At 45.8% G+C, this 70522-nt stretch overlaps 5 protein-coding genes across 8 annotated transcripts in view; 4 read left to right on the top strand and 1 right to left on the bottom strand.

Annotated features, from left to right (window-relative positions):
* The window catches only part of LOC111077860 (inositol-pentakisphosphate 2-kinase), an 8306-nt gene extending 4574 nt beyond the window's left edge, over window positions 1–3732 (top strand). For all 3 annotated transcript variants that reach the window (XM_022372318.2, XM_022372317.2, XM_022372316.2), the window contains exons 5-10: window positions 1–245; window positions 310–368; window positions 1465–1611; window positions 2393–2975; window positions 3243–3463; window positions 3532–3732. The exon at window positions 1–245 is cut by the window's left edge and continues 79 nt beyond it. In XM_022372318.2, coding sequence (XP_022228010.2) covers window positions 1–245; window positions 310–368; window positions 1465–1611; window positions 2393–2975; window positions 3243–3463; window positions 3532–3694 — 1418 coding nt within the window. In that variant the 3' untranslated portion in view covers window positions 3695–3732. The remainder of the gene's footprint in view (window positions 246–309; window positions 369–1464; window positions 1612–2392; window positions 2976–3242; window positions 3464–3531) is intronic.
* A 766-nt stretch (window positions 3733–4498) lies between these two features.
* On the top strand, window positions 4499–6486 carry LOC111077867 (calcium and integrin-binding family member 2). Of its 2 annotated transcripts, XM_022372325.1 has the most exons (5): window positions 4499–4598; window positions 4690–4724; window positions 4970–5112; window positions 5210–5332; window positions 6218–6486. In XM_022372325.1, the coding sequence occupies exons 1-5, from the start codon at window positions 4548–4550 to the stop codon at window positions 6433–6435; spliced, it is 570 nt and encodes a 189-aa protein (XP_022228017.1). In that variant the 5' UTR covers window positions 4499–4547; the 3' UTR covers window positions 6436–6486. The 2 variants fall into 2 exon arrangements, with proteins under 2 accessions (XP_022228017.1, XP_022228018.1); XM_022372326.1 differs by lacking the exon at window positions 4690–4724 and having other exon boundaries at window positions 4506–4598.
* Window positions 6487–7221: 735 nt separating this feature from the next.
* Window positions 7222–27725, bottom strand: LOC111077871 (homeobox protein orthopedia). The gene is made up of 9 exons (XM_022372330.2): window positions 27019–27725; window positions 26254–26544; window positions 19935–20197; window positions 19210–19365; window positions 9986–10190; window positions 9771–9896; window positions 8933–9099; window positions 8801–8868; window positions 7222–8695 (listed from the first exon to the last, which is right to left on the bottom strand). Exons 2-9 carry the CDS (start codon window positions 26282–26284, stop codon window positions 8422–8424), a joined length of 1290 nt encoding a protein of 429 aa, XP_022228022.2. The 5' UTR covers window positions 26285–26544; window positions 27019–27725; the 3' UTR covers window positions 7222–8421.
* A 6363-nt stretch (window positions 27726–34088) lies between these two features.
* Window positions 34089–35309, top strand: LOC111077859 (carbonic anhydrase 1). Its single transcript, XM_022372315.2, has 2 exons — window positions 34089–35165; window positions 35227–35309. The coding sequence occupies exon 1, from the start codon at window positions 34389–34391 to the stop codon at window positions 35163–35165; it is 777 nt and encodes a 258-aa protein (XP_022228007.2). The 5' UTR covers window positions 34089–34388; the 3' UTR covers window positions 35227–35309.
* Window positions 35310–41289: 5980 nt separating this feature from the next.
* LOC111077858 (retinal homeobox protein Rx) lies at window positions 41290–63461 on the top strand. The gene is made up of 6 exons (XM_022372314.2): window positions 41290–41974; window positions 42746–42877; window positions 47614–48765; window positions 48864–49030; window positions 62069–62234; window positions 62330–63461. The coding sequence occupies exons 1-6, from the start codon at window positions 41575–41577 to the stop codon at window positions 63094–63096; spliced, it is 2784 nt and encodes a 927-aa protein (XP_022228006.2). The 5' UTR covers window positions 41290–41574; the 3' UTR covers window positions 63097–63461.
* The last annotated feature ends 7061 nt before the right edge of the window (window positions 63462–70522 follow it).

The raw sequence follows: 70522 nt of genomic DNA, 5'->3' as shown, positions 1-70522 counted from the left end.
CAACGTCAACGGCAGGTACAAGAGGTGTCCATGGTCTGGGCGATACATATGCCATCGAAATAAAACCCAAACAAGGCTGGCTCCAGTTGGCAAGTGATGTCAACGATTTATTTGATTTAATGCCAGCAGGAGCAGAGACAATGCCAAAGAGGAGCAAAGGCGAGGAGGATCCGGAGCAAACAGGAGTGGCGAAGTCGACCCGAGACAAGTGCAAGTGCCGCTATTGCGCCATGCAGCTATTGAAGGTGAGTCATCGGGAGTGGAGATAGGAGAGACGCTCTTAGTTTTTCATTCGATTCTTTCCGACAGCTACGCAACGGAAAAATCAAACGACTGGGCGACTACTGTCCTCTAGAGCTATTCTCCGGGTATGTCATCGAATCTGGAATGGGAAACAGAGGGGGCAATGAACAAGGAACAGGGAACAGCCGCTCCTTTGGCACGAACATGGAGTCATAAATTTCCATCTGCACCATTTGCGTGTCCTGTCGTGCTTCATAATTCCAACACTTTCGGCTACGGCTTGCTCCCTCCTGTCTGCCTCCACCAAGTGCACTTTTTGTGTGCCCTGTGCTCTGTATTCCTTTTCCTTTATTATATGCCAGGACCCTGTCTGACCTCGGCCTCATCCCGGCCTGAGCTGGTCTGGTCCACTTAAACTGCAATCCCAATCCCAGTCCCAGTCCCCGTTCTTTTCATTCGTTTATTTGCGGCCCGCTGTTTCAAGTCATGCGTGCATCCGTGCACAAAATTCAATTTGCTTGCGCTTTCATTCCGGTTTACCGCCTGCTACGCTTCCAATTTCCCCACTTCCCACTTGCATTTATATAGGAAAAGCTCCACCATTCACCATCCTCCATCCCAAACTCCGTTATGGCCTCACGCAAATTGTTGCCATTTCTTTTGCTTCTCTTTTGTCTGCCAGCATCTTTTATATATCCCATATGTGCATACATAAGTTTTAATAGTATTATTCATATGAACACTCAGTCCAGTGCGTGCCACAACCATAGTGCCATTGCCTCAGACCAGAGTTCCAAAGAGTAAACAATAAATAGACTTTATCTATTTAAATTAAATATTCATTATTGGTTCGATACCATTACGTAATAGTATATTCGATTTGATTTATTTCATCTTTGATACATACAAAATATAACCGAATGAGTGCATAATCAAGGCTCCAATAGGTAGCTCCCACCATTTCAATATCTCTTCGGATTCCATAAATCAACTAACAAGTAGCTCAAACTAATAAAATCGTCCATTCATGAATTAATGCAAATGTTGACTCAAGTGTGAGCTCGATTCATGACGTATATGTAGATTGAGGTAAACAAATTGGAAAATAAATTTGCTTTAACAATCCTTAGAGTTATGATTCGCACTGTACGAGTTTAAACGGATTTTCATGCTGTGATCTCTTTTCGTTGTTTTTCATCCATATGTATATTTTTTTTTTAGCGCACCCAGTCGTATGCTTGATGCCCTGAATGCACTTTTCGCCTGCCCGCAAAATAATTTACGTGTGTTTCAGGACGGCAATTTAATTTATGGCGATCACGCGAATTCGATTTCCTTCGATGAATTGCACTCGCGTGTCTTTCCCGGGTAAGTCAGCCCCATCCAGAGTGATGAGAATACCAAAGGAAATTGATGGGCAGAGAGAGAATGAAAAACCCCGCAGGGCAGGCAATGGTATCGACAATACGCCTCACGAAGTTGTGACATCTTAAGATGGATCCAAAAGTAATATGCGGGTTCCCCTATCCCAAAAAGTCAAGGTTCCCACTTAACAGTGAGAAAATATAAGTCAAGTTGGTCCAGCCGTGCATCCGAAAGACTATTTTATGATGCCCAATGCCGCACCAGAATTTTCATTCATTTCAGCATAGAAAATCTTCTTTCTTTGCATTTATATTGTTTCTATTCATTGAAAAATATTTTATCTTTTCTAATAATTTCATTCTCTTTGGCTTATTTTATTCCCGCCCTGTTAACATTGATTTCTATGAAAAGAACTGGCTAGAGTAGAAAATTCCTCCGAAATTCGGCAATACGCAAATATTCAATAAATAATGCAGAAAGCAAAAGCCAAACACAAATTCTCGGGTGCCAAAATACCGAAATTGCCATTGCCCCACTCCTGGTTGCATTCTCCCCTCCAGCTATCCACCTTTTTCTCACTGTTTCCCCAAATTTCTATCTTGTTCCCTCGGTTCTCTCTGGCTGTGTCGTTTCAACACCTTTTGGCACAACGTTGACAACGGCCACACGAAATGGAATTGGGAATGGGAATGCGCATTGAAAATGCTAACAAACAAAATTGTACCAATGGCAACGCCAACACGAACGCCATCGCCATCGCCATAAAATCTCTGAAATTCTCCAGTGAAATTATGGTGCTTATAAAACATTTGCTCGTTGCCTGCCTGCTCAGGGAATACGAGGTGAGTCCAACGCAGAGCTGCGGCCAGGACCGTAGTGGCAGTGGCAGTGGCGGAGGCAGTCAGTGCCAGAGTAGCGTTTCAATTGGCGAAATGGAGACAAAAGCTGGAGCTGGTGTGGATGCTGGAATTGGCGACGCTAATGTCGCCTGGGCGGAGGATGCCGAGAAGTGGCATGCTGACTTTGTCAATGCTGGTCAATCCTACGGCGGGACAAGACCAGCTGCTGAAAAACCAACGACCCAATGGTACACAATGCCACCCGGAATAGGAGTGGAAACAACTGCAGGAGCAGTAAGCCAACAACAGTGCGGCTATGTGTTGGCAGAGGCAACTCAAACGGAAACACAAACGGAAACGGAAACACAGCCAACTCCGAGTACAACTCGGAATGAGAATGAGAATCCGAGTCCGAATCAGAATCAGCATGAAAATCAACGTGAAGGACAAATCAACAAAGCGGAAATATTTCGCTTACCAAAAAATTGTGTGCTGCAAAAAATTTTGAATTTGCAATTTCTGGTAAAGGTAAGCTAACACCCCATGCACCCCCCCGCTCGCCTGGCTGCCTGTCTGCCCCGCCCCTTGTTTATTTTTTATAGCCAAACCGTGGCAGATACCCGTAGTTGCAGTTTTGCTTTGGTTTTTTTTTTCCAAAGTGCGGCCATTTGACAGGCAGCAGGGGCGGCAAGCGAGGCAGGGCCCGATCTGAAGTAGACTTGAAAGGGCGGCTAAATGGCCCGTGGAGGGCAACCACTTGGCTTAGCGGAAGGTAACATATCTTGGCATTTGCAGCAACACTTCGATTATATGTGGCGAGCGAACTACGCCCGGCACTCGCGACCCACTTATGACGTGCTCAGAGGACTACTAGCCCTGCCCCAGCCCGGCACCACCGATGAACTGCAGCCGGAGCAGGCATACTTGCTGGGCGCCACGGCCTTGGACTGCTCGATTATGTTAACGTTCCAGGAAGTGAAACTCGACCGCGCATCGTATTGTACCCCTGACCAGGAGTAAGTATCAACCGCACAAGGGAGCGGGAGCAGTGCTGGTAATCCAATTCCTAATCCTTTTCCCACAGCTTGGAGGCGGAGCTGCTGCAGCCGTGGCTCGTCTCACTGCTGGGTCATCACTTTCTAACGAAGCTCTCTGTGCTGGATTTGGATCCGAAGCCCGATAGTCACTTTCATAAATTCATAGAGCAGACATGTGAAATTGAAAAGTGCTGCCGAGCATTAAATTAATTAATAAAGTTTGCACCCAACTAAAAGCCGCACGCATCGACTGTCGAGCGCACAGAACTGTGCTACAGTTTTCCCTGCTACATCAATTTAGTCCATTTTTTCCCGCCGCTTTCCGTGCTCCTTTTCGTAACTCCCGCCAGGGTCTGGGCTTGGTCCGCGGCCGCGACCGCGACCGGGGCCGCACCTCTAAAAACGATTTTCACCGCAGCTTGACAGCGAAAAAGGCAGCAGCGGCAAACAAACCACAGGATACACGGCGCTGGCGCTGGCCCTGCCAGTAGCACTAACGGTGGGCAGAACGAGGGTGGTGGCGGTACCAGGATGGTTGTACGGGAACAAAGGGAATTAAGTCACTTCGCTATAGCCGAGGAGTCCACCTATTAGATACCCGCTACTAAGCCGCATCGTGGTTGGATTTAAATTGGAAATGGCGGAATCTGTCTTATTGGCTTTCGCACAATGCGAGCACAGAATGGCATTATGTACTTCGTAATTGTACACGGAAATAGACCTTTTGTTGGCTTGGCTTATTAGAAAAGTGAACATAAGTGTTTGGTCTGCCTGTTACATAGATTTGAGCGATGCAGTATAACCTTTTAGAGCTTCGAGCACAGGGTATGAACATGGAATGGCATGCCGTGAACACTCCTTAATTAATTTCCATGCGAATGCGGGTGCCATAAGCGGAAAAGGCGCCGCAGGATGTGTCCAGAGCGGGGCCACTGGAGCTATGCAAAGTTATGGCTGGTAGGAAGTTGGCTCTGGGCCCCCGCCTTTGGCCAGTGTCAGTCGGTTTCTGCGCTCGGGACTAACCAGTTTGGCCGGCGAAACGGCATCGGCGTGGACAAGAGCGATGGGCAACAAAGTTGTGACATTCACCGAGCAGCAGTTGGATGACTACCAGGTGGGCAATCCATCAGTTGTACTATTTGTTAGGGAACGACCTTAATTCTAACTTCAATTCATTGCCATTCTCCGCCCATTCGCTTGCAAAGGATTGCACGTTCTTCACGCGCAAGGAGATCCTGCGGTAGGCCATTTGTATCCTTATAATAAGCTAGAACTATTTCATTTCACATGACCCACACAAAGCACCACCCACCTGGCACCGCCTGCCATTGTTGGCAGCCTTCCATTGTTCAAAAACAACACAGAAAAAAAAAAAAAACAAAAAGGAAAGATACACACGCACAGACAACAGACTCGTGGACACAAAGCCTGCCATCGCATCCATCCCGAAATATGTACCTTCCACTCACACTTGGTCTGTTACAGCGTCCACAAACGGTTTCGGGAGCTACGTCCGGACTTGGTGCCCCGCCAAATGACTGAGGGTCAGGCCTCGAGTGTCAAGGTTCCCTGCGAGTGCATTGAGAAGATGCCCGAGTTGCGTGAGAATCCCTTTCGCCGTCGCATCTGTGAGTAACAAAAGACCAATGCATGCATAAACGGAGCACAGCACAGCACGCTCCACTCCCATCCTTTACCGGACTAAACCAATCATCCATTTTCCAGGCGAGGCCTTCTCACGCGATGGCCAGGGCAATCTGTCGTTTGAGGACTTTCTGGACGCTCTCTCTGTCTTCAGCGAGCAGGCGCCGAGGGACATTAAAGTTTTCTACGCTTTCAAAATTTATGGTAAGTGTTGGCCTCCTCTTTTCGGCCAAGTTGGTTGTGGTGCAGCTCCAGTTTCAGCTGCAACTTCATCCCAGCTCCGGCTCCGTGGCTGTGGAAAGGAGAGGCACTTCTGGTGTTGGCCAGCATTTTCCGCTTTTGTTTATGCATTTCCGCAGACAGTGTTCGTTATCGTTGTTGGTGTTGGTGTTGTGTAGTCTGTTGGTATCTTTCGAGAGGAGTGTGTCCTTTGTGTGCCTGGCATTTACATGGAACGCATGGCCCGCACTCGCAGCTCTGTAATTTGTGGCGCCGTGCCAGGCAAGAAGAGTTCGGTTTGTGCCGACAGTCCTTGCTGCAGGGCCAAGGTTCAAGGACAGCCATAAATTCTAATAAGCATTTTAATTGAAATTTAAATTAGAATCCTAAAAATGCCACCATAAAAGTAGGGGCAAAACTTTGTGCAAATTGATTGTGCACTTGGCACTCCAAATTAATGGCCAAAAATCCACAGAGAATACAAGTGGCACATGGACGATCAATACGCTCGAAGTGTCTTCAGGTGGAGTGCATGTAACATTTTTTTGGGTAAACTACTTTCAGAACCGAAGGTTGTCCATGCCATAGGTAGAGAGAGAGAGAATGTACTGCTCTCCAGCACTTTATTTCAATGTGCATTATTAGATTGACACAAATTGAAACGTGCAGCAAGCGATTACCTATACGAATAGACGTCTACGTAGGAGATTGCACAGCAAACTTCGTTTGGCACACATCACTTGACTTTTGTGCAAGAATATGTCAAGTTTTGTAAGACATCATCCACCCACCCAATTCCCACTGAACCCACCCACCCGAGAGTGTGTGTGCACTTACTTATATATATGAATGTCTGGCATAACTTTGCAGATTTTGATCAGGATGGCTTCATTGGGCACGCCGACCTCATGTCCTGCCTGACAACAATGACCAAGAACGAGCTCAGTCCGGAGGAGCACCAGCAGATTGCCGACAAGGTAATCGAGGAGGCCGACGTCGATGGCGATGGCAAGCTATCAATTCTGGAGTTCGAGCATGTCATCCTCCGGGCCCCCGACTTCCTCTCCACCTTCCACATCAGAATATAAAATGGCCGCTCGTTTGTACTTGTATTATTAAATTGTTTATGTCTGAGCATATCGCATAAAACAGCCATCAGTGTGATTAAGTTGGGTCCATGGCTGCAGGCTACATGCTGCAGCTACGCCTCTGCCCAATCCAGTCCAGTTTCTGACCAGTCACCAACCAGCAGGCTGCAGGCAGCGGGCTCCGAGGGCCAATTGTCGTGACAATATGCATGTCAAATGTCATGCGAGCATTATAAAATTTATAAGCCCATGTATGCAGTCGGGTCGAATTCTGGTCTGGTCTGGCCTGCACTGCTCTGCTCTGCTCAGCTCTCTGACCCCAATCGAACGGACTGGCCCCGTGTCATTGCCAATGGACAAATGCCATTCTGCCCTGTTGGCACACACAGTCAAACCAATGTATGTGAGTGTGTGGACTGTCAGAGTTTTATCAATTTTGCCAATTTTCAGCTTAAACTTGTTTGGCAGTCGAGCACTGCAGCTTGCCACCCGATCCCATTCAATTATTGTAATTGCAGCAGGATGGACAAAGGGAACGCTCTTATGCATCTTTGGGTCAGATTCAGATAAGGTGAAATAATGGCAGTCGATGCACCATTAGCAGAACAGTAGGCCTTGCCTGTTCTACCCGAAACTGTTGAGTATTCGAAACGCCCGTTTAATGTGGCTTGCATGTATGTGAGTGAGTGAGCATGATGGTGGGGCATGAAATGTATGTCCCTCTGTTATGCAAATCACGTTCAATATTTAATTTAGTTTACTATTTAATAATACGCATAATTACATACATATTAAATGTTGTTCTGTTTTTGTTTTTAGTTGGATTTAAAGTTAGGCTTATTCGATACAAGAAAGTCTATTACAAGTATGCCATAATCGTATGCACGTATATATAATTGTAGTCGTATAGTCGTATTTGTAATTTGTAATTGGTAATCGTAAACGTAATCCGTTGAATGTTTATGCACTCTGAAATACTCGTACATTCAGATTCAGAATCGAGTCGCGACGCGTCGCGTGGCGTCTGTTTGCCACAAACAGACGTATGTATTTTCCTATAGTTTGTTTGGTTTTTATTTCATTTTATATTGCATATGTTGGTATCGTATGGTTAGATCAAGTGATAGCAACTGAACAGAACAGAACGGAACACTGCCTATACACAAAAACAACAACACTTACAAACGTATGTATCTACTACTTACTTACATACATACACTCACTCCTACTAGTATGCTAAGTATGCTTAAACATATAAGTACGAACTAAGCGGAGAACTTGGAGAGAAGTTCCCTTTGCCGAAAAATTATTGTGACGTGACGCATCGAAGATGGGACGACTGTTCGCTCTTCTCTCTCTCTCTCCCTTCGCTCTCCATTCCGCAATTTAATTTTTACAATTTTCGTATACTCGTACAGTAAATATTTAGTTATATTTAGTGTCTAGATATATTGTATATGCTGGAATACGATTAGGTATAGTTTCCGTCTGGATGTGCGTGTGCGTGTGCTTATGGCTCTATTTTCGAATACATTCATTTATTTATGTGTATGCATGTAGATGATTTTTCTTTCCACCTACATACTCGTATATCGTGGGGGTTTCAACAACTCTCTTAGGTTCCTCTTAGGTTGCCGCCTCTTCTCAAGTTTTGTTTCTCGTATACATGGTTTACATTCATTATAGTCTTTTAAGTCTAAGATACACTCTCTTTTCCGGGGGGAGTGTATGGGTATGGATAAGGGTATGGGTATGGGCATGGGGATTTCCCTTTCCGGTCATCCAAGAAATCGGAAACAAACAACGAAACGCACATAAATTGTACAATACTCTAAACGTAGGGTTTTGGTTATCTTATAACGCTTCCATCGCATCCATTGCCAGTGGCTGTCAAATTGTTTGGGGTTCGAGCCCGTTCTAGAAGTCGTGGTTGCCGCAATTGGTAAAACCGTAATCCGAAAAGCTTTCGAAGCTTTTCAACAAATTTCAGTACACCGAATTGTGGTGCTCGTAGTTGTTGTGGGCGGCTGCGGCATGGTGCAAGTAGGATGGGATGGCCGTGGCATTTAGTTCCGAGGCTCGCCGCCGCAGCGCTGCAATGCTGTGTCCTCGCCACACGTCCTCGTCGGTGGCCCCATCGGTGGGCGATTGCATCGACTGGTGGCAATGGAGTCCTTCTTGCTGTTGCTGCTGCTGCGATGGCGTCGGCGGAGCCATCTGTGGGAAAAGTGGTGAAAGTTTCCGTAACTTCAGTTGTGGGCTTGAGGAAAGCTCTCTCTCTAGGGTTGTTGTAGTTACCTGCTGCTGCTGGTGAGTCTGCTGCTGTTGCTGCTGCTGTTGTTGTTGGTGAGTCTGCTGCTGTTGCTGCTGTTGGTGAGTCTGCTGCTGCTGCTGCTGTTGGTGAGTCTGCTGCTGTTGCTGCTGGTGAAGCGGCTGCAAATGAAAATGGAGTATAACAGTGGTGGGTGTCCCGGCTAGGTCCTGCAAGGAAACTCACCATGGGCTCGCCACTCAGCTCGTTCTGACTGGCGTTTGGCTGCGTGGAGATTGGCGGTGGGGTCACCGAGGAGCAACTGTTCATGTTCGGCGGCGTTGTGGCGCTCGGGGAGCCGCTCGGCCCGCAGGCTACCCCGCCCACACTGTGCTGGTACATCATGGAGTCACCTGGAGCGAGAGGGAGAACACCTCGATTAATGGCTGCCTTTGTATCTGTGATTGGTGCAAGCAGCCCAGCAGCACCCGATTCCAAGTTCCAAATTTTAAATTCCAACAAAAAAGTGTAACAATGAAAACTTTGCTGCTGACAGCCAAAAAACATGTCTCCAAAATTTCAATTAGCACAACTATACGAAACCAAATAAACGAAACAGAGGAGGAACAAAATGCCTTTGGGTATTCCTGAAAATTAGGCGACTGTCCGCTAATTGATCGAACAAATAAGCAGCCGGGCCAGCGGTCCAGCAGTCCAGCGGACCAGGGCATTATAAACCTTATGCGATGCCACACAATATTTGGGGCTACCGAAAAAAAAGTGTTATGAGTTCAAAGAAATGGTGTCGTGTCTGGTCAATTGTCGGGAGAACTGGAACTGAAACTGGAAATGGAAGTGGATTGTATCGAAAAGCAAAGCAAATAAATCGAGAGAAGGAAACGAACGACAAAGCAAAACAGAGAAATAATATTACCAATGAAAAAAACCGAAAAAGTGTCAACGCTTGTCTTTTGTTCACCGAAAATCAGATGGAAAATTTTCGGGTCATGTGATACTTATTCAAGATCATTCTGAAATGGTGAAAAGGAATGGGGAGGGGCGCAGGTGGCTTGGGAACACCTACCCAAAGCATTGAGGCCGTAGTGCTGATAGCTGCCCGCCCCCAGGGCGGAGCCCATGTTAATGCCCGAGTTGAGGCCGCTGTTCAGCGAGGAAGAGAGCGGCGACGACTGATTCAGCTGGCCAAAGCCTTTTCCCAATTGCAGCGATTAGTAGGGGGATCCACAAGATACGATAGTTAGTAGCAGTGGCGAGGGGCCTGGGCCGGGATCCACTCACCTGCCGTCATGGGATTAACGCCCACACTCCAGCGGTCGCCGCCAAACATTCCGGTGCCACAGAGGCCGTCACCCATGGCGATGTTCGTGATATTGGCCCCGAAGGGCGGGAGTCCGTGCGAGGGCAGCAGGGCGCCCGGGGTGCGGAAGACATTGGTGGTCTTCTTGCGCTTCTTCCACTTGGCGCGTCGGTTCTGGAACCAGACCTGCAAATATACAATGCAAGAAAGAATTAGCTATTGAGCGGGCATAAACTATATGAGATTAAGTAGTAGATTGGTGATTTAATTCAATTTATCCAAGTTGTTTATAGTTTTCCCTATTTCAAGATACTATACTTGACTCTCAGCATATCTGCTAGCAGATACTTAAGGGATAGTTCCGTTGTGTGTGGCAGGGCCTCTTGTAACTTTGTGTGTTTCGGCTCCTTGTTAAGCAACTGCCACCCCACGACGCACACCCCACCACAAAGTCTGCCTCCTACATGGTCTTAATCGAGATCAATTACCGTCGTGACAGTCGAAACACGTCTCGACACACACACACACACACACCCACACACATTGTACAAGCAGATTTACATGCGCATAAATTCCATATGTAAATTCTTCAGCCATAGGCAGAGAACAAGGCAATCAGTTATTTGGCGAGCTATCCGCCCAACCTCAACGCCAATACCCAATCCCTATCTCATCCCCAACCACAGCCCCAGACCCTCTCCAACATGTTCCACATCTTTGGTCATCGTCAGGACAATGCCGGGACTGGACTGCCCCTTCGATACGCTTTTGTCTTATGGCCGGAGAGGTCGAGGCGTAGCCGTAGCCGTAGACCGTGTCGGATGTGTTCTGTGTTCGCTTCAAATTGGCATTTCCATATGCATAAGAACAACGGAGCCGGGCCCCGCAGACATGTTGAGGTTTTGACATTTACAAGGCGAAAAACAAGCACTGCACTCCACACACAAGCACCGGATCGGGGGCCCAATACATATCTAGGGGCCATCTACCGAATGGAATATCTCAACTTTTAACTTTCTGCTTTTCTATGGTGGCTTTTTTTTTGCTGCTGATATCTACAATCTTTCAGCAGGTGGAAAATGAGGAATAAAGTGCCAGGCGAGTGAATGACTAGTGACATGAAAACGATTTTGCTGCCATCCAGGCATCAGGCCAGGCCAGGCCAGTTCGTTCGCATCCACATCACTCGAAAGTCGGGTTGACAACTTAACCGTTATATATATACACACACACAAACCACTAACCCATACATACTTATATGTATATAAACAGTTATATAGTAGATATTTATAAATCCCAGCATTCGTGGCAAATCTTGAGCTGTCACCGACTGTCGACTGTTTCTGTCTGAGTGCGCCAGACTAATGGCAAAGGAATACCAGGACCAAACAGAGAGCCAGAAACAGGAAAGACAGGGACAGTCAATGTACAGGAGAAAGGGAGATAGTGAGAGTGTGCGTGCGTGAGGCTGAGTGAGAAAGAAAAATGGCAAGTTTTGTGCAAAGTAACTTTGCTTGTAAGGCCTTCTGATGCTTCTGACTTCAGATGGTCCCTGGGGGGTTTGTCATATGTCGGACAATGGCAGACACCACCGAATAGCACTGAAGAAAACTCCACTTCCACTCCACTCCTCTCCATTCTTCCCCACTCAACCGAACAGAACTGGACTAAGCTAAACAGCAATGAACTATCACAGGTTGGCTAGATGGTGCACCAGGGACGCTAATGTGCCACATTGTGGAAGGGATAAAGGGACTGGGCAGGGGCTGGGCCAGGGCCAGGGGCAGGGGCAGGGGCATGGCAGGGGTACCCAGGGAAGAGTGAAAGGAGGGAAGTGAAGTCGCTGTGGTAAGGGTGTGTCGGCGACCTTGACTTGTTTATGTTTTTTACGTGTGTATGCCTCGCTCTCTATTCATTAACTTTTAATTTAATAATTTAAGACAATGTCTGACTGTCTGCCCTCCTCCTCCTCCTCGTCCTCGTCCTCCTCCTCTTCTCTCTCTTTCTATGTTTCTCTCTTTCTGCAGCTAGTTCTCTCTTTCTCTGCCACTTACTGCCTCTTTCTGCCACATTGAGTTGGGCAAATTAAATATGCTTGCTGCTTTTATTTTGCTTGCCACTTTCGTGGCGCACACGAAACACACCTACGCAGGATGGGCAGAACGCGAACAGAAAGGAGACAGAGTGGTAAGAAGAGGAAACAGGGGAAACAGACCAAGAAGAGAAAACAGCAAAAATCAAAAGTCATTGCCTTCCGTTGGCCTGGTGTAAGGCTGAGGGCGGAGGGCTGAGGGCTGAGAGAGCCATTAAATTGGCATAACGTGCATGACGTGCCCGGCACGTAAATAGGCGTTAAAATGTCGGTTAAACAAAACATTTATTTTTTATGCCCAATATCCCTCCTGCCACACCATCTATGCGACTGTTTGTATGTGTGTGTGTGTGCGTGTGTCTACTTTTATGGGAGGGTGTGTGCCGGTGACAGAGCCAAACAAAATTATATGCGTTTGTGTGTGTCTTCGTTTGCATTTGATTTGTTTTTCGCGGCTTCCTTTTTCCCCTGCCCCACCTTTTCCTTTCTTCCTTTTTGTTTTGTTTTGGTTGCGCCCAATTTGAAGCGTGAATCCAAAAATCGGTAAACAACAAAAATAGAAACCCGAAAAAATGCTCCTTATGTCGCGTTAAATTGTGTGTCTAACGGTAATTTTTTAAGCTTCACCCTTATGCATAATTTATCAGCCGCTGAGTGGCCGCCAGACTCCCGCCCCAGGAGCGCATTGCTTCACAGATTTGTGGTTCCAGGATACGACCAGAGCGTAGCGGTATGATGGAAGAGTGGAGAGGCTTGCATCAGGCCTGTAATTTCAGAGTTTGTGTCCAGGTTCTTGATTTCTAAAAATGAATTTGACAACCAGAAAGAAATGTTTCCGTTCTTGATTTCTAAAAATGAATTTGACAACCAGAAAGAAATGTTTCCGTTCCCAGTGATCACACACCACAAGAGAACACACACCGAGACACAAACCAAGAAAAATGGCTGAAACCTATGCCTCAACTACTCTTCATTGTTCAATTAAATAAGTACCAAATACAACTGAAACTTAATTTCTTTGCCAATAAACATTTCAAGCACCGAATGAATTAATGAATACTTCTGCCTGATCTGCCAAGAGGCCACCAATGAATGTCTGTTTACAAAGCTCAAGTTTTTCTATTTTTTTAGTGCTTGAACAAAGTTTCACCCCTCTGTCACTCTGTCACTCTCTCCAGGCTCTGTTTCTGTCGCTACCAGCAATCCTTCAACTGTAGACTGCGCTGCCAGACACACAAAAAACAGAAGCCGGCACAAAATTTCAGCCATATGTTTCCTACAAAAGCATTTTCATGTTTGGACTTTTAATTTTCACTTCACGTCTGACACTGCAGCAGCAACAGAACCAACAAAAACCCAACAAATAAGAAAAGACACCACCAGCAAAAAGCCAAACAAGGCAGAGAGAGAGAGAGAGGTGACAGAGAGAGAGAGGGGGGTGGGGCAACTGTTGCAAATAATAAATGAGTCAAGTTCATGAAAAAGCAATTTCTTGCGGCAGGCCGCAGATATTAGCACCCAGATCCGGAACCCAGACCCGCACCCCGGAGGTTAGACGACAGTCCAAATGAAGGCAGAAGTCAGGAATTAAGTATCGGCTAAATTACATGGCTATATGTACCTAGGGTGAGGGCTGGAAATGGGATAACAAGTGATTTGCTTTGATTTTATGGGCTGGTGGATGGTGCTGGTGCTCGCAGTGCCGCGAGGGTGCATCGTAAGGTGCGAAGGGTGGGTGTGAAAGACCCAAAGGCTTTTTATTATGAACCTGTTTATTGTGTCGCCCTGCCTGTCATCCAGCCCCTGCCAACGATGGTCCCATGACAGTCCCAGTCCCACGTCATAATGGTCTCTGTCTGTCATAGAGAACTGGCACTAGCCCATCCTCGTCGCTTGAGCCTTGTTTATGATATCTGCTCGGTTCGTTATGCAACATTAATTGCACATTATGCTTAATGGCTGATTAAACAGCTGTAAGGATAACGAGGCCAATATTAGCCAGAAGCAGCCTCAAAAGAATCCCGGTTGCTTCGAATGGACTGCAGCCCGTGATTTGCATATGACAGGCAACACAAAACGAGTGCCGATGCCAACATAGAAATGCACTTTGTCCCCAAAAAGCTGCACTCCACAGCTCAACAGCCAATTTCGAAATTATCAATCAGAGTCACAGAGCCGGATATACGAGGGTCATAAGAGGCCATACCAGTGCTCGTTCACTGCCGCGATAGTGCAGAAAATTGCAATCAAAATTCGATTAGTCTGCAGTGCAAATGTTATTCATCGTGGCCAAGAGAGGGGACGGTCGGAGGGAGGGGCTAGTGCAGCTCAATTCCAATCCCCTCTTAATAAACGATTGATTGGTAAAAGCCAGAAAGTGCAATAATACTCGTAATTTTCGGCTCGTTTTTATTGACAATTTTTGCTGAATCTGTGCTGCTGAATCTGGCCTGATTGTAGATTGGTTATTGTTTCGACACAAGTAAAAGTACGAGTATCTCTGGCATATTGTTGCTGCTGGGACATAATCAAAAATCAATTGGTCAGGTTATTGCTTTCCTTGGCCCCCTTGTGGCTGCCAGGCAACCACTGAGAGATGAGTTGGACACTCAAGAGGGTTCCCCGTCCCCGCCAAGCTGTTCCCTGGTTATTGTTGGCCTTTGATGTTGTCCTTCCATCCTTCCTTCAGGCTGTCTTCATCTTCAGCTCAAGCATCGTTTTATTATGATTATTGGTACTTTCATATCCTTTGGCTAGGACTCCGACCTCTGATCCAGCCTCGTCTCTGACTGCCGCTCTGAGTGGTTTATGGAAATCGCTTTTCGGCCAATATCTTTTCATTCTTGAGCATATAAAAAATGCGTATAAATTCATAAAATGTTGTCCCCGCTCAGCTTTCCCTCTCTCAGACTCCCTCCCATATACACACACACACACACACACACCCAAACACGCACACACAAATGCGAGTCGATTTATTTTATGTTATCCTTTAAATCCTGCTTTACGAGTCGGCCCCGGCAACACTTGCTGCGAGACCCAAACCCCCCAAAACCCCTCCCCATTTCCATTCCCAGTGCCAAACCCCCCCACGGAGCAGGGGCCAGTCCGCTGAGACTGGCTCAAAGTCTACTATGCCCGTCTCTCTCTCTCTCTCTCGCTCCACACTCTCCCTGTAGCCGTAGCTCTCTCGCTCTCTCTCCATTCGCTTCACTTGGAGAAATGTGTCGCACTGCCCTTTGATAGAAATCATCAAAGTGGTTCTCTGAGGGGTTGTTTGGTTGCGGGGGAAGGGAACAACAGCCAATTCCTGACGAGTACAACTTTTGATTTATGAAATAGTTTTGAATATTTGCTAGATTTCATTTCTTTCATTTCGATTTGGGGGGTTGCCGGGAGCCACTGCAGCCTCCACGTTCGAGAGGGTCTGTCGGTGCGTGGTGTGACGGAACAGGCGATGCAACCCCCGAAATTGTTTTTGGTGCATTCGTGGAGCATGCGCAGCTCCACTCCACTCCGCCCCATCCACCCCGCTCCACTCCTCCTCCATCTGCCTCAGGCTTGCTCTGGTTTTTCTTCTCTTGGCCTTCTCGGTAAAGTTTTTCAACCTTTTTTCGTGAATAGGTCCGTATGGGGGAGGGCTGGGGCTCTTGTCATTCTATCAATGGCAGCCTCAGTTGGAGCAGCTTATCCCGGATAGAATCGCCAACCCCCAGCTCCATGCCAGCGCCGTCTGTGCCCCTGTCCATGGGATGCGGCACTTTGGCACGCCATTTTCACACAAACATTTCAATGAAAAGTATCAACGAAATTGCTTTTGGAATTGCTTCATATGCCATAAACAGAATGCGTGCCAGATTTCCTTGATGCTCTTTATGTGCATTTTATAGAGGGACCCACGCCCTGGCCCCCTGGCCCCCTAGTCTCTTGTGTCTCTGGGGTTCTGGGGTCTCATTTTAAAGCTCTCCACTAAATTTTGCCCGTCGCCAGGCCCACTTCTCCATTTCCTTTTGCTGCTGCCGCTGTTGCCACATTTTTCTGTTTGTTGCATATTTTCGTTTTTGGTATTTCAATTAAAGTTTAATTAAATTTTGCGATGCCATGGTTATACCAGAGACGACCCAGTCGCCTCAGGACCCGCTTTGAGGACTTCCTCGTTCCAGCAGAGCCCGCCCTTTGCCCTTTGCCCTTTGACTCCCCAGCTCCTTGCCTGAAATTTTAATAAAGATGTTCGCTTTTTATGAGAATATCTAGTCTAATTTTTGCAAAATATTCAGATATTGGACGGTCGTCGCGTCATAGAAATTCAGCTCATACTTGCTCCGTCCCCATCCAGCCCCATAGTAGTGGTAGGGCACCCATCCTCCAAAAGTCAGTGGGCTATTATTAGAGGGGCATTAAGCGGCTCAGCAAATAAATTAGTTCTGTCTGGAGTCGAGGCAATAATTTATCAATGCTCGCAGTGGGAAGGAAACTCGTGAAGGAGCTCGGACGGCACTGGATTGGCCCAAGACGCGACTCGTGTTGTCTGAATGCGAGTCCTGGACTGGCCCTGTGGCTTAAGCCAATCGATATTTGCTTACTCCTGCTGAATCACCAGAATTCAGCAGAGTTTTGCTGTATATATGTTTGGTACATTGTACATACATATATGTATAATATTTTAGGATAGTCAATGGAATTTAATTCAAAAACGCCTTTCAGTTCGAATCATGTTAAAAAGGATAACATCCAAAGAGATTCTCAGAAGAGAGGAACGGCCGATTTCCAGCTCTAAGACTGTGATTAAATGCGTTGCCAAGCGGCTGATTGGCTATGAAACTTCACTTTTCAATAGCATCTCTTGCCACTTTCACCTGCAGGGTCCTGCGCGGTTGCTTGGCAAATTAATCATGTGAGAAATTCATTTAGTGCCCAGACACACACACTGGCACGTGCTGGGACGCCGCTCGCCCCACCCCCTCAGCCTGCTGTGACCCTGCCGCGTTGCAACAAATTAATAAACAAACCAATAAATGTTAACATTGCAGACAAAGCCATTACAATGCCTCTGACAATCTCGCTGACAATGCCTTTGACAGTGGCGAATCATGATAAGTCAATTTTGCGGGTCATCTTCCATCCAAATTCAGTCCGGCCCAGTCCGCTCGCCCCTCCCGTGGAGATGTCACGTGTGACGAACAGATTGTCCCGGACCCTGACCCGAGGCCACGTCCCGGCCACGTAAATTGTTCAATTGCTGCTGTGAAAACACAAATTAACAATTGCCGGGGAGCCACCTCCTGCTGCGCTCAGGCCTGAGCTTACGACTGTGTTAATTCCCTCCACCCCCCCAGCCTACGCCCAGCCCACGCCCGATCCGATTAGGAAGGAAGAGATACACTTCGCTCTGGCTTTTATGTATTTATTAAATTATATTTACCATAAATGCTGCTGTGTGCCTGTTTGTGTGTGTGAAGAAACTCCTCTCTCTGTTAGCCAGTCGGCAGTCGGCCGATACGTGAGCCTCATAACTTATGCACCTGCCACCCCTTCACCGTCACATGTGGAGCTTTGACTTGATTTTTGTGGTTATAAGGGCAGGCAGAGAGGTCTGGCATTTAGCTGGGTGGAGTCAGCAGGGAACGGGAACGGGAACGGAGGGGCTGGAGGCTGTCTTTATGCCGTCATTAGCTGCAAATCCTCGTAGATTGATTTAGGGCCAGACGTGTGTGTGCATATCGAATGAGGGTCGGACCTCTTGCAAGTGTGAAAATACCTCCAATGCTCCAAGGAGCCACTAAATGTGTTATTTCTGTCTGCCACGGCCACTGGCACTGCCACTGCCACCGGCAATGCCACATCCACTGCTACTAACAGCGGGCCAACTTAATTTATATGCTAATTTTATTAAACAACAATCCCGAAACTAATCCAACGGCCTGACATCCTCTAAGCCGCAACGACAACACAAAATCAAACATTAGAGCAGCGGGATAGCGGGCCAGCGGTGGAAAGAAGAACAGCAGCCAAAGGCCGACGGCAACTGCCTTCAGCTTTTAGCCACCCCGCCGCCTGCATCATCCACCCTCTCCCGGTGTCAGTCACCTGCATTGTCCCTTGGACAGCCGGATGGGGAATGAGCATGGGCGAGCGCGAGGGCGAGGGGGAAAAGCATTAACGGGCAACACTGATACGCAATTATTAAAACAATTTATCAAAGTAGAACACATCCGGCGGGTTCGTACAGGCGTAGGTGGTGGGACAGGATCATCATGAAGGTGTCGCCCGCCCCCGCAAAGCAGGCAACAGTTTCTCCGCTCATGGCTAATTGTTTTAGCCAGAGCAACAGTGACTGAAAATCCTTCTATGGCCAATAAGACAAAGTTTTTGGCATTTATTTCAACCGCAAAACAATTCTCGGATTGCTGCTGTGGCTGGCTGGCTGGCTGGCTGGCTGGCTGGCGAGAGAAGTAAGCACAACCGGATACGGAAGCTTAAATACAAATTTAATGAAGCAGTAAATTCGATTGTCCCATAAACAAAGTCCCGCCCGCATGCAAAGAAGCCCCGCCTAAAGAAGAGGAGGAGAAGCAGGCACAGAGACAAGGATAATGGCATCACCAGCAGCAGCAGCACAGGGGAGCCATGCCAGCCACAAAAGGATAATGCCCGTTGTGCATGTGTGTGTGTGTGTGTGTGTATGTATGTGTGTCTGAACTTCGCATAAAAACTTTTGCAAGAGAGATGCCAGAGCGAAAGAGGAGGGTGCCTGGGTGGAGGTGAGATCCTGAATGCCGGACTAAATGTGACTTTATGAGCTTTAATAAAGTATAATTTTGGGCGCTTAAATGGTGTTTGGCGGCGCCTCCCAGCAGCCTAGTGCGTCGTAAACTGTTGCAAGCAAAACGGGAAAATATCCACACGAATGGAATGCGAGCCACAGTCCCCTAATCCGTGCTCACTTGGCTGCTGCGGTTTTGTGCAACACAAGTGAAACGTCATGTCAGCCCCAAAAACGTACTAAACCGATTTCGGAGAGAGAATCACCTGACAGTCGTCGAACCGCAGGACAAAACCACGTAAACTTTACTTGGGCAGGAGCAGGGGTAAGGGTAGGTGTAGGGCACTCACCTGGACGCGGGACTCGGTGAGGCCGATGCGCATGGCGATCTCCTCGCGCATAAAGATGTCCGGGTAGTGGGTCTTCGAGAAGCACCGCTCCAGCTCATTTAGTTGGGCCGGGGTGAAGCGCGTGCGGTGTCTCTTCTGTTTGTTTTTGTCCAGGAGCTGTGCCGCGAGAAGCCAAAAGAGAAAAGAGAAACATACGTGAATGAGATGATTGTGGCGGTGTAAAGGATATATCTATGTATCTTAACTACACACGAACTAACAGGGAATGCAATCTACAAGTACAGTACATTAACTACAGCTACAGTAGTACAGAACAGTACAGAACAGTTAAGAGTAGGTGGAGTGGATAGGATTGGAGTTCTACGGTTCAAAGTATGGAAATCAAGGTACACTTACTTTTGGTTTTTATGTGATTAATATTACGAATATGAATCATGGCAGGGCACATTTAATAGGTTCATTACACAATTCAGAACACACACATTCACGTTTTTGGAAACAGATTTGCGTTTTGTATCGAATTTCGAATTGAATTGTATTTTTTGTTTGTATTTTTGTTTTTTTGGCATAGCAGAGTAGTATTTGAAGGGAAAATAAACATCGAAAAGAACATGGATTATTAAAAAAGTTTGGTATAAACTATTGTATATATCTAGCACTTTCGCTCTCGCTTTTCCTCACTCTCTCGCTCCCTGTCTCTCTCTTGCTGAAGCTAGCTCTCTCACCTGATCCTGTTGCTGCATGTTGGTGTTTCCGCTGCCACCACCGCCACCGCCACCGCCGCCGCTGCTATTGTTGTTCGCGTTGTCGCACAGTCCGCCGGAAATGTGTAGGCGCGCCACGCCACCTCCGACAGGGAGTCCAACGCCGCCTCCACCTGCACCGCCGAGATCGGCCAGATTCGGAGCACCGGGCAGCTGTCCAAAGCTGTTAACGCCCGCGTGCAGCGCCGTCAGTGCGGCCTTGGGCAGATCACAATCCTTGGGACCTGCAGCGAGATGACAGATGGTACATGTAGGTACACAATATTAATGATCACCTTTTTATGTGGCTTAATATAAATTTCGTATGCTACAAATAAAGAAAGCTTCGGATGCTGATATGGAACTCAAAACATCTAAATATGTATTTTCTCTCCAGTGGGACAAAATGTGGGGTGCCCTGGCCAGAATTTGCTAAGGCAAAACCATCTGTCCTCTATCGCCCATCATTCTATATACTCGTATTTATGTCTGTCCGCCCATCTGCCCCTTACTTTCGTTCAAACACGTTTATGAAGATTACTAGGTAGAATCTCCATATATAGTTGAGATATAAGTCAAAATAGTAAATAGTTACAAATTAGAATAGTATTTCTGTACAATCTTGTCTACTACCCTTATTAGATATGTATCTGTCACAGTCACCAGCTATCTGTCTTATCTCCAGTTGATATTCTCAAAAAATACTTTCGGAATTTTTCGGTGCACAAAAATGATTTACATTTGCTATTATATGCTTCAAATAATGCTGGGCTTCGTGGTCAATTGTTTAATTTGGACCATGAATTTGGTGAGCGCGGCAGCGCACTGGATAATGTGGAAACTCTTTTTAGGGGCAATGGTTCATGCTGCCATCGGTGCCGTTCTGGTGATCTGCAGTTTACTTTGGCGGGGAGATTCTGTGCGCCCTCAAAATAGCAAGGTGCAAAGCAGCTGCAAGGCCGATCCAAATTGTGATGAGCAAGCAAACCAACAGTCCGATATAATATTGCTTAAAAATCAGGGGCTTGCCGATAGCTCAACGTTAGTATTTGATGGCTCAATAGCTTACAATGGTCCACTGATAATCCCAAATCGATCCACAGATGTTAGCCGTATCGATGGTGTAAAATATTATATTGTAAGCCCGCACACCCGCACAAAAACACACAACACACGACACTCGATGATGAAAATTAATTTTGAATGACTGAATTGTTGAATCTTTAAATTAAATCACTGGAAGTCTCTCGAGGGAGGGATGTCTAAGCGTCTGTCTACGGGAATTAATTAATTTGTTTGGTATCTACGCGGGGCTCTGGTTGGAAGCGGTGCGGTAACGACCTAGAGTATTGCTCGGACCGAACTGCGGCGATCGGATAAATTGAATTTTTCAACAACCTGTCATTCAGCAGTGGAAAAAGATGCCAAAAACAGTCACGAACGAACGGGTGAGCCATAGAGAGTGAGAGAGAGCGAGAGCGAGACAAACAACAAACTGAGCTGCCATACACACAGATATAGATACAGCAGCAGACGCAGATACAGATACGAGACAGTGAGTGAGCGAGAGAGTAAGTGACTGGTAGCCCCTTTTCATTTCCTACCTTTTGGTCTCACTTGACTACGTAACGTATTTGTATTTTGTTTTATTCCCATTTCATTTTTACGTGTATCTCATGTCAGTCAGCAGCAGCGGCAGCGGCAGCAGCAGCATCCCTCCCGAGAGATGGATGCAGAGTTGGCCAGAGTCGGAGGCCGCATCATCTTCATCGTACGCCTGGAATTTTTAACATGTACGTGTGAGAGAGACTCCGGCTCGACCCAACTCTTTTTTCCCCCTTTTACCTCACTTTGATTGTTGCTGTTGCCTTTGCCTCTGCCGCTGCCGTTGCCGTGTTCAATTGTTGCTACAAGTCAAACATTTACTCATCACCAGTGGACGCGAACTCTCGTCTTGTCCGTAGAGTTGCGCACAACCTTTGTCGGAGAGGGGGGGGAAATGGACCAGGGACCTGGGACCTAGGACTGGGCTTGAGGCGGGATGTTGTCATGATTGTCATTTGATTGTGCCCGAAGTGAAGGTGTAGGCGGCTAGTGGGCGGTGTGCAATTTCCGATGAAAGCGAGGCCAAAATGCAAATCCCTCTAAGCTGGAAAAAATCTGTCCGCCTTGATCCGACTCTCCTCCATTTCGCTTCGCTTCCATCCTCCCATCGCAACCAGCACTCCAATCCCAATCGCTCCATTGCCGACTTTGATGTTGTCGGTGGCGGGTATGGCGGCCCTCAATGATTTTTATTGTTTTCGAAGCGAACTTGTTAAAATTTCGGCAACATCAGAGGCAAATGAATCGTAGTGTAGTCGAGATCCGAGATGCGAGATCCCAGATCCAAACTGGAATGCAGTCAACAGGTGAACGAGTGCAGCCCAAGACGCCGCATAAAATCATAAATATAAATAGCAGCAAATAAAAGATATGGACTCGCAGTTCAGCCACCAGAGCTCCCCTATAATGGTTTTCTGGTCACAAGCGACATTCCCTGTAAGCCGCTTTTGTTGTTGTCGCCGGAGAAGGCGCTGCTGGGGAAGTGCTAATTTTTACACATACACCCAGTACGGCTACTGTTCATTAGCGATTTTCAGATGGTGACGTCCCCAATCGTTCCCCATCAGCCAGCCGCCAACCCCCACCAGCACCCCACCCACCGGAAGCTGCATAAAGAGCGCTCCATATCGAAGAGGTGCCTAAGCCGGGTCACCGCAACTGCAACACATTGGATTGAAGACGGATGGAGTGCAGATTTCGGCTATAATACAAGGCTTTCTGCCTTGTCAGCTCCCACCCCTCATCATGGCTGCTATATACATATTTTCAGAGCATTACGCAGCACGCACAGTAAAAGGCAGTGAGGGGGGAGGGGGGCAGCCAGGTGAGCACAGGGGTAAAGCAAATTCAAACTCTGCTCGTGATTAGTAAATTTAAGGCGCGGTGTTAGGTGCGATATCTCCATCTCAACATCCATCCATCTCTCCATCGGAACATTCACGCTCGATGGCCACATCTCAAACATGTATCTGTATCTACGTTGTAGAGGGTAAACGACGTTCTGTTGCGCTGATGCTCCAAAGAAGTGCGACTTTTAACATCCAACTGTTCCCGCTTCCTTCTGTTTTCTCAATTCAAATCCACATAGACAGCGTTTGGGCCACGTTTGGGAGCCATAAAATAGCGCCACTTCTCGAAATCGCACTTCCCTGGCAATGGGCAGACAGGCATCGCCATCGCTATCCCCATCGCCATCTCCCCTTACTCTACCGACTGTCCAGCCGCTCGCTCGCTCCGTCAATCCGTCAGCTAGTTAGTTGGTTAGTTAGTTCTTTGGACCAACTTTGATTTTTTCACCTCGTCTTTTACAGTTGTAACACATAAATATTAAAAAGAAAACACATACGAGTGCTGCCCTAACTGTGCATTGAGTATGCAGATCGAGCAGAGCAGAGCAGACAGGGACGGATACGGAGACGGAGCAGCTACGCATGTATGTAGATCCATTCCTGACTGCTGTAAGCTGTGAGGTCTTTCAGTTGGTTTTCCCCCCCAAAATATAATATATTAAATACCATTTTTATACACATCTTTCCTGACTTCAGTTATTGCCAGTTGCTGATAGACTGTTAGACTAAGCCAAACTGCGTTGTCTTAGAAGAATTTTGTAGAGTTTATAAAGAACATTTTGGAGAGCCTTTGCACCCAATACTCAACCAAAATCAAATGTGGCTCCTATAGATGAAATATTTCACTAGCCAACATAGATTACACCTGATCACACCTTTTATATAATTTTATATGGCAAAACACAAACTCAAAATAATTGCGATGTTGCCTAATGGAACCACATATTCAAATCAATCATAGTAACATAGTTATTCAGTTAGCAACACACAGAGGACATTAAATTATAGGTAGAGCTATGACAATCAAACAAACCTTGAACCACACATATTCACAGCCTCATCTGCAGATACAGAACAGATACAGATACAGATACGTATACGGATGCACAGATACTCTCGTGCGATACAGATGCATTTACACCTGGCCTGGAGCGGACATTTTAGTTGGTCTCTGGTCCAGACGAGGCCAAGCGAAACGAAACGAAATGAAATGAAAACCGCACAAAGCGATTAATTAATTAAAATTGGCAAACATGAATTTATCGCGCAAGCAATTTGCACAATTTGCGCAAATCAGTTTGTCTGTTTTGGGAGAGAGCGCGAAATGCAAATATCTGCCACAAAATGTACGGACGAGGACGTGACCGAGGACGAGGACAGGCTGGACTTGACCAGGACAGGCCAGGCCAGGCCATGCCAGGACGAGCCTATGCACCTCTATGCATCTCCCCCTCTCCTCTAGTCATCAGTTGCATGTGCAATGTGCATAATTATTGAAATTTGGAAATTGTGCGGTTTTTAGCAGCTGCCTACCAGAACATAGGCTCCGGGCACCAACTCCAACTGCAACGAAGGCTCCGGCTCTGGCACTAGCTGCTCCAACAACAAACCGCAACAGGGAACAGAATCCGCAGCAACCGCAAAACATTTCAATACAGAATGGATGCCAGACCCCACAGTGGCGTGGGCGATTATGGTTAGGGGGCTTGAGCACATATTTCACTAGCTCCGGCCACCGCAAAAATACCGGCACACAACCAGCGCCACTGAGCGTGGGGTACTGGGCAAATGAGGTTTCCAAGAAGGAGTATCCGCGAATTATAGATGCAATAACGAAATTAATTTAATTAATGCGAAAAACACGAAAAACTTCAACCGAAAATGGAATAAAATGCGATTCAAGTTTCATTCGCGCGAGTGGAAATGGAGATTCAGAAGGGGGCACAGAGACAGAGATAGCGACAGAGAGGCAGAAGGAAAAGTTCTCGCATTTCTTTTGCATGCAAATTGTCTTAATTGTGTGTACTCCCCCATTCCCCACCAATGGTGCGCAGGCACCCAATATGCAAATGTTGTCGACTGCCCTGCAAATGTTGCCAGTCCTCTGTATCCTGCAGCCTCTGTTTGTTGTGTGGGCCCAAAAAGGGCTTACGAAATTTATTATGGCTACCCCTTGCACTGCAGGCGGGATTTGGGCAGGAGATTCCGCAATGCGAATCATTGAAATTTATAGTTTTCCAGGCGGCAGAGTGGGGGCCAACTTAAAGTCCCATTAAAGATGACTTTTCTCACCGATAATTCAGAATTTTGCGAATCGCCTAGATGGTTCGACAATCGATTCGATTCCCTCGATTGGTCTGAATAAAGCACTTCGTTGCATATTTTTCACACTTGCCCAGCAACTATAGAAAAACGAGGATACGCGGTGTGGCCCAGCGATAACTGGCGCGTTAAAAACGGCAATAAATTAATAAAAGTAATTAATTACAACGCGCCGAAGGATCCGGGGCCAGCATCGCTTTCCGGCTGGCAATAAAAATTGAATAAAAACGCAAACATAATTCATTCATTCATTCAGAAATTCACCCGCACAATGGACTGCAGTCGGAGGTAGTGGTAGTGCCGGTGCAGTCAGGGCTAACAGCAAATTGATTGCCGAAATTGAAAGTGCTTGAACAATTGGTCAACAATGTGGGGAAATCAGTTTGTTTGCTGCTTATTAATATGATTTTGCAATATAATTATTAATATATTCATACGTATTTGTATGTACATGCATATGTGCTTGGCGCCAGAACAGTTTGATAATTATGTGCGTGCGCCCGGTGCGGCATATTTAAAAGAGCAATTATATCAATTAACACACACACCCACCCTGAGAATGGCAATGGCTTGGGGCTATGTGGGAGTGGGAATGGGAGAGGGAGAGGGCCTGTCGAGTTAGTTAAATATACAACTTAATTATTGCTAAATGCACGCGACAAGCGGCCCAAGCGCCAGCTGGTTAGACGTCTCAATTATAGGCCATTTAGCAGATGAAAATCGGAGATGCCAATCGGAAGATCGGAAGTAACTACACCCCACCCCACACCGATACCCATACCCATCCCCACTACTCATATAGAAAGATACACGCCTGCAGGTGTGCTCAAGAAATTAGTTTAATTATGGCCAAGCGGATGGAAAGGGATGGAATGGGTTGGGATGGGATGGATTAATACACACGTTATTATATATTAGCGTAATTCACTTGCCGATCTTAATTACAATATTATACGCTACCCCCACTCGCCACTCTTCGCCCACAGATTGGAGCGGAAAAACTACAATACAAAGCGATTACTTACCCAGCACATTGGCCCCAAGATTGTTCAGCATGTTTGCCGAGAAGTTGCGTATGGATAAAGTCGACAGTTTGTCGCCTTTTGCTAGTAGCCCGCTTGAATAGTTAAGATCCAATCGCTTCAGTGTCCAATTTCGAATTCAATTTGATTGAATCGAGAATCGTGTTCGGTGCAGAATCCCCACTGAGATTTGCTGCTCGTATACTCGTCTATCACAGTACGTTGATGGTCGCCTTCATCTTCAGTTCGATTTACATTTCAATGGCTGGCTGCTGTATTTCCAAACGGGTGTGGCTGGAAGCAAATAGAGCTGTTAGTAGAAGGAGATAATATGCCTAGAAGAAGCAAACCCATGAGTGTAAGAAGAACCCAAATGTCAGCTGTGCAAGATGATCTAGGTGATCTTAAATACTGATTCATATAAAAAGTAACAAAAAAGTGGTGGCCACAGCGTTAAAACTATTAGAAATCCTTTCCACTCCTGTCCTACAACTCATGCTGGATTCAAAAACAAACAAACAAATATCTCTTCAGCTATTCAGCAATCTTAATTAATTCCTTACAGACATCTTCTATATTCCTACATTTAATTGTAATTGGTTTGTCACCAGCGCTAACCCTCATCATCCTCCAGTTCCGACCAATTCAGATAATGTTCGATTCCCTTGAAAACTAAATCCATTTCACTTTCGTTAACCACAGCAACTTGTGCAGACCTTCGATTGTTTTTGCATTGACTTTTATTGCTCATTTTGGCCAAGAACTTACCTACGTGGAGATTGACCTCCTCCGTCGCCTTCTGCTGCTGCTGCCTTTTTATGTGTGAGGGTTATGGGTCAGAGTTCAGTTCAGAGTTCGAGACTGACCAGAACAGGCTAGAGCAGACGGCAGAGACGCTCAAATTGCCATAGTAAAATTAATTAAATGCCTTGACCATAAAAAAGCCAAAGAAATTAAATCGAAGTCACTTGGCCGGAAGTTGGAAAGTTTCCTTCGGCACGCACACAAACACACGCACATACACACAGAGAAAGGCATGCACAGGTAAAGCACGCAAGGAAACGGAAGTTGTATCGTTTATTGATGAACAGTTTGACCAACTGACAGCCGGACAGCAGGACAGCAGGACACTGTCCAAGAGGCGGACCCTGCGTCGTCCTCCTTGTCTTCTACGGGTGCGGTCTACTGCGCTTGTTTTTCGGTTTTGTTTTAATTGATTGCGCTCAAAATCTTTGCCGTCAACATCTTTGATTTTTCGCACATTTACACTTTTATAAATCGTGGTATTTGGGTCTCAGTAAATCATTGTCGATCTGGGGAAAGTTTCTGTTAAGTTTAGCGACGGGTTTTGAGTAAGGGTCTGAGTCTGAGCTTGAGTTTGGGTTTCGGTTGTGGTAGTGGTTGACGTGCCGGAATGTAACGAAACGGAGCTGAACGGAAACGACCGCGTAGCGCTGCCAAGGCGGACTCGGTTGCATTTGAGACAAGCGCGAAAAAATCAAAACGAATTGACTCCAGCTCTGATAACGTCGTCGACGCAACATCGACGCTCCTGCGCACTGGTGTCTGGTGTCTGGTGCCACACAGCTCTGGCAACCCGAACCCACCCCCATCACCGGACTCGGATTGATTCAATTGAGACACTGTTTATCTTTCGCCTCCTCCGCCCTCTGGCGTTATCCTCCTGCATTGCAAAAAAAATCAACTAAAAAGAAGCCACAAGCAATCGGTGAGCGAGAGAGAGGGACAGCGAGAATTGCCAGCTGCCATCTTGCTTTCTGCCATATTCCACGCCAGAGCGAGACAGCCGGTAGAGCTGCGTGCGATAGGCCCCGCCCTCGACTGCGCTGTGTATGTGGGAGAAGCATCGATAGAGAGAGAGAGCTTGTACCGGGATGATTACTCCAGTTTTGGCGCCCTTTTCGATAGCCAGTCCTTGGTCCTATCGATAACTGATACCTCCCGAACCTACCAAATCCACCCACAGCGCTATTCGACAACTGGTTGCTTGGGCAACCATCTACGCTCGGCTCACAGTTCTTGACAAAAGTCCGCTCCTCGGTGGTGGGGCAATTCTCAGATTTTTTTACATTCTTCGCTCCCTGAATTGCCTCCACAGCAGCTCTGCCACGTGTCAACTTCACCTGTTGTCGTTTATTAGTTTCTGTTTTTGCCCGCTTTTTTCACCGTATTTGATGGCAATAGAACTGAGGTGGTGGGGCAGGTGGAGAGAGATGGTGAGATGGTGAGTGGGTACCCTGAACTGTTTGCGGAATTTTGATAATATTTTGCATGCTGCACAAATATTGAATTAGCCAGACAACGGAATGCCGGCCAAAATAATAACTCGTCATGGTAACAGCACCGTTCAAAGGACCTCCTCCACCCATAACGCTCTCCTCCTCTGCCTTTCTCTGCACTTGTCTCCTGGATGTTTCATCTACAGGTTTCTCTTCCCCTTCCCTTTACTCTACCCACATTTTATTGTTCCCCCGTCGTACCCCTTATCGCAGACAGGGCAGGGCGTTAATTAAAAACTCAAAGACCAAATGAAAACCACGAAAAGAATGCACAAACACAAATCAGTTGTACGAGTAGAGATGGGGAATCATACATTCGTTTGTTGGGGAAATGTCGGATGCGCTGACTGTAGCCAGCCACATGTGCAATTTGATGTGAAGCAAACAATTATATACAATTTGAATAAAGGGAAGCATTCGTTCCATAATTTACCCTTGCGGAGGGTATTTCGATAGCAAACAAAATCCAAAACGCCAGCTATATTTTTGATCAGCATTGATAGCATTGAGTCAATGCAGCCGGCATGCTCATGGGTTCTGTTTCAAACTAGTCTTTCGTTTTTATAGATTAAAAAAATTGGGAATCAGACATATAGAAGAGGATAGAGGATATACCTTCCATTCGAACAATCGGTCGAAAATCCAAGCCATCGGATCCGGCAAGGGTATCTTCACCTTCGGCTCTCGAAGCTATCTATCCCAACTTGTCAGCTGTAGCCTTCTTGCTGGTCGAATTAAAAACATTAAATTGAATAAACAATGCAAACAGAAATGGCTAGTACCACGAACACTGCTGCACTGGACTGGTATGTTGTAGAGTTTAATTCGATTCTAAATAGTTTGAACAGATTCCTTTTTGTATTAATTAGCTTTGAGCAGGTTGTTTTTAAATTGCGTCAGTTTATATTGTGATTAATCTCAAAGGCGGTTCTGTTTAATGGAAGTCTTAATTTAATTGTGTTATGGCATTTAATATGAACACTCTCTGTCGTATTGTTATGAATGTACCTACCTACATATCATAATTAATGCAACTTTTAATTCCATTCTAAAGGGACATTCAAATTTCACCCAATGCTGAAGCCATCGAATTGTTTCCCCCCACTTTTTGGTTAGTGTATTATAAAGCAAACAAGAGAAACAAATCGTGATAACATCTCCATCCAGTGTTAGCCATTATAAAAAAAAAGGCAAATAAACAACATTTGAGCGTGTTAATTAAACAAAACCGCTTTTGGAATTCACACAGAACAACAACCGCAACAACAATCAAACAAAAGGAATAAATTTCGGTGGGATACAACTACATATTGAATTTCACAACATTTGCTGAGGCTAATCATCGGGGGAAGCTCTCGATTGGGGTTCAATTTTGAATGCTGGGCATGAGCATGTCGTAAATCACTTGACAAAAGCCAGGGAGAACCGGGCTAGTGACTGTGACTAGGACAGCTGCGAAATCCTTGAGATGCCTGCTACGGCATACCAAAAGCGCCAGCTCAAATGCAAAGGATTCGGCTTTGGCTGCTCTTTTGGCATGCACAAAACGAAGCATTTTTGGCAATCGTTTAAGCCCGGCCCGGCCAAACTGAGAGCTGTGGGGAGAGTGGGCTGGTTGGCGTTGGCTGACTGGTGGCGGTAGGCGGTAGGCGGCAGGCGGGCGGAGAAACAACAAGTACGTGCATCCAAACAGATTTCCAGTTAGCAGCTCACAACAATTCGCTTTTAAGCCAGCGCATAAATCAACTTCAGAAGATATCCCATCCTATCCCCAAAAAAAATACACGAGCAGCGAAGTGAAGTACAATTTGAGGGGGAAAAAGTTGGCAATTTTTTTCGGGCCGCGGCATTTTATTGAAAGGATAATCGATGGCAGCGACTGACTGCTGGCAGCGACGCATTAAAGGATTTGGATTTGGGGCTACTTTAAAAACTCAACTCAAGAAGATGTCGACGAACACTGAGCTGAGCGATTGCGGTCGATTTAATTGAATGATGAATTGCGCTGGACACTGAGGAGGAGGAGGGCTGGCGCTGGTACGGGTTGAAGGAACATCTTCAGTCGTCACGACGTACAAAGGATGCCGGGAAGGGGGTCCTTGGGACACCAGTAGCAGCTTTCGACGACAAAGACTGATACGCATAATCAGTCAAAATTTATGACAAGCTCGAACCGAAAAGCAAGCTTAAGCTTATTTAATTGGCCCAGGTCCAGTGGCCCCGAGAGAGTCCCCCAGGACATGCCTAATTAGCATTGGGCTACACATGGGATGATGGCCATTTTTTGTCGGCCCTGTCCTATGTGTGCCTGGGACCCAAAACGATTTTTACTGTTTTCCATTTGCGTGCTGCCCCGATTTCTCCGTCTCCGACTACGACTCCGAATGCGTCTCTGACGGATGACTCCACTGGAGAACTCAGTGGTAATTTGTCTAGGCCGAAACGGGCTTCCTGTCCTGTCCCTCCGCTCCACCTCCACTCCACTGACGCACAGAGAGGAGTGCTGCTCAAAGTTCTGGCAGCTGTCTTTTGTTTCTGCGTTTCGCTCGATTTGTTCTGGGCGTAAAAGGGAAACAACAGCGCAACCGAAATTGTTAAGCTTAGTGCAGTTCCGTGTAACGCATTACTCTTGCTTACAATTTTCCGGGGTTTTTGACTTTTTCGCTCTTTTGTTATATCAAAAAAGTCAAAGAAAGGGTATACAAAACAGAAACTTTTTTTATACGATGTCAAGAGGGCTCGTGCCGCGGTGCTTCCACCTAGCGGACTTTTTTCCAAAGATGATATTCAAGTCCGCTAGGGCGCCACCTCCGTTTTTCCTCCTCATTTTGGGTTTGAAAACAATTTAGCCAAGCTTCAAACCTATGTAAAATTCATGTAAAATGTATGTATAAGTTACACGTTCACAGTGGCGCTAAGCAACAGTTTCATGGTGGCGAGCTTTTGTCAGATGTAATGTTAAGTGTCGATTGCAAATGTTATATTCGAATGTTAATGTAAAGTGTCTATGTTAATCAATAATTGTCGGATAAAATTATATGTGGACTGGATTGGACTGCGTGTGTCAAGAAGTGTAATTATTTCATATGCTAATTAGTGGGATGGAGGCGATTCCTTTTGACTGTTAGACGTTGGCTCAAAATTTTAGCTTAGAAGCACTCTAGACGAACATTCTCCATCGACGAAATATACCAATTAGGACAAATTAGCGCATTCGCCTAAGAATAAAGGGATCTGAAAAAGTGTTACATCAGCTTTGTAGCTAGATCGATTCCGAACTCAATTAGTTGATGAACGATCCCAATCTCTGGCTTGGCTCATAGCAATCATCCCCCGATCGCGATCGCTTCCCACCCCTGTGGTTCCTGGAGGCGTTCTTGTTTCCCAACTCCCGAGCTCCTATATGCCAATGATACCATTATTTAATGCATCGGGACAAAAGGAAGCCTCCTGTTTGCATTGAGAGAGCTACAAAGACGCAAGGGAAATGCACACCTTGGATCGGAATGAATGTCTTTCGATTTCATGAAATCGCTGTTGGCACGGCAAGTAGAAAACATTGCAAACAAGCAAGCAAAACATGTCCACGCCCCTAAGCGGCTAATGAGGGACAACACAACTGTAACTGTGGGCTGTGAAAACACTCACACAAAGGCGACAAGCCTCATGAAAGGACGCATGCTGCGATACGGATCGCAATTGAGATCAGCACTCGCAGGCAGCTGAGAGAGCCAAACAGAGGGGGAGAGAGAGAGAGTGACAGACCAAAGGACACAGACAGTAGCAGCATGGCCGCAAAACGATCTTTGGAGAAGGCTCTGGTGGTTAAGGAAGAGCTACCTACTCCTCCCGCAGCACTCTCGCTGTTCATTTAACAATCGCACACAACCGATAATCCGGCCCCATGGCAAATATTCGGTCAAATCCAGACCCAAACAGACAACCACCAGAGAGCAAAACAGACAGACAAAGGCATAAGCGGATTGGGACAACAAAGTTGAGTGGCCTCAATACCTCGTCGTGATCCCTCGCCTGTGTCTGTGTCCGTGTTTGATGTCCTGCGGCGCATATTAACATTATCAGCTGTGTCGCCAGAGAAAAGCGGCATAAATCCCACTAGAGAATGTTATCGGAGCCTAGTAATTGTGTCTCGTCCTGGCCGGCATTCAAATAATGTGTGAAAATTTACACCGAACCGAGAGCCCCCGCTGTGCCTAGCACAGTGACAAGACAGGGCATTCTTGTCATCGGTGTAATCGGTGTAAATGTGGTTAAGTGATTTAAGGGGATATTATCGAGCACAGCAGCACGAAACGGACAAATCAATCAGCCTCGAAGTGAGATGGAGACGAAGAACTCAAACAGATTTCGTTTGCATTACCCCAGAGAGACAAGCTCGGCTCCCTCTTTCTCTCCGGCACACCAATCTTCGCGTCGCTTTAACACAGTTTGCCCCAAAACGGAAACGGAAATTTCTTTCGCATGTTTGCGACTGCCGCAATCGAATCGCTTCCATTTTGTTTGCATGGCGAGAGTTAAGTGACTTTCTACAGATATACAGATACTTGTATGTATTCAAACTCTGCTCTGGATTGGCACTGACACGAGTATACCAACATCAACCCCTCTCTGCTCAAATCTGAAGCCTCAATTAACACTGAGCGACCATAAAAATGCAGTCATTCGGTCAAAAATGAAAACAAATGCCTCTGGGCATACTCTTACTGCCTCAAATATGATTATGATTGTTATTCTGTTATTTTGGCACCCTCCGGTCTGGTCCTCAACTAACGATGTTAGTGTTTCCGTTTCTGCCACATGCTTACCCATCAATTTGCGTGCAACTCGCATGCCCCAGGGCAGGCGGGCAGGGAATGGGAACAGGGTAAACGGGCTTGAGAGGAAAAGTCACGGCAGGGACTATATTTGTAACATTTGGCAGACGTCAACGCCCTGCTCAAGTGCAGGAAAATGAAATCAAATCAAAGCCAAACGATTTGATCAGAAAAATGTCATAATTGAATCGCTGTGTGAGCGGCAACCCACTGCCTGTGGGCGTGGCAGGCTTTTGATGACTTTATGGTAATCAGAGATGGCCGAAAAGTCTCCGATTTCAGCAGGCCCAAGCCGAACTCCTCATTGGCCTGCCTTTCTTTTTGCTAGCCAGATAGCTACACATAATTTCCGCTCCTGGTGCTCCTTTCGACTATTTTGTGTATACAAAACTAATTAATTTCCCAAAAATGCAACAGAAAAGAGGTTGCGGGGGGTACTGGCACTGCCCCCGATCCAGCAGTCGGGAGACAGGATATTTGTGCAAGCAATTTCCGCTGCCGAAGAGCGTTTTGTGCGTAATTAATTTATGCAAAATACAAATGCAAACAAATTGCAAATGTTTTCGCACGAAATTGTTGCGCGCGCCAAAATTGTTTTCCAAAATAATTAACTTTTCAGCGGGTTTAATTAGAAATTTTCTCAATTTTTCCGCTTGCCCCGAGCCGGCACAAGGATGCCAGGCACTTTACCGTCACCAGATTTGTCAGCAGCTCTGAGAAGGAGCTCAGAATTCGTTCTCAGTGTGTGTAATCAACTTTAACGTGTTCAAAATGCAGGAAAAACTCTGGGAAATCTATAACAGTCTGTGGGAACTGAATCTCTTCAAGCTATTCCTCAGTTTATTTATGGCCGCGGTGATTATGTGCCGTTTTGGATCGTTCGTGTGTCTGACTCAATGGTTTGTGGGAAACGCTGGGGGGAGGCGCAGGCGCAGTCAACAGAGCAGGTACGGCCCGAGGATCAAGACTGTCTGCCGGTCCAAGTAGGGCCGGCGGAGTAGCGATGGGCAGCGGATGGATGTCGACTTTCGATTATGGAGCTATTAAAGGTCCCCACAGCTGGAATGTGCCTACCAACAATCAGAGTCCCGTCAACATCGAGCAGTGCTGCATGGAGAACAGCTACTTCACAATACCCCTGGAGTGGACAAACGGGAATGTTCTGCCCGCTGGCATACTTCTGCAGAACAACGGCCACACCTTGGTGCTTCGAGCCTCCTATCCGAGCTGTGTGCCCATGATAGGCGGCGGGGATCTGCTGGGACGCTTTGAGTTTCGAGAGATCAGCTTCCGCTGGAGCTGGTCGAACAGCATGGGTTCCGAGCACACCGTCGACAACGCCCACTATCCGCTGGAGATGCAGTGCCTCCACACGCCTCCACAGTCCGTGAGCTGTATTTCCAGCCAAAGTATTTTGATGATCTCCTACATGTTCGAGGTGGGCCGGGACAATCCCTACCTGGAAGTGCTCATCCAGCATCTCGTGGCTGTCCAGAACGCGGGCAGCACTGTAGAGGTTCCGCCCTTCCCCATCAGCTACCTCATGCTACCATTCTACACAGAGTTCTTCAGCTACAATGGATCGCTCACGCAGCCACCCTGCCACCGTGGGGTCGAGTGGCTCATCAATCCCAATACCTTGTCTATTAGCGAGCGTCAGCTGAACGAGTTCCGCCAGCTGAGAAACCCCCATGGCGCCCGCATCGGATCCAACGCTCGACCCGTGCAGCCACTCGAAGATCGTACGATTTTCTATAATCGCTATCGTATACACCGATAGGTGAGTGTGTCTGTACAATCGTATATAAAAACAATAATCGGTTAAACAATACTCTCTTTAGGAAAGAAGAGGCAGAACAGAATAACAAAACTCAACTTAACACACTCAATGGTTTCTGCTGTTACAATATGAAACCTGGCAGTCTAAAAATCAAGAGACATCGCAAGCAAAGAATACCCACTTAATATACAAGATCCAATTGCAGGGACAGTAGGACAGAACCTTACCAAAAATAGTACAGCATGCTCTACGGTCTCCAATCAATTAACTCTTCTCACCTTTCCCTTCTTAACAATTGAAAAAGAAAAAATATATATATTTTTTATACGCCCACACACACACACAAACATTTGCTATCCTTTGTATGTAGTGTGTTTGGAAAGTTCTCTCGTTTTGTCAGGGCTTCATTAGCTTCCAAGCAGGGACTAATTGGACTTGGGCAATCTTCCGCACAATTTCATGAGGTTAGTCGTTTGTTGGGCAAATAGTTTGCCTATATACTAATCCACTAATTAGACGTTCAAAGAGCATTAGCATTAGCATTAGCTAAGGACGTTCCCCGGGTTGCGTCAGTGTCCGGGACCGCTTCCTATGCGCCTCAGCGCCGCAGGACATGGCTCTCCTATGTGTTTCTTGTTTGGTTGGATCTGTATCTGCATTTGTATTTGTGTGCATCTGTGTCTGTGCGTGTGTGTGCGTGTGTGTCTGCGTCTGTAATTTCGTTAGTGCAACGGAAACTGTTGCGGACATATTTGCTCTGGCCTGGGATTGGGTTTTAGGTTTGTTGGACCTCCTGTAGCGACGCACCCCTCATCTTCCGCTCTCCATCCGTCCATCCCAGTCACCCTCCAGGCGGGGTATTTGTATTCCCCTCTGTTACAGCTGCTTCTGCTCGGCTCGGCAATCAGAGTTCCAGTTCCAGTTTCCAGGCTTATAATTATCAGTTTGCGCCTAACCATAGATGGACATTCTCGACCATGGTCAGTGCATGCCATTGCCCTGTAATTAGTTTTTATTTCAGAGTTGGGGCAAGTGGAAGCACTGACCGCATCGCTCCATCTCGTCACCGTGTCTCTCCCTCCACCAATCGGCTCGTCCAATTCGAATGGACCTGGACATCGCATCGACTCTTGTTTAATCAATGGCAGGCCAAGTGAATTTCAATGCAATTGCGTTTGCTGCAAATCAGCGCTAATGAAATTATTCAAACAAGTTTCGATGATGTTGTTGTTGTGTCTATCTCTTTCTCTCTCTGACTCTCTCTCTTTCTGACTCTCTCTCTCTCTGCCGCTTGCTGTGCCTCTGTCAATATTGGTGCGACGCGGCCATTCGCAATTTACGTGTTTTGAAAACTTAATTGAATTTCAATTCCCACAAACAAAGCTTAATTTTTCGGCCACGTCTATTATTTTTATTTTTTGGCCGAAAACTAAAACTTTTGTGCGAGAAATGCAATTAAAAATGTATAATTCCATTGATATGCAAATTGATTGCACACAAAATGTTCAATTAAAATGAAAATGTTTGTTAGAAAATTAATGCAATTTTCCCCAGAAACGTACTTGGATTTATTTTGCACAAATTATGCATTTAAATATGTAGGCAAAAAAAGTCTTAGTTATATGATTATGTGATTGGATCGATATCTGATCCGATCAATTGAATCTCAAATATATTCACTCACTGATCGATATAATTCGGTTCAAACTGATTTGACAGAACTGAAACCCTTGCGGTTACAACCGAAAACGGAAATCTTGAGAATCGAGTCGCTGCAATACAAACATATCAATCAACATATATAATTGCACGCAATTTGAATGAGGCATTCAGGCTGCCGAAATCCAACTCCTTCAGGAGCTGAATCACTGGAGCCCAGCCCCAATCCAGTCGCAGTCCCAGTTTCAATCCTCAGCTGTAACCGCTCCCTTCTGCCCCGAGCAGGGCACGTAGTTTCTGCTTCACTGAAAATGGCAAGAAAATGAAATTAGACGAATAGAATGACGATGTAAGTGCCATGAAAAGACGTTAAGATGCTCTAAGCCAAGACGACGTGCTCGCCGGTGACAGAGTGAGAGAGATAGATAGAAAGAGAAAGAGCGGGAGAGTGAGAAAGGGGGGGCGGGCCAGAGCCAGCTCCTTCTGCTGCTGGGAAAATTGAGGCAAATTGCATTTAAGTGTTGCCGTTTTCATTTAGCCGCATGAATATGTATGTTTGGCGTCGTTGGTGCAGGTCCTGAACTTGCTGCCTTGGCTCTTGCTTTTGTGGCATGCAAAATTGAATGAATAATTGAGAAAACGAGCGCATGATGGCATTAGTGTGTGAGTGTGTGTTTGTGTATGTGTCTGTGTGTGTGTATAACAGAGTGTATATGCAGCTAATGAATTTTAATTGCTTTTATTAAGGCTTTTGTGTCCTGGCGGGATGGCGAAGTGAAGCGACTGGGATGGCATGTCATTTCCGGTCCTGCATCAAAAATCCCTGTTCAATGTTAATTGTTAATCATTAAATATTGTTGGCAAAATCAATATGGTGGCTGTCGATTAATCAACGCCATTTTGTAATTATCTGTGTGCAATATTTAATTTAATTAACTTTGTGGGGAAGGAGAAACCTGAAGCTTCAGCTCTTCTTTCTACCAATTTGGTCTCTACGTTCCTCTTCGTTTCTGTGAATGAATTAAAATTCAATTAATTGCAAATTGATATTGCTACAGAAACCGCATTAAAAATAATAAAAAAAAATCATATTAAATATATGTTGGTATATTTACACAAAAAAAAACGTCAAACAGAATGTCGCCTGAAAAGAGTTGGGTAGGCGGCTCGAAGAGGCGGGAACACACATGAAAATTAATTTCAATCGAAAACTCGGTCCTTTTTTTATATCTCACACTCTCACGCTCGTGTGTGTGTGTGTGTCCTGTCTCTGTCGCTCAGCCCTTTGGCTCACTTCCTTTTTCAATTAAACGCCACCATTTTCCATTAACGAATTTGCATGTATGTATGTATAGCTGTATAGACTGTGGCACACACACGAGCACGCGGCTTTCTTCCCTATCCCTCTGCCCTCACACACACACACACACACACGCCCATGTCTGTATTTCTATAATAAAATTAAATTAGAAGACCAGAAAATTAAATCATCAAAGCTTGACGTCTGCCGGCAGCGGCGGCTGCTGCTGCTGCCGTTGCCTCCTGTCCATGTGAGTGAGTGCCACACACTCGCACACATACTCATACAAAAAGTGCACAAACACACACACATACACACTCACTCACACACACACATGTAGACCAATTTGCAAAAGCGACAGTTACGAGTTCATTAATATTTCTTCTTTTTTTGAGCTCTCACACTCCACCTCTCTCTCTCTCGTTCCAACTTTTCCCTGCGAGTTCAGGCCTTGTATTCTGCGGTTTTAGGACCGGCAACACCTCCTCTCTCCCTCACTCTTCCATCTCTCTCCCAATCTCTCTCTCTCTCTCTCTCACACACTGTTGCTATCTCTTTCGCGTCGGCCATGGTGTGAGCAGCATCATAAATTAAATTCTTCATCAACTCAAACTCGTTAAGCGCCAATAAAGTGACAGAGAGTTATTTTCATCACTTTTTCAATGGTCTACCACAAGGCAGGCATATGTGTGAGTGCCTGAATGAGCGGGAGACTGTGTGTGTGTGTGAGTGAGCTACTGCGCCGAAGCGCTCAGAGAGCGACTCTTTAGGCCACACCTCCAGCACAAGAGAGGCAGGAGAGAGAGAGAGAGAACAAAGGTGTCTGGGAGAAAGGAAGGGAGGAAGAGGCTAGAGTAAGGTTACTCAATAAACTGGTTCCCCTGCTGCTGCAAGAGCAACCTTTTCTGAAACATTCACGCATGCGCAAACCGATCTTGATCCGTCCTAAATGATAAGCAGAACCCGGCTAAGTGCCGTCCGGACACATCTGCCATGTCAGTGTCCGTCCGCAAAGATAGATGCAATCGGAAACCCCCCTCTAGCTTTTCAGATCACTCAATTACACGAGTATACGAGTGCGAGTGCGAGTATATATGCCAGCCCATGCGGCGTATGCTTGATGGAGAGACTCGCGCACATTCTCTCCCCCTCTCTCCGAACCTGCTCAAAGATGCCATCTTAACTGCTTAACGATAAAAGCAAACTAATTAAATACAGCGAAAGGAGGAGAGTTTGCCACATAATAAAGCAAATTAAAAGCAAATTAATTTAAAACAAAAAAAAAATCCTGAGAAAAGCAGCACGAAGTGGCATGGAGAAGAGTTAACGTTTGCGGATGTGGCGTAAATGAAAATGACGCAAGGCAACGTCGTCATGACACACACAGGCACAGGCACAAATGGATACCCACACCCACACCCACAAACCTACAGATAGCGACTGTATCCACACAGACCAGACAGAGCTCACTCCCAGCAACACCCTGGCCGTCCGTCGCTCCACTTCAATTAAGCAGCGCGCCAACATGGCAGCCTCTCACTGATACCGCACGCACACGCAGACAGAGAGTGGCAGAGGTAGAGTCAGAGTCAGAGAGAGCGAGGGAGATACGAGTGTACACCCACAACTGCCGTACACACATTGGCAGGACGTAATTACGTTTGGCAAGCTCGTTATGCGTAAGAATAAACGCACATTAAGAGCTCATTAGTTGGCACAAATCGAATCGTGGCGCCAAAGGAGGGCCCCAACTCAATGGGAGTGGAAATGGGAGTGGGACTGGGTATGGGAGTGTGGAGACTGGAGACCAAGGATGAGTGGGCAAGGAATGTGGCAGATGACTGGCCGACTGGGATGGATGGCTGGCTATCTGACATTTTCATTTAACGTGTAATGGAAGACAGCGTAAACGAGCCAAGTTATCTTTTGGGTCGGACAGACAGAACCCGAAAGAAAACTGCAGGGTGGCTGGAAAACCACATCTCATGACAACAGGTAAACTGGAATGGAAGTTGGCACTAATAGGGTTGTGGCAATGGTATTGGCAATGCTTAATGGCTGACTGCCTATTACCCGGCTGACAATCAAGTCAGCGCTGGAACATTGCAGGGGAATACTTAATCAGAGCAGCACAACTTTGCAAATTGTTTTTACCAACAAGTTAAACTTTCTCTGCAATGGCAAAACTTTAAATTGTAAGTATGACATGTTCCAGATTTTCTGATCCAACAGATTTCCAACAGATATCCATACGCTCACAATGACAATGATCGAACTTAAAACAAGTAAAAGTTAAGTTAAAATCGACTTGTGTTGAAATCAATTTGAATGTGGAAAGGTACAATATTGTATGTTGTCTGTCCGAACATATCTTTCATATTTGTGGGATCTTTTCCCTAGTGCCTAATACTAGTTCAGGTGCGCAATGCCTTACGGTTAGTTATGCAGGAGTTTCCCATGGCTACCTTTGGATTATCTTTGCCAGGTTTAAGCCTGACTTTAGACCTTCCATGTGGAAGTGTCCTCCCAATTCTCTGGGCTCCGAACATTCATATTCCTGAATGCTTTTAGGTCCATTTCCTTGCCACAACCAGTTGCAAAATTGTAACAATAGCAGGATATTAACTAAATCCACTTATGTATCCGTTTTAGGTTTCACGCATAGCAGAGATATATCTACAGAAAGAGAGAGAGAGATAGATAGAGAGAGTACAAATGGTTTCCCTATAAAATTTTAGTCGAAAAATCTGTGAAGGAAAATGCGGACAATGTCATTATTCCACAGTGGAAGGTCAGCCCGGCTAGAAGAGGGGCTACAGCTATGGCTCCTGTGCGGGGATAGTTGGGCTGTAAGTGCAGTTAGTTTATTTTATTACGAAGCGGAAAAACAAACCACTTGGCAGAGCCCAAACGAAGCAAAGAACCCATTGTTGCAGCACGGCCCATGCTCGACACCTTGATTCCGACCACCCCACCCCAACCCAACCCCGAGCCCGGACTCCTGCGCAACTCTCTCGTGAGCGCTTGCTCTCTCTCGCTCGCTCTCTGTCGCTCTTTGTGCGAGGTAAGCTCCGCCCTTGTGGATGTGACGTGGGTATGCGTACCCATATATAGAGGTGGGGAAGTCAACCGGTTTCCAATTCGATTTGTGAACCCGGACCAGACCGTAAGCGAGCGACAGTCGCTGCGGCTTGTTTATTGCCAACTCGGTGCGCAACGGTTTCGGTAGCGACTCGGAACGAACAGTTTCAGTTTACGGCTCAGTTTCGTTGGTTCTTGAAAGTGACTACTGAAAATGTTTGACATTTAGCGAGAGCAGAGTGAAGAAAATACGAATTTGAAAGAGAAATTCAAAGGAAATAAAATACAATTTGTGTGTGAATTCGAACTGTGATTTGCCGTATCATTGAAGTTGGAAAAGTGCACAGAGGGAAGGAAATAACACTAGAAATGGATATCAAAGCATCTACTCCGCCATCCGCGACCGCCCTTGAGACTGCAATCCCAGCGCCCGGCTCCCCCTCCATGGAGGCGAAGGCACTCAAGCTGGCAGCATCCGCAGCAGCAGCAGCAGCGGGAGGAGGAGGCGCCGCCTTAGCCTCGGCGGTGGCATCAACAGCCAACACTACGGCCACATTCCAACACATCTTCGAGCAGCTGGTGCAGCAGAGCGGCGGCAGCCCCAAGCTGGCGCCCAAGCAGCTCGACCACCTTCGCCACCTGCTGGGCAACGTGCGGGACGCCAAGAACCTGCAGTTGCTTGTCGAGAAGTTCAAGAATTTCGAGCAGTTCCACGAACACTACGCCGGACAGCTGGCATCCAACAACAACACTGTGATCTCTGCTGAAGGTGAGCAATGGCAGCACGGCTGCACTGCCGACGGCAAAGAGGGAAAACTGTTGCGAAGGTTTTCCCTTTTAGCCGGAAAGCGTTTGCAATTGCTTGATTACAGATTTAATTAACACAAATTGCCGCCGGACACGGACACGGACATGCCAGGACAATTTCTCTCTCTCTCTCTCTCTCAGCCTATATTTCTGCATGTGTGTATGCGTGTTCACAGAAATGTTTTTTTGCATTTACATGCACAGGGGAAAATTTTAGAGAGAAATTATAAGCTAATTGCAAGACGAGGCAATTAGAGGGATTTCCCCCGCCTAGATTACCCTTCCCTCTCTGTGGCGATCCATATTTTCCGTTCCTTAAGCACAGTTTGTTTTAATTTCGTTAAAAATGCATAAAACCATCAGGAAATCAGAATATCAGAATATCAGGCAACATGTTGCCTACTTTCCAGCATGCAGGCGTGACAACTGGTCATTAGGGGAGGAGGCAGTGGCACTGCACTGCACTGCACTGATGGGCGGGGGAGAGGGACACGTTGCAATGACTGCTTTTAGCTCGTTAAAATAGTAAATAAAGTTGTGTCCATGTGTGTCCTTGTGTGTCCCTTTGTGTGTGTCCGGACTAAATTTTAATACTTTGGAAATTGCTGACAAATTTGCATAGAGTTCCGTTCCCCGACGAGAAGTTGTCGTGCGCCTAATTGACTTTGGCAAACTGTTGGCAAACAGGCTTTTAATTTTCCCGCTCTCTCGTTTTGCCTCTCTTTTTCTGCAGATAGCAACGACTTGCTGAAGGACAATGCAAGGAAATTCGGGCCTGGCGGACAAACGCTGACACCGCGCCACACAATCGACGCCATTCTGGGCCTGAAGAACCGCAATGGCAAAGTGGAAACGGACGGCGATGGTAAGCCAACAAGCGTCATAAATCAAAATCCCAATTCTGCATAGAGCTGAATCCACTAGAATTATTTTGGCATTAGCCTGTCTCACTGGGCGCCATCACAAAAGGCAAATCGATTTCAATTACCCGCTCACAGTCCGTCGGAATCAAGAAACACAATCGCTAAATTATATTAGCAATTCTTTTTGCCTTGAATACGGACTGGGGACTGGGGCTCCTTGGCAGGTCTCAGGGGGGTGGCTAAGCGGGTAACTGGCGTCAGGGCTTGCACTTTGGCAACGCCTCAAGATGCACGACAGCTGATAAGCAATCAGTCAGCGGTAATCGTTCATATAACCACCAAAAGAGAGGGAGAACCACTAAGTCCGCCACATTCGAGTATTCCGACTATACGATACCGAGTATTCAGATTCCTTAACCTGCTTATATACTCTCCATATTAAATGGTGCACATATTGTATCCATCGCATGGGGGGGAAATAAATATCACCATTTGCGTTAGAAAAGTAAATGCTAGAAGCTGATAAGCTTCGTTGGTCTCTCAAGTGCCAAACTTCCAGGGCTCGGCCTTCGAGTTGCAAACTCTGTCACCATGTATTTTACTGCAGAGTAATATACTCTACGCGTGCAGGGTACTCGTACAATATGAACTGAAACGAAGGCAACGGAAATCATAGATGGGATTAGAATCATTTGCCTTTGGTTTGTGTTTAAGTTTGCTTTCTTCTTTGAATCCAATTTAAACTTTTATTAGCTCTGGCCCGGGTGGCCAGAGAATTCTTTTTGAAGGCTTTTTAACTGGATTATAGTGGGGGACTTGCGGTGTCAACTGGTGATGGCGCCTCCGCCGCTGGCGGTTGCCAGAAATATTCTTTTGCACGTCATTTATAATTCATTTCCCGTTCTGTTTTGATTGCCGGCAACCGATTGTCGCCCCGAGCACACCCACGACCACGACTTGCGAAAAATGGGTGGGCATTGATATTTCCGCGATTATGGTTCGCCATACCTCAGCGCCCTGGATGATCCCAGCAGCGAGGTGACAACTAAAGGAGTTGCCATTGCACAAAGCGGGCATGTCGGAGCATACGAGATTCAGATCATGAATAGGTTAGCAAAGTGTACTTATACATGTCCCCCCTCTTGTTAGTTCATTTACTTACAACCACGATTCCAGAAATATTGAAGAGAAAGGAAATATGGAAATTATATTATATTCTTCGATTTCGTGCCTTTTATATATATATATATACACCACCACCATCTTAACCAAATAAAAACCCGAAACAATTAAAGACAATTTCATTTTCAATTAATTAAATTAAATGTTTTACATTCGCATTAACATCAAAAAAAATTATAGCAAATTATAGAGACTTGTATACCGCATGAACAACCAACAATTGAGATCGTTAAAGTCGACATCTCGATACTCTCTACTCGTCGATTTTTTACAGATTTTTTGAGTCGGAGAGCAAAGTCAACACCGTCAAAGTGAATTTAGTTTCCAATGATTTCTATAAACAGATATCATCCCAACGAATTAAGCTTATCTTCTATGCTGAGACATAGATAAAACACTCCCATTGGAGTACCACAAAAGTACAGGGTATTACAAGGGTAATAGCAAACCAAAATGGCGCGGCAGAAACAGCAAGAGCACAGGTTAAATGGCCGCAAATTAATTAGAAGCAAGCAAATTAAAGGTGGTTCGAGCAGAGGAGTGCGTGGGAGCGGGAGGGTTGTGGGTGAGGAGGCGAATGAAGTGCTGCGGGGGAAGGGGCAACCAACTGGTCTATCGCATTTAAGCCATAATTAAACTGGCGGCCAGACACAAGCTGTCAAAAAGCATTTCAACTGACAGCTGGCGGCGGTGACGTTGGCGAGACGCGAAAGAGAGAGGGGGAGAGAGAGAGAGAAAGAGAGAGAGAGAGAGAAAGAGAGAGAGAGAGAAGCGCTCATTAAAAGCGCAGGAGACACAAGTGCATTAGTCCCGTAATGTGTAAGCTACACACATACGTTGCTCCGCATCATCAAGATCAAGATAACAAGAGAAGGAGATGGGGATGGGGAGACGGATAGAACGAGACGGAAAGATTGAAAAAGAGAGACGAAGTGAGATCTGAAGCAATCGATGGTGATCCCAGGCCGCGATCCATCTACACGAGATCTGTTAAGCAGTTGACGCGGCATTAAATTGAGCATTAAGCCATCTTAATGATTTTAATGCGTATTCGTGTCCGTATCTCTGTCCGTATTCCTGTCCGTGGCCGAAGTGAGCCACAGCGTGCGTCGGCGTCGTCTTATTAGCCGCTTTTGTACATGCCCCCCCGTACATGCCCCTGCCACAACAACCACTTCACTTTTGTAGCACTTGTGATTGACAGTTTTGTTTATGGCTTGTTTTGCTTTTTGATATGAACTCTCGAGTTCGATATTGGATCTCTTGCGCTCTTGCGCCGCCTGCGCCGGAAGATGTCGAACCGAAATGTGCATTTCCTTTCAAGGCCTCTACCTGTTTGGACCATGACTCTCCGAAATGCTTTATGCCTCGCTTTGTTGCTTGTGGCTAATAACATATCAATTAGGCCGCCTAATGGCCAAGTATTTGCTCACAATGGGAAACTGTCAAATCATCATTAGGGATAGACAGCGAATGGGGGAGAGGAGAGCGCAATGGTATGGGGCTGAGGCTGAGGCTGAAGAAGTGACGCGATTAACGTCAATTTGTCCCTCACTCTGTTCGGGATTCGTCGGAAACGGATCGGATCAGAACAAATTAGAGCAGAACGAGGCTGGCTACCTTCGATGTATTTCCTATCGCAGTCTAGCATCTATCTTCCCCCAGTAGCAAAACCTTTTAGTTTAGACTCTGGTAATCGAATATTTACTGCTAATAAGAGTTGAAAACTCCCATGAAAAACAAAAACGAACAAAACTCGGCTGCGCTAACAACCGTCAAATTTCCAGCTGCCAACTTTAATTGCCAAAGCAGCTAATGGAGAGCGTACGGAAATCATTTCTTAATTGAAGTGTCGATCAGTTTGTGTGGCTGTGTGTCTAGGACTGAATGAATACCCAACTTGGGCAACGAACTTCGCTCGATCGATGAGTGAATGGGCACACGAGAGTTGTTTCGCTGTGCCCCTTTGGATGGTTTTCGGTAGCATTATTACTCTACTTATTTAAATTTATTAATAAAGCTTGTAGCTGTTATTTTCGTTACATGCCAATTAATGTCCTGTACATAACGATAGATTTTAGGAACATTCAAACCATAGCATTGTAGCATGTTTAGGAACTGTGTATCTTAACTCTCTTGTTGGCAAACTTTTCCGAAGTTCAAGCTGTTTCTGCTGAATATATTCATCACATCATTCACACTCTTTCGAATTGCTCAGGAGTGAGCCAGTCTCCCCCCCTGAATCACTCTGCGGGCACAGAAACTTTTGTCTTAACCTTTTTTGTTTTCGCTGCTCACGCAATTAACTCACGCACTCCGTGTGGGCCCCTCCCCGGTGCTGCCGGCTACTGTCTCTCACCTCACCTCATGTGGTTTCCATTCGCTGGCGCATGGAATACCATATTCCAGCTCCCGATTGTGGTTCGTGGCGAGCTGGGAGTCTTTTGTGCTACTTCATTTGCAGAGGCTTTCGGAATGTTTTGTTGTTAATTTCATTAGCACCACAGTGGCTAAAGAAAAGCGCACGCTGGGCGTGTAAATGTCGATTGATTGGTGAAAATATTCGAAGAGGTTAATGCAGGGCATTTACGATTTAAAGTTAATTGGCCAAGACGTTGACCCAATTAATCGAATTGGGGGAAGAGTATCGGCTATGAAGCCCATAATTACATTAGAAAATCGTTTGGGCGAGCGTTCGTTCTCCCACTCCAACTCCAATTCGAACTCGAACTCGAACTCGCATCGACTTACATCAAAAAGCAATTACACAAAAGACCATCAGATAATTACAGATATATAACTATTTTTGGGCCTGCGACTTCCAAAGTTGCGCTTTGACGGAATAATTGGATTTCTTTCTGTTCTCCTCCGACTACGACTCCGCCTCGAAAGCCAATTTAGCATAGAAATTGAATTTGGTTACACCAAAATCCAGCCCACAAACTGCACAAAAGTCACTGCAAACAAGTGCCAGCACCCCCCTTCAGAACCCCACCCGCTCTTGCCGCCTGGCACTGGAGCGGCGACAACTAATGACTTCCTTGCATGTCATGTGATATGCCCGAGCGCCAGTTGGAACGCCCATTAGGGAACAAATACCACCTCATCTAAGCCAGTTCCCCCTAACAGGCATACCCTTAGCCTTCCTTATACATATGCATGTATATGTGATGGGCGGACGCACTCCTCTTAGCCTTTGGTTGCAGTGTTTCAACTGTGTTTTCTGGGAATTTTTATTGCCTCACATTGTAAATACGAGGCGGCTAATTGAAAGCCGTTTATTAGTGGGTGGGCGGCCAACAGGTCTAACAGGTCCACCATCAACCACCAAATTAAATAACACGTTGTTATTAGCCGAGCTGTTGGGCTGGGGGGCTCTTAGCCTTAGCCCACCAGTCTAGCACAAGGCTTTATGACTTGTCTGCCTCATTGAGCATACCAATTAAAATCGAATCAGGTGGCTGAGCAGGGGGAGGCAGCCACAACTAGAGCATGATCTAACAAATGGAAAACATTGTTGGATCTAATCCACACGCATTTTCTCGCTGCCTTTCAGGCGACATGGACCCCGCAATGTGTGACGAGGATGCCACCGATCTGCGCTGCGGTATGACGCTGACGCAGCTGAGAAATATGGATCACCACATGGCCAGCATGCTGCAGCAGCACGCCAAGAACGGCGGAGTCTTGCCCTACGGCCCAGCAACTCCTCCCGGCGGTGCCCAGCAGCAGCAGCAGCAGCACCATGGCGCGGCGATGCCTGGACCGCCACCCCAGCAACAGCCACATCCACAGGCCGGCCACCACCATCAGCCACACCATGCACCGTTCGCCTATCATAATGCGTTCGGTTTCGGGCAGAGTCATGGGTACGGGCAGCAGGAGGACGCGGCTGGCAATTATCTCAGCTCGATGCACCAAATGGTCGAGGCCAATCAATTGCAGACCGCTCCTCCGCCGGCGGCCCCACCGCCGCCTCCCCCCAATTCGTATGGCAGTCACCAGCAGCACTTGGCAGCTCTGGCTGCGCATGCGCAGGAGCAGCACCACCAGCAACAGCAGCAGCAGCAGCATGGGAAGTATGCCAAGTCATCGCCCACGACAGCAACTGCGGCGGTGGCTCCTCCGGGAGGCTACTTTCTGGAAGGCCAGACGGCGCCTGGCACTGCTGCTGCCGCGCAGTCGCATACACAGATGGGCAGAGGCGACTACGACGAGCGTTCAATGTCCTCCAGCAGTGACATGGAGGAGGACGAGGATGATGCGGCAAAGATGCAGCTCGACGGTGACCAAAGCAACATCGATGTGACCACGCCGCCCACACCCGGCGACCGAGCACTGGCCGGTAAGCGCAAGTACTGTGATGAGAACGAGACGAAATTAGCCAACGGCCAGCAGCCGCAGCAGCAGTCCCAGTTGGCCAATTACCCCATCCGAGCTCGGAATCTGGACGAGGTACAACATCAGCAGCAACAGCAGCAGCAGCAACAACAGCAGCAGCAGCAACAACAGCATCCCCAACAGCAACAGCAGCAGAACTTTCAACACGAGTACCGGAGCAGTGGCAACAATGGAGCCGATCATGGCGATCGTCTGGCTGCGGACACGGAGAGTCTGGTCAACGGCAGCTGCGCCTCCAGCGAGGATCTCAACCAGACCAACAGCAGCGAGCACGGCGAGAAAATCACATCCGGCAGTGATGATGAGGGTGAGTGCACCAAACCCAAAACTCAAACTCTACTACTAGTCCCCATGTCCATCTTTCATTAACTATTTTTTGTATCGCACCACCCCCGTCCCATGCAGGCCAGGACGAGAACTGTGCCAAGAAGAAGCACCGCCGGAACCGAACCACCTTCACCACCTACCAGCTGCACGAGCTGGAGCGGGCCTTCGAGAAGTCCCACTACCCCGATGTCTACTCGCGCGAGGAGCTGGCCATGAAGGTGAACCTGCCCGAAGTGCGTGTCCAGGTGAGCTATCTCCGATCCCTCTACAGTACTTCCACCGATTTATGCAGGTTCCTCAGCCTCATCCTCATCGTCTCCGCTTTGCTTTGCTTTCCTCTGCTAATTGTGCAATCAACGTGTCTGTGTCTATCTGAAGCCGCAGACGGAGCCTGGCCCCGGAAATTAAATAATTTCCGTTTGCAATTTATTTTAACGAAATTAAGCTGTGCCAGCTATTCAGACCCATACCGCTCATTTAGGAAAGGTGTATATCTATGTATATATCTTTTTGCGTTTCGACAAGGATTTATAGCTGAGCAGGTGTGCGAAAGGGTAGAAGCTCCATTGATCCATTGAAGAGATATGTACATACCAGTAGTTGGCTGCCAGTAGTGCAATCAGAGCTTATGATTATTATGAGCTCATTTCATACCATTGTTAGTTTCAAACATTTTCAATTCAAACCCGATTAGTTTTCACAGCCGCCATACTCGTATCATCAATTAGATCGACTGCACCGTACCGAGCCCGAAAACCCGTTTGATTCATTGGATGATTCATTTAAAATTTGCATTCTTCATTGTCTGCCTCTGGAGGTTTCCCTTCAGTGTGGTAATATTTGTCAAACTTTGGGCATAACTTTCCTCCGAATGCCTGGAACAATTTATGTCTCAATTGCGAAATGACAACGCCGAAACAGTTTCAAGTTGGTCGGTCGGTGGCCCATTCAATAAGTTTTCCTTTTCTTTGGCGGAGAGAATTATGCATTTTATGCGACTGTGCGCCTTTTATGCTCTCCGTGACTGTGTCTGTGACTGTGTCTATGGCATGGCTGTGTCAGTGGCAATGTCTGAGGCAGTGTGGCAGGATGCCATGCCATGTCTGGCAGCCATTCGTTTCGGGTGGCAAATTGTGACGTGAACGGGCAGGGCGCCTCGTAAATTCCATTCACGGCGGTGTAGCATAAAATACGCTTAAGCAGAAACTATCGACGTGCCGGCGGGTGTGGGTGTCTTGGTGGGACGTGGCGTAGTTTCGTAGCGGTAAGAAGCGGTAAGAAGCGGGATCCGCTTTGAGGCTGCTCCAAGCTCTGGAGTGGACCAGGCGATTGGCATAGTTTTCGAGGCAGCAGGCAGCGAAACGTTGTAAGGAAGGAGCTTCCTTCCCCGTCAAATGAATGGAACATATCAAATTTCATGATTTCGTTTCCTTAGCCGACAAATCATTTTTATTGACTAAACATTATCGTGCCCACAGCCAGAGTTGGCGACACTGTCGTCGTTGTCGTCGTAGCCGTCGTAGTCGTCTCCAACACAACCCAGGACATAAATAAATAAACAAATAGCAACAAAAATCGTATATATTTATAGGTAGACGAGTATCCATAGCCGAACTGTATAAACGAAATACAAAAGTAATGAAGCGAAATCGCATAAAAATTTCTCCTTGCACCGGGTCCGGGGGCCTGGCCCTCATGTGTCACTTTGTCAAATTGACACGAATTCAAATTATGCCAGCAGGATCCGAAACGAGCCCAAGTTTCGAGCAGGAGGGGCAGTAGGATTGAGAGCGGGAGCGGGAGCTGGAGGGAGCTCTCGAGGACCCCACACCATACAACCAGCGAGCCAGGGAACCAGAGACCAGGGACCAACGGCGAAACGGAACCCTTTGACTCGTTTTTTCGATTTAGTGGGGTGCACATACCCTTAACATACACACACATACACATACACATACCCAATGCCCTCACTCTTTCTCTGTGTGTAATCGTATTTGCGGTTAGTTTGCATGAAGTTCTAGTTATCGTTTTCTCCTTTTCCCTTCCTTCTTTTTTGCTGGGAAATTGCTTGGTGTGCAACTCGTTGAAGGTGGAAATTTGTTTTGATTAAGTTTCCACACACACACACACCTTGTAGGCTGGAAAAAAAGGAAATTGTAACCACAGTTGACAGAGTTGTTTCTATCCAAAACGCAGTCAGCCATCCACCAAATACAATTTCTCGTTTAGACGAGTTCATTTTGGGGCTCTGCTGCTGCTGCTGCTTCTGCTGCTATTTTTTGCCCCCCCTTTCTGCTGCTGTCATTGCATTGTAATAGATTTGCTAAATGTTTGTTTAAAAAGTTTGATTGGTTTTTGCATTTGTGTCTGAAAATTTGTCTGTGGTTACTTTGATTGTTGTTTAAATGGGCACATTCATATTCGAATTCGATGGGATAGAGGAGGACAGGACGACGAGGGGCTAAAGCCCAACTATCGAATGGGAATTGTGTCATTTTGCGGTTTGTCCTGGGACAAAGACAACAGCAATTAGGCAGGGGAGCTCGGGCCCGAGAACAGAACGGAGCAGAGCAGAGCTCAGGGATTATCTGCGATGGTAACCAAAACAAAACGCGTTAAGCCAGCAAATTAAATGGCAGATTAACGCCCAAAAACAGCGCCAGACAATCATTAACACTTGCCAATGTCGGGGCCCTATCGCTGTTTGCTTCCCCTGAGAGCCCGGGCATATGGCCAGCTTGAGATGACAATTACTTTTGTTTGGATTACACGCTGTCAGGGCTGAGTGCGCTTTGAGGGTTGGGTTGTCTGCCGCTCACTGAAGGGTTAAAGCCGTCAGTCGACTCAATCATACGCTGCATTAGGCCGGCGCGGGGCTAAAACAGTTTAATTAAAACTTAATGCGGCATGCCCGAGCAGAGCGAATCGAGTTATTCCAGGATACCTACATACATTTGTATGTATGGTGTACTAGCGAGATCTTGTCTTGCATGTCTTCGTTTAGTTAGACGAACAAACATGACTATTGCCATGTGCAACGACAATTTTTATTGGGTTTATTAGCAGCAAAAACAGACGGAGGCAGGCAGAGTTTGTCTCAATTATTTTGCATAGTCAAATGATTAAATATCGTAAACCTGTCAAAATATCCCCCAATGCCAGTGGGCGAATCATGCGAGTAATCATCCTGTGTAATAGTTTATTTATCTGCATATATTGCCCATACGACATGGGTGACGTGACAGAGGCAGTGCCAGTGCCAGTGTCAGTGCGAGTGCCTCTGCCCGGAGGGGCCTCTGTGGATGTGCATAAACGGCAAACAAATAAAAATGTCATTTCACTAACAAATAAAATAGATTTTTATTGCATTCCAGTATTTGCCCTCGCCTGTCTCGTCTCCTCCATTGGATTTGGTTTGAGTTCGGATTTCCCTCCTCGACATTTCCCCATTTTTATGCTCATTTCGTTCTGGTTTCTGCTTCGATTATTTTTTATTGAATATTTACTTCAACTTTGGCATTCGTTTCGTTCACTCGCATGACCGTTTTATCGACGTACCGTACCCACGCTTCTCTTCCTCTCCCCGCCCACCATTTGCTTCCACGCTTTCGTTTTCACATGTCATAATAATAATGCATATTAGGTTCATTTGTTTGGGCACCCCAGCCACAGCCCCAGCCCCAACCCCAGCCCGAGTCGCTGTGACAGCCCCCGACCAAGCCCCATGAAATCCTATACAAATCTAATAATGAACATGATCGCAAGTTGCCATCATCGTGGAATCGGGGCAAACTACTTGTCGTATAAGCAAATCGGACAAATGGGCAAACTCTGAATACCTAAGTGGCTGATCCTGGTCCTGGTCCTAGTCCCACTGAGTAAATGCGGCCGCCAAGTTACTTAACTTATTGTCGGAGATGCCCCTTGGGGCCTTCAGTCTCCTTGGGGCAGTGGCAGTGTCCCAGCATTCAATGGCCATTTATTAGGCACTTGCCCTGATTTGCCAGTGAGGGCCAGTCCACGATTATGTTTTATACGTGTTCGTTTCCGATGAAATATGCAGCAGACTCAAGCGACAGCTGCCCTCAAGTGTCGGCAGAAGGGGATGGGGGTAGTTATGTGGGTGTGGGAAGGCCGCTCAGAGGGTGGGTGTGGGCCAAACAATTAACACATTATGCCACCTTTGCATAACAACAACTACAACAGGGACAGCGGCAGCGGCAGCAGCAAAGGGGAGGGGAGTAAAAAGAAAGCCAGGGATAACAAAGCCACCGCAAGGGTAAATAAATGTCAGGTCACAAAGGCAGACTTGAAGGGCTTGGAGGTGGCGGTGGTGGCCCCTCTACTTTACCCTACATATACATAGTGCATTTATTTATACGTGTTTTTTATGAGGATTACACATCTGCCGTTTATGTAAAGTTTACTTTTATTTTATCAACTGTCAAGTGAAACAAAAGACGAACAGGAGCAAACTTCAAAACATTGAAATGAAACGCCTAATTATCGATAGAGTCCAGCCAAACTGCTTATGCAAATACGTCTGGAGAGGGGTAGTAATATTTTATTCAATTGAAGAAATTTGTAGTCTCCTCAGTTAGATGAAAGTCTCAACAGCCAAGACTAAGAGAGGCAAAGCTTGCCCAGCTGTAAATCTTTTGGAGAGATAGTTGGCGTTGGAAGGAGACAACTGGCTGAGGCTGGTCTCGTCAGAAGTTCGCCGCTTTCAATTAGCCCTCATTAGAGACTCGACTCACAAAGGAGAAGAAAGCCGCCTGCGATCGGGACACTCCCACGCGGAATCCGTGTCGCAATTAATTAAACTTGAAAGCCAAGAAGAGAAGTTGGAAAGGAGATGGCGAAAAGAGAGAGAGAGAGCGAATGGAAAGAGGGAGATGTGTAGGCGAATGACGACGCAATTGCCGCGCAATTCAAAGGAATTCCAGCGGATGGCAACGGGGACGGCGATGCCAAAGGATCTGGCAAGGACAACATTGTCGGCATCGGCATCGTTTGTGTTTATTTGCAATGGCATCCAATTTCATTCTTTTATGCGACTTATTGAGTTTGCCCTGTGCTCCATGCCATCGTATGTTCTGGCCTGGTCCTGGTCCTGGTCCTGCCAAAGGGTGTTCTGGTTCTGTATCCGCGTTTGGGTTTGTGTCTGAGCCCGGGGCAAAGTATAAAGCCAGCCAGCCAGCCAGCCAGTCGACTGTGCCTGTGCCTAGACCGCCTTTTATCTGCTGCTCAAGTTTACATACCGAATCCCCGCCCGGAGTCTGCTCTCCAATACCACGTGTGTGCACCATTTAAGCTGCGAAACGTGTCTTTGTTTTGTGCTCCCTGTTTGCCCATGTTCGATGCGCTTTTTAGCCCTAATAAACTCACTGGGCAGAAGGCAGGAGGCGGACACGTGCCCAGGATTTCTTTTAGGAGCTGCCACTAAAGATCAGCGTCTAGGCAGTGCTCTTCACCTTCACCGTCCGGGACTCGTCTCCAATTCACCGTAACCTGTCAACACATTTCAATATAAATGCATAAATCAAATGGAATGAAATTATAAATCATATGCCCCCGCCTCCATGCCCGCCCCCCCCATTCACCCTCATTCTGGCCCATTCGGGTTGCTGTTCCAACAGCAACCCCTGACCGAATCGAGTGACAGACAGGCAAACAAACAAACATAACCTCACTTGACATCGGGGGTTCACACAACGGATGAAAGACATCAATCCCCCTCCCCTCCCCAGCCATCCCCTACCATCCCTTGGCGCGCGCGCGCCCAATATGTTTGGCTTAGAGCGAAGCAAAATATGAACAAATGTAATCAAGCGAAGACAATTACAATTACAATGAAATTATTTCCCATTTCGGCATCGCTTTTTTATGGTAAATTACTTTTGGCAAAATGCCTGGAATCCTTGGATGCGATCCTGAGAAAACGTCCAGGACAGCGGCAGCTGCTTTTGCCGGGAGGAAAATCTCCAAGTGTCAAGTGGGTGGTAGGGTTCGTGGCTGTTGTTACACCCCTCGCAGATTGTTGCTTATGAATATTATTCAATTTGATCGCCTAAATGCTTTGTAATGAGTTGCACATCTGTTCGGGTTTTTTTTCAGCCTCTGCCGGAGTCAAAAGTTTCAAAGGATGAAGGACCCATACAGCGGTGCGGGTGTTTTTATGCAGCATTATATTATTATTGCATTATAGCTTTGTCCCGGGTCGGATGTCAAGGATGAATTCAATTAGGCGGCAACATTTTGATGACTTTGATTCGGAATTGTGTAATCTGCGTTCGAGTTAACTCGTTTGCCCTGTCCTCTCCATCAGAGATACACATTTATTTATGTATCTTCCAGTCCACTCACCCATCTGCATCTCTGGACTGCTCTCTGCTGTCGGTTTAAATGGGCACTGGGCTTAAGTTGTCAAATTAGCAGCCACAATACTCGAACCATTTCAATACTAATTCCGATGCAGAGTCAATCAAAGTTCAACCCAAAGAGAGCCGAGCCGGGACAGGTAGGTGGGTGGGGGACGGGACTGGAACGGAGACGGAGACGAGGGCAGCTCAGACATATGAGCGATACACGAAATTGACTTAATCAGCTTTATATAAATGCTTATTTTGACAACGAGCTGAGGGAGTGGAGTGGGAATGCGGAGCAGATCCCCACACACGCTAATTATGCGGGGCCCAAGCGGCTTATTATAATTTCAGACATCATATTTATGGGAGCGGGACCCGAAAGGAGCTCCAGCTAGCTTGGGGCTCGCTTTTCCGCTCTTAATTAATTCCCGCTGCCTGCTAATTGGTTTTATGCGTTTCTCCCACAAACTCCTATTGCGACCGCATAAATCACAAAACACTTAAACAATTTTCCGTGCTCCGACCGGGTTGATTATGTGCTAATTAATCACCTAAACAAATTCAGCTATGCTCCAGCTCGGCTCGCAGGTGGAATAACAATATTTAACAATATTATTTTCGAGAGCACGCAAAATATAATTAAGTTATCAGGCAGAAAGAACTATGGTACCCGGGCCCAATTTATATTTGTCACAGAAATATGTGTTATACCCTCCCAGCGGGTATAATGTGTTTTATCATAGTCCCTGATTTTTTAAAAATGTTTGGCTATAAAGTCTGAATGCACGCCGCCAAGATCTGATCGCTCTTTACTGCTGCTGAACTTAGTTAACCAAACTGTGGATATTGCAGGTGCAATACCCAGTGTCATGTGTACGAAGGATCTGTAAGAGTATCTGAAGCTTCGGTTCCCTAGGAAGGTCCTAATTTCTTGTTAAAATTGAGCGTGGCAACTGCTTCGGCTCGACCCTGTTCCTGTTCCTGTTCCCGTTCCCGTTCCAGTGCTTGCGACTGTTTCAAATTAAAAATGCGTCAACAGAAATTTGTTTTTGTGCTGGGGAAGGGAAAGAGGAAGTGGCAGAACCTGATGTCTGAGTTGGCATTCCAATTCCCCGTGCGACGCGTCGCGACGTTGCGACAGTTTGACGGAGCAACCCCGCCAGGAGCGGAGTCCGCCCATGGCTGGTGTTTGTCGTCCTTTGTAGCCGATTTAACTGCTTATTAACTGTGCGTGCGCCCGTTTGTCCGTGCCCTTTGCCTGGGCTGCTGCTCGGCATGTCAGCGAGTAAATAAATAGCTAATTAAATACAGGGTGCCACGTGTCTCCGGGCAAACACGCCCCGGCAAACAAGGTTCCCAGCCATCTCCGCTCCGCTCTGCTCCGCACCGGCCTCTGACTCTGGCCAAAGTCAGTCCGCGGTGAACAATTGAAATCCGAAAGAAACCCGAGCCCTTGATCGAGTGGGTGTTGGATTTGATTCTCGCTTCGTTTCGTCCTGTGCAGCCTTTCCAGGTCACGAGATTGAAGCGCTTTCCTTGGCTTTTCCTTCACCTCGGCGACATTTGAGGCGGAGCCGCTGCTGCCCGCGTCTGCGGCTGTCAGAGAATCGAGATTTGTCGTGTGTTTGGCTTTCGATTACAGGTCTTTGAATGGAGAACTAAGACTGTAATTAGCAAGGGGCGCTGAAAGTGTGGAGTCCTAAGGGATGGCAAACACACGATATATTTGGAATGCTCATCATCATCATTCAGTGTGCCTGATATCTGAGATATATGTATGTATATGCAGTCATTTGGGCGTCCCCCAAAGCGAACTGTCATGTAAATCTGTTATTTTTTTTTTTTTTGATTAAATCATCGCATGGATGACAGGGGTTTGATCGCAGCTGTGTTGCCACATTGATCAGGTACTGGTGTGTGACTTATTGTCCGATTATTCAGTTTCGGACGCTTGATGGGCCCAAGGTGTGTCTCTCTGTTATTCATAAATTTTTGGGCCCAGATCGTTCATCAGAACTAAGTTCACGGAATCAGGATGAGTCCTCCGACCAGTCTCCGTCCTCCCCCGTCGGCGGCTTCGAGTGTAAATCAATATGCTTGTCGGCTCTTAAACTAATTAAACATCTTGCGGATTGTGGCCGTTGTCAAAGCTTTTGTCTTTGCTCTAATTTGTTCTGAGTCGTCCCACAAAAGCAGCCGAAACAGGATGCTCGAGTCTCAGTCTTCGTCGTCGTCCTCGTCGCTCGGTGCTGAAGCCCTCTACATAAGAGCGAGCCCCGGAACTAAAAGCCAACAATGGAATGAAAAACATGTCATAAACTACAACTACCAGGGCAAGGACTCCACGCTGTGGCTTTGTCCCTGCAACTTCGGTCTGGAATTATGACAGCCCCTGGATGGATGGATATATGGATGGGGTGAATGGAATTGGATTGAATGCTTCATGTCTGTCCCTGTTTAGGGCTGGGCCAGGCATATAATTAGGCTCCCCTAGCCGGGATTTGAGGATTTTTAATTGAATTAAAGCTCGCACAACGGAACACGACCGAGACGACGTCCGTCCGCGAAGAGCGCTGCCCATGCTGCTGTTCCCATGCAGTTTGCATTTGGGTTATTAACTTAGGCGCCGCTATCAATATCCTTGAACGCAACGGGTTGTCCAGAACAGTTCGATTCGCCCCTCTGGGGCCGAAGGTCTCTAATTGCAGGCCATGCTGGGCAATATTTTTGTTTCCATGCAATTAACTTGCTTATCGCGAACGACGCCAACGAGAACGAGCCCCCAAACAAACTGCATTCGATGGCATCGGGGTTTCAATCAAATTGATTGAATTGCATGACAACCAGGCGGCACTGGGATAATTATAGTTCTTTCGCAGGGATAATGGATATGCCGTAAGTAACTGGAGTTGCAAGTTGATTCCCCGAGCTGATTTCAGGTTCCTCCCCATTGGAATGCGGAATAGTTGAATAAAACATGACACTCTTACCACTTGAAGGGATTCCTTTGCATGTCCATTCCATGCCTAAATTTCTCTGAGTGTATTCGTGCCAAAGGTAGGAAGAAAAATTATACTCAGAGCAGGGAGTCCTTATAAACAGTCTGTGCCCTACAGATTCTCCTATCAACCATCTCTCAGTGTTGCCCTACGCATTCCCTATCAAAGCGTATTTTCTTTCCTTTTTTTTGTTCATTCCAATAAATTTGTTTCACACATTTTAAGACCTACCGATTTTCATACGAATTTTTCGCTCAGTGCAGCCTTACGATTGGTTAAAACGATTTGTCGAGGAGGCCTAAACCACAAACACGATCCCGGCAACCGACAGAGCAACCTACCAAAAACGGAAGTATGAATAATCCAACAAGAACTGTGTAATATCAAGTCGAGCTGCAACAATTCTCCCCCAACCTTTCTCTTCCTCTCTCTCTCTCACAGTCTCTCTCTCTCTCTGGTTGTTTCTCTCTCTATCTCACTCACTCTGTCTCATTCCTCTCTACACAAGTTGCAAACAGTTTTATTAAGCTGCTGAAGCTCTTGTGTGTTAAAAGTCAATTTTCCAATTTGCAAACTGTCAGAAACATTCGAAAAGCAATTTCTGTCACACAGCGAGTGAAAGAGAGGGGTTTAGCGATGTCTGGCTGGGCGAGAGAAAGACAGCAATAGAGGGGGGAGTTGCGTATACGCCTTGTATGCTGTGTGGGTTACTTCTACTTCTATGTGCTTTCCCATTTTCGGGCAACAACGACACTTTGCGGCCGAAGTTTTCCAATAAAACGGCAAAACTTTGCTGCGAACAAAATTAAAGAAGACGACAAGGAAAATGCCAGCAAAGAGGACGAGAGTGTGATGGTGATGGTGAAGGTGAAGGAGAGAGTGTGCGAGTGAGAGAGGGAAAGAAGAGATGATGATGATGATGCTAAAGTGGGCTCCGCACGGAAGAGTGGTGATGGGCTATGGGGTGGGTGGAAACCTGGGGACACAGATTGTTTGCTGCCAATGTGAAGTTTATGAAAAAGATTAAAGTTGAAAAGTGGTTGCCTGCTGGGGACGAACGAGGCAGAACCAGCACCCCAAAGCGGGCGGTGGGCTGAGGGGAAGCGGAGCTGGGCTTGTGGTGAGTCGCGTGCCCCGCATGAATGCCAAATTGCTGCAGGCCTGCTCGATAGAGGGGCGCACTGGGTGGATGGTTAAGGTTGGGGCCAGAGTCAGAGTCAGGGGAAAATGTAGCAAAATTGAAAATGGCTGAAAATGTGGGGATGCGTTTGCATGAGTATGTGTGTGTTTGTGTGTATGTGTGTGTGTGTGTGGGAAAGTGCTTGTTTGTATTTATGTCTATGGGGTGGAAAATTGAGTTTGGTCCATGTCAGAGCAGAAGGAGGCACGCCGAGTGGTGGGTGTTGGGTGGTTGGGTGGCTGTGTCGTTCGTGGCAGCATCAACAGCCAAAGATGAAAGCAGACAAATTTCGCCAACTTTTGGGTAGATGGTTCGCTCTCTCCATGATGATTATGATGATGATTATGATGCTTGTGGGCGTGCCACCCGCCAGCATAGAGCTCTCTCTCTCTCTCTCTCTCTCCTTTATCATTCGATCTATTTCTCTCTCACTTTGTCTCTCTCTCTCTCTCTCTTTCTTTCTGTTTCTCTTGTGGGACTGTGTGGGGATTTTCATTATGGCGCGCCATGAATGGAAATTACAAAATTGATTTTGATGATTTAATTAAAATGAAGAAGCACAAACTCAAATTATAACAGCCAGGAGGAGCGGCTCCACAACCTACACTCTGCCCTCCCGCCCTCCCCGCCAAATGTCAGGATTCCCTCTATGTGTCCTTGTGTATGTGTGTGTGCGTGTGAGAGAGGAGTTGAATGTGGCCTAAAGCTGCTAACTTTAATTTATTTTCTTCGTACAGATTTGAGAGACAGGAAATTAGACTTTCTAAATGGGATTCCCATTTGCCGGAGCCAGGGGGTGATCGGAGCTTATGGAGTGGATTGGAGAGGGGGAAAGGCAAGTACGGAGGGTACTCAAGAAACTGTAGCACTTTTGTTATTGCTGGCTGTCTGTTCTGCTAATTGATATCTGACAGATATTCGGGATTACTCATTTGATTGGGTTTTGATTAGCATGAACTGAGTTTTTATTGTTGCAAATCAAAGGGAAATTAGCTGCAGTTATCGTAAACTTTTTGGGATAAAATTGGTTCATGGCTTCACTATAATTGCACTTATAATGTAATATTAATATTAATAACTGAGTTCTTATTATATGCATTGTTTTTCTTAATTTAAAACTAAAACAAAAAGAAAAAAAACTTAATTAAATTAAATTAAATAAATAAAATAATAAAATAAAATTAAATGATATAAAAAGGAAAAATATTTATAAAAATACGCTTACATAGCTTCAAGCTTTTCATTTTATTTTGTCTAGTTTTATGGAAAGTTATTAGGAACTCTATTTAGTTTTTGAGTATAATAGCAAAGCTTCAGTATCAAATTAATATAATATGATATCTTAAAATATTAAAAAAGTTAAATTTAGTTTAGGAAAAAACCTTTGAATAAAATCGTAAAAGGTTTAGCATTTATCAATTAAACTTACACAAAATTGCAATGCATCTGGATCTGAACTAAATATCTTTATAAAAAAATCTAATCAAATAATTTTGTTCATACATACATGTATGTACTAACTCGTATGGTATATCTCTTCGCTTCCAGAATATGTTAAAATGTCAGACAATTTCTTTTGTTGTTTATCCAGGAATTTCAAGTATTCCGCTATCCCCATTATCTTTAATAGTGTATTTTTTTAATTAAGCCATTGCAAAGTAAATTTTCCGATTCGGGAAATTTGTTTTGCAAATCACTTTTGGGCAACCAGAATAATTTTACGCGCCATTATCTTTAATTAAAGAGCCACAGACGGGCGACACGAAACCACGAATATATACATACATACATACTTTCACACATATATACATACTTTCACACATATATACATGTACATACATACGTTTCTATATAGTAGTGTTTGGTCTGTTGTTAAAATATCTGAACTGTGTTCTGTGGCAAGAGCAGCAGCAGCTGAAGCTGAAACTCTGGCTAAAAACAACACACAGCAACGAACGGCAACAACATTTAATGGTAATGAAATTTTCATCAGAAATAATTTCTTATTAATTTGCGCAAATTGCATTTAATTACTTTGAGCGTGGCAGAGGTTGGCCAGGACTGGGGGCTATGAAAACTCTCTGTCGGTTGCTTTTATGGGGGGTTTGCTCTCCCTCTCTCTCGCGCTCTCTATCTCTCTCTCTGGCATTGCCTGACTCCTCTTTGCCATTCAGTTTAAGCCACTAATTAGACAGGCACACTAATACACACTCATTGTTGCGATAATTCTAATTAAAGCGAAGGCGAACTAATTGGATGTTGCTTAACGGGACTTGTGTGCGCCTCTGTGTATGTCTCTGTCTCTGTCTCCGTCTCTGACTGGGTGTGTGTGTGTGTCTGTATGTGTGCTCAGCCATTTTGTTTGTCTGGCTGTATCTCCTCTGGGCTTGTGTGCCGGTATGTGTGTTTTCATTAACAATTTCAGCGCTGGACGCCATTTTGCTTTTTGTCTTGCCTGAAGCTTTTCTCTTCCGGCGGCATTCATTCTCGCTCCGTCTCTGTCTCTCACTTCATTTCTTTCCTTTTCGTCCCCTGGTCTTTCAGCTTATTCGGTTTTCTCATTATGCTTTGGGGCCGTCTTCCGTCAGTCGTTCTTCTTGCTGTTCTTTAGAGACATTTTGGCGCCTGATTAAATTAGCGCGTTTCTTGTCAAGTGATTAATTTAATTGCTCCGTGCGCTCTCTAAGCAAACTAATTAGCTAACCCTCCACCCCCTCCTTCCGTCCTCTCCCGCAGGTCTGGTTCCAGAATCGACGGGCCAAGTGGCGTCGCCAGGAGAAGTCGGAGAGCCTGCGTCTGGGCCTGACGCACTTCACCCAGCTGCCGCATCGGCTGGGCTGCGGAGCCTCTGGTCTGCCAGTGGATCCGTGGCTGTCACCGCCATTGCTGAGTGCCCTGCCAGGTGAGATCCGCGTATTCAAAGTGGCCTTTCCTTTACTCACACCCATCGCTCTCTCTCTCCCTCTCTCTGCCCCTTTCTCCCACGACTCTTTGCAGGCTTTCTATCGCACCCGCAGACGGTGTACCCCAGCTATCTGACCCCACCGCTGAGCTTGGCACCCACCAACCTGACGATGAGCAGCCTCGCGGCCATGGGACACCATCACGGCCATAATGGACCACCGCCACCTCCGCACGGACACGGACTCGGGCACGGTAGTCTTGGACACGGGCATGGGCTTGGGCATGGGCATGGGCATAACCAGCCCCAGCCACCGCCGCCGCCCGGTCCACCCCATCCCCATGGCGGCCATCATGTGGTGCCGTTGTCGCATCTCTCGCCGCACCTGTCACGCATGTCACCGCACGCCACCTCGCTGGGCTCCCCGCACCACGGAGTGCCGGCCACCGGCCCCACCCCCCTCACAGCACTTCACAGCAGCCTGCCGCCCACGACCGCAGTCTCGTCCTCGTCCTCCTCCTCCGCCTCGCTGGAGTGCAGCGGACCGGACGTCTGCATGTCGCCGCAGAACCTGAGCCTCTGCAACGCCGACTCCAACGGGGAGGCGCGGGACAGCAGCGACCTGGACGCCGGCAGCAGCAGCAGCAACCACGGCAGCGGCCTGGACAAGTGCGCGGCCAGCGCCAGCATCGAGCTGCTTGACGTGGGCCGTGAGAGTCCGCCACCACCACCGCAAGCGTCGGTGAAGCAGCACTCCTCGTCTCCGCCGGCGGACATGCGGAGCAATTCGATAGCCACGCTGCGCATCAAGGCCAAGGAGCATCTGGACCAGCTCAACAAAGGCCTTGTCTCCATGGTCTAGCCACAGAAGGTGCCTAGCCGCCAGCTTTGCATCCCCTGCACAGCAATTCCCATGCTCCCCTAGACTTAGTTATTCTTAGTTCAGCTCCAATCAAAATCCCCCCAAAGCATCTATGTTCTTATCCTCTAGGTGTCATTAGTATAGTGAATCTCATGTTTTAAGTCTTTGTTTTAGTTATCTACATACATGCAATCTGGCGCCGAGTTTGGTCCGCAGAAAGAGCAAAATAGCCTGCCTACGGCACTGCGAGCTGCAAGCCAGAAAAACCAATGAACAAAACTGTGCAGAATGTAATTTTAAAATTCCTATTAATTCAACAGCAAAGGACAACAAACATAAGTCTAATCCTAAAGCATATTAGCACAAAATAAATACAAACAAGTTTTAGCTCAAAGAATAATCGCTTAACTGGGAAACGGTCAGGACAAGGGGAAGGGAAGGGATGAGTGGGTTTCAATTAGCAGGGGAGCTAATCAGGAGCAATCAATAACCCTTACCCACTTGTCTGGCCAATTATGAGGGCTTATCTGCCTCATTGATCGCAACCGGGGGCTGTCAAGGTCTCATTAATGACTTGATTAATACGAAAATCGGGAGACACTGCAAGGACCTATGGTATAGGGGGGGGGACATCCTGACAAGCGATAATTAAATGCAATTAAAAAGAACTAAATGCACAGCAAACAAAACCTCCGCAAGGTGAGTGCTGTGGGATGGTGGCACATGTGCAGTAGCCGCATTTCAATCTAATAAAATAACGAATAAACGAATAAAATTATAATTGATTAACGCCGCGGGCAATTAAGCTGCAAGCATGTTGCCCACCCCAGGGGGTAGCCACTGTTTCCAAGTCCAACCTTCTTTCCAAGTATGCATATGGAATGAGTACACACATGTGTATGTATCCCGCAAAGACCTCGGCGCAATGATAATTGCTGGCAATTACATCAGACCGCTTATCACACGCACAACATCTACGGGAAAATCTCACCCAAATGAATACTGCCACAAAACACACACACGTGAAAGGAAACTCTGCACTTACAGTGAAATTGTCGAGGGAAATGAAAATGGCAACGGGCTTCGGGTAATGGTTAGGTTAGCATTTAGTTTAGGGACAGTATAATGACAATCACCGATTCCCCCATTCCATGCTCCCAGCTAAATTACTTAAAGCTTTTTTTAATCCATCGTTGACAAGGGGGGATATGTACTCTCAGCAGAGCTGAGTCTCATCTGTTATTAAATCTTAAAAAACAACGTAAATGACTTAAATATACATTTTGTATGACTTTGAGTTTAAATTTAAATTCAAATGTCAGTTATGGAACAGTGGCGCTAGTAAAAACAGTTTCGGCCGCGGCCGTTTTGGAAACAATTGAACATGTTATCTTACATTACATGGAACCTTACATTCTACATCTTGTAAATTCTACATGTGCCACTCTACATGTAAGATTTGAAAATTAGCCAAGTTTTTAACCCAAAAGAACCAAAAAAATGCGAAACGTTTTTTTTTTGTTTTTATGGTGTACGTTTTTTTTGCAGTAGTTTTGTTCTGTTTTTTAAGTCAAATTTTTGTAATTTTCATATGGTATTTTTTCAACATTTAATTGGGAAAAAACAACAAATAAGCTTTAATTAAAAGCTCAATTAAAAGCTCTTCTTAAACTTTTACCAGTTAAATTCTAAATTAATGCCAGCTAAATTTAAAAAAAAAATCAAAAAAATTTTAAAATGTAATTTTTACTGTAAAACTGTGGAAAAAAAGATTTGTTTAAGAAAATCTTACATTCTACATCTTGTAAATTCTACATGTGCCACTAAAACTACATGTAAAATTTGAAAATTAGCCAAGTTTTTAACCCAAAATAACCCAAAAAAATGCCAAACGTTTTTGTTTTTGTTTTTATGGTGTACGTTTTTTTGCAGTATTTTTGTTCTGTTTTTCAAGTAAAATTTTTGTAATTTTCATATGGTATTTTTTCAACATTTAATAGGGAAAAAAACAACAAATAAGCTTTAATTAAAAGCTCAATTAAAAGCTCTTCTTAAATTTTTACCAGTTAAATATTTAATTAATGCCAGCTAAATTTAAAAAAAAATCAAAACAATTTTAAAATGTAATTTTTACTGTAAAACTGTGAAAAAAATATTTGTTTAAGAAAGAAGAAAGTCCGTGCACGCTTCGAGCCGAGGACCCCCGGATCGGAAGGTCTCGACTTAACCCACCAAACCACGCTTTGCTGTGAAACCGCAAATGAGCTATGTGAGCAAATGCATCCGGGTCGTTGCACTTCACCATCAAACCAAAACTAATATACATTTATAGCTTACTCACTGATTGAGTGATGGGCACATTGAGAGATGGGCCAACAACAACGAGAGGAGCGATGAATCATCGGAGCAGAGATCAGCAGAGGAATACCAAAAATACACAGTTGCCGGGGCGTGTGGTAGGTGCCAAGCACTCGCCATATATGGCATAAATGCCATCATCCCCATCAGTTTCAATTGCAGCTGTGCCAAGGAAAGACACATATGTGCCGCCACCCGCTTCCCCATCGGGAAGGAACCAAAAATACTCGTAGATTACAAATGAAATGAAAATGCGATGCAAGCCAAGTACAAGACAAAGTCCAAGTGAATTGAACTTGAATGAAGTGCACATCCACGAGCATGCACAGAAGACACAGAAGACATAGACACAGCCACAGACACAATCAGAGGGTGACGCCTGAAGAAGTCGAATTAAAATTCCTAAATGATTTGGCACCACACAACATGAGAGGGTTTGGTCTGGGGCTTTTTGGAGCAGACAGCGACAAGTGTTCCACAGATAGAACGTCTATAAATAGATATTGTCAAAAACCACCGAGTCCAAGTCAGTTCTGTGTCGGTTCTAGTAGCAGATCGTGATGCTGATGATGCTGATTATGATGATGCTAATGAAGATTATATCCCATGGCCATGAGTGGTCCGAGCGGAAGCGAGCAGCGCCTCCGTTGGCCATGAGCATAAGGCTACCAGAAACACAGACCTATCTTCCAATTTCTTTCGATATGTACATACATTTGTATGTACATATGTTTATGTATAGCCCATCCACATCTCAATTGTAATTTAATTAAAAACACATCACATACTACACACACCATATAGTTCAGATATATGTATCTTCGATTCTTTTGCCCCAACCCAGACCGCACAGCCATCCCCTTCTGGGATATATCGCATATTGACGACATACAGCTGATCGCGCCCGTTTGGTCGATGATGAAAGTGTTGGCGCTATTTTTTGTTTCTTATATTTCTTTCCTTCTGATTTTCAATATTGTTTCTGTTTTTCCTATGCGTTCGTTCTGTGCCACTGCTTTTTTTTTTTCTTGTATATATAAAATAACAATGTTAAAAATAAATTCATCCAAACGAAATGAAACCAACGAATGGCAAATACACCAGAAAGAAAATTATTGAACACCATATTCCACGATTATGATTTTTGTTGGATCTGTAGTTTTGTGTGTGTGTGTGTGTGACTTGTAGGTGTATCTGCCTGGGAATACTGCAAACAGAACAGAGAACAGCGAACAGAGATGTTTGAGCACGCACCATAAATGTCCGCGTCACCTTTTGTTGCTGGTACCTACCATTGCCCTCACGTATAGGTAGACTGGTCGAAAAATGTATAGATATGCAATCAATTGGGGTGGCCCAAAAGTATGGGAATTCCTTACAGCGAGGAATTGGATTGAGTAGAATAAAGGAGAATAGGAAAAGAAGAATGAAATTACTGCCAACTAAATTAATAACACTTTAATGATATTGAAGTTATATTTTGATGGCTTGTGCCTGGACTTCATGCAGATAAAAGACTGGAAGATTTACTTTTAAATACAGCAATTTCCTTCCGTTTCTTGCATCAATCCAATTCTTATTAGCTTTCCAAGTCCAAACTGTTTGGGTTCACCCAAATCTATAGAACTAGAAAATATACACAAATGGGCGTCAAAAGATACGAGTATTTCCCTCTATATTCAGCTCTTGCTCTTCTTGTTATGCTATTCTCTCGTTTCTGTTCTTGTTCTTTAATATATGGTTAGCTCTGGAGACGTACAGTGCGGCAGACACTGACTAACTAGATATACTGACGGATAAATACACACACATTCATATATATGAGATGGAATACTTGGTGGAGCGCATATCCAAAGATATTTTGGTCCGCAAAGACGATACAAGTGCCGGCAGAACTCACAGACACACATATCGTATACATGTGTAGATGGATGGACAAGTTATAGAATAAGTATTTGGTGGGGTCTTGCATATAGATTTTATTTTGCCACTTGTCTGCTTCGACTCGGGATGATTGCAAGCAGCACGTGAATGTCCCCATCCCATGCCCGACTTAATATTAAGTTATGGGTTCGACAATCTAGGGTGATTGTTCGACTGAAATACGATAGGACTTGATGGAAAATTTCCATCTCCAGTCCGACGTGTGTGTATCCATTGTGAACCACTAAAAATACTAAAAATATACCTCGACTGCACTCCAAACCCTAACAAACTCCAAAGTTTTTCCAAGCGCCTCGGACTTTTCCCCCCATTAACACAGATGAATGCATTCCAGAAACACACACAATCTGAATCGAAATGGAGTGTTTATATGCATTCGCCTGACCTGATTTACCCGATCGAGGGGGTAGGGTAGGGTAGGGAATTAAGACTGCAAAGTGGCAGATGCGATTGTGGCAGCTGCTGGCATTGATGCCGCTGGACAGTGGTCAGAACTGGAGCTGCTAATGCGCTAAACAAATCATCGGTCATCGATGGTGATTAGGCCTATTAAGGGATTGTGGCTAACCCTTTTCAGGCCTGGGTACTCACTCATTCAGTCCCTCCTTTCAGGCTTTGTTTATTTGTGTGCGCTCCTGTGTCCTGAGTAAATCCAATATGCCCTGAAATGCATGTGCAAAACTAATTTCAAATTAATTCACACAGAAAGTGAGGGAAAGTCGTTCACACCCGCCCTCGCACTTTGATCAACTCTCAGTCGCTCAATCGCCAAATTGGCAACCTAATAAAAATTCCGCACAAATTCATGAGAATTCAAGGAATTTAAGACCGTTCAAGGACAGCGTGGCTCCGGATGAGGGTGTGAGCCGCAAGCAGTTTCCCTTCATCTATAGGGCCATGTAACGGCTTGTTGCCTTGGCTTTGGGCGTTACCCCAGCCTCATCCATATTCTCATGGCCAACCTCAGCAGCATCATCATTGTCGTCGCCTGTGTGCATTCCGCTTGAGCTGTCAAATGCGCATCGCGACTGTATCCCTCCCGTGTTTGTAGTCGTATCTGTGTGATGTGGTGGCCACTTTTTGTCACCCAGCCATTGAAACATCGAACCAGCCAACCATCCAGACATACACCATCAAACCCCAACATTGCCCTTTGCAGGCTCAATTGCAATTTGTTTTCGTTGATTCCCAGCCTCGACCTCGGGCCGCTGTTTGTTTAGGAACGTCTGTGGGGTGTGTGGGGTGTGTGGATTCGGCAGACTTGAATTTTTGGCATTGGTAATTCACAAATGAATCCCTTTAGTGCTGGCAATTGGCGCACGTGCACTAAAACAACAAGGAGGCGAACTGGCTGCCAGGATACGAGATCGTTATTAAAATTCCAATTCCTTGGCCTCGGACCCAGCCCCCCAATGAATGCACATTTAGCTGGGCTTTATTAAATTTTGATTTAGCCATTTATATAATCTATTTGCAATTGGTTTTATTTTCGTTATTCCCTGGCCAACGACAGAGTGTGGCTTTGCCATTTGTGTGCTGTGGCCCTGAGGTCCTAAGGGCTTTGCCAGGGCAGGGGATAAACTGTTGGTCACATAGTGTTTGACAGTCATGCAATGTCTGACATTGATCTACTTTTAATTAACTCCGAATTAACAGTTGGATAACTCACAAGGGTAAAACGGAAAGTGAGAGAAGAAGTGGCATGCAACTGGATTGACCAATTCAGGCTCTAGAATTAGAATCGAGAAAAATATCAAAAATATTCTCAATATTCTCTCTCTCTCATGGGACATTTTTTTAAATAACTTAAAATGAAAGTTTTGATTCTATCCCCAATAAATAAGAATTAACTATTTTGCAATCCTCCTAAAAGATACCCAGGAGAGATTGAAAGGTTTTGGTTTTGATTTGAGGTTTCCTAGACTTGCAAGCAGAGTTTCTCTCCCGAAGAACGAGTCCTTAAAGCAAATTTTCAGTTTTGCACTTCGTTTTTAGTTTTAACTATGAATTAAGTGCTAAGATTTGTATATCTTTCACGGCAGTTCTTATGTTTTTGACATATAAATTATTAGAAATAAAAAAATTGTATCTTATGCCAAAATGTTTTATGGGCTTCAACATAGTAAGTAAATTTTAAATTATATATGTATGTTTATCATTATATATCTTATATTATATAACTTATATCATTATGATCTTATAATAGTTGGATCCTATCTGGCTAGATACAGCCAGCTCAAAAAAAATAGATTTCAATAGGCAGCAATAATGTTAGCATCAAAAGATAGGTGTCCCAATTTCAAATTTGAATGCTCTGGCAACCCTGGAGGAAAGCAAACTTGTTGCCACCTGATCTAATTTTAGAATTCGACTATTAATAAAAATAATCAACGTACTGTGCCCAATATAATGATTGGAAATTAGTTTTGCCAATTTGATATCCAGAGATCAGAGGTCATTCCCTAATCATGTGCTATTTATTTGGGGTATTAAATGAACTTACATCCAGCTCCAGTTTGGCGACATCAAAAACCATTTGATTTTCCGTATAAATACATACATACATACGTACATAGTAAACTAGATATTCTATTGAACATACATATATACTTAGACATAAATACATACATATGTAGCTAAAAGACAGAGAGCGGCAGAGGGGTAATATGGAGCGTCCATAGGCACGGATTGTGCCATAAAATGTAAACATGCCCCACTTAGTTGTCTTGATCTATGAATAGACCATCGGAAAACCCAATTTAAATGGGAACCCTGCAAAGCTGACATGTAACGGTAACCCCTGTCGCTGCACCAAGTGCATGGCACGGCATGCCACTGCCTGCTGCATACAACATTATTTGTAAATAAACAATTAGTTAAATTAATGCTCATTACGAATACGTATACATGCATGGGTCGCGGGCAGTTCGGATCGGGAGAGCAGTGAGAAATATGACCAAAAATAGAAGTGAAAGGAATTCACATTGAATACACACAAATCGATGGGTGGGAAGGTGCAAAGGCTGGGAAAAAATATATACCTATAAAGCGTTGCGATGTAGTACAATGTAGATATGGGTTTGGGTACATATATATGTACATACATATATATCGAAAATAGAAA

The sequence above is a fragment of the Drosophila obscura genome, unplaced genomic scaffold (genome assembly GCF_018151105.1).
Source record: "Drosophila obscura isolate BZ-5 IFL unplaced genomic scaffold, ASM1815110v1 contig_186, whole genome shotgun sequence".
Classification (NCBI taxonomy): domain Eukaryota; kingdom Metazoa; phylum Arthropoda; class Insecta; order Diptera; family Drosophilidae; genus Drosophila; species Drosophila obscura.
Note: the sequence above shows the minus strand (reverse complement) of the source record. Positions and strands in the feature narration are given on the sequence as shown.

Excerpts from the sequence above, each read along its gene's own strand:
- LOC111077867 (XM_022372325.1), top strand. The coding sequence starts at position 4,548 with ATGGGCAACAAAGTTGTGACATTCACCGAGCAGCAGTTGGATGACTAC. Across the intron at positions 4,599-4,689 it reads AGCAGTTGGATGACTACCAG|GATTGCACGTTCTTCACGCG; the intron begins GTGGGCAATCCA and ends TCGCTTGCAAAG. Across the intron at positions 5,333-6,217 it reads CTACGCTTTCAAAATTTATG|ATTTTGATCAGGATGGCTTC; the intron begins GTAAGTGTTGGC and ends ATAACTTTGCAG.
- LOC111077858 (XM_022372314.2), top strand. The coding sequence starts at position 41,575 with ATGGATATCAAAGCATCTACTCCGCCATCCGCGACCGCCCTTGAGACT. Across the intron at positions 42,878-47,613 it reads AGTGGAAACGGACGGCGATG|GCGACATGGACCCCGCAATG; the intron begins GTAAGCCAACAA and ends GCTGCCTTTCAG. Across the intron at positions 49,031-62,068 it reads TGCCCGAAGTGCGTGTCCAG|GTCTGGTTCCAGAATCGACG; the intron begins GTGAGCTATCTC and ends CCTCTCCCGCAG.
- LOC111077859 (XM_022372315.2), top strand. The coding sequence starts at position 34,389 with ATGGGCAGCGGATGGATGTCGACTTTCGATTATGGAGCTATTAAAGGT.
- LOC111077871 (XM_022372330.2), bottom strand. The coding sequence starts at position 26,284 with ATGCTGAACAATCTTGGGGCCAATGTGCTGG. Across the intron at positions 20,198-26,253 it reads TCTTGGGGCCAATGTGCTGG|GTCCCAAGGATTGTGATCTG; the intron begins GTAAGTAATCGC and ends ATCTCGCTGCAG. Across the intron at positions 8,696-8,800 it reads CAGCAGACTCACCAACAGCA|CCCACAACTGAAGTTACGGA; the intron begins GCAACAGCAGCA and ends GCTTTCCTCAAG.